The 71,735-nt window shown below is 36.4% G+C and overlaps 6 protein-coding genes, 1 long non-coding RNA gene and 1 pseudogene across 8 annotated transcripts; 6 read left to right on the top strand and 2 right to left on the bottom strand.

The window, feature by feature from the left end:
• Nucleotides 1-3,115: 3,115 nt before the first annotated feature.
• On the top strand, nucleotides 3,116-7,132 carry LOC113764499 (MDIS1-interacting receptor like kinase 2-like). Its single transcript, XM_027308419.1, has 4 exons — nucleotides 3,116-3,415; nucleotides 4,139-6,574; nucleotides 6,680-6,953; nucleotides 7,075-7,132. The coding sequence occupies exons 1-4, from the start codon at nucleotides 3,139-3,141 to the stop codon at nucleotides 7,091-7,093; spliced, it is 3,006 nt and encodes a 1,001-aa protein (XP_027164220.1). The 5' UTR covers nucleotides 3,116-3,138; the 3' UTR covers nucleotides 7,094-7,132.
• Nucleotides 7,133-10,849: 3,717 nt separating this feature from the next.
• On the top strand, nucleotides 10,850-11,305 carry LOC113766224. Its single transcript, XM_027310436.1, has one exon. It carries the CDS (start codon nucleotides 10,850-10,852, stop codon nucleotides 11,303-11,305), a length of 456 nt encoding a protein of 151 aa, XP_027166237.1.
• Nucleotides 11,306-29,068: 17,763 nt separating this feature from the next.
• LOC113766223 (probable leucine-rich repeat receptor-like protein kinase At1g35710) lies at nucleotides 29,069-33,617 on the top strand. The gene is made up of 3 exons (XM_027310435.1): nucleotides 29,069-33,080; nucleotides 33,187-33,460; nucleotides 33,564-33,617. The coding sequence occupies exons 1-3, from the start codon at nucleotides 29,069-29,071 to the stop codon at nucleotides 33,580-33,582; spliced, it is 4,305 nt and encodes a 1,434-aa protein (XP_027166236.1). The 3' UTR covers nucleotides 33,583-33,617.
• Nucleotides 33,618-36,360: 2,743 nt separating this feature from the next.
• Nucleotides 36,361-37,215, top strand: LOC113767094 (annotated as a pseudogene).
• Nucleotides 37,216-40,468: 3,253 nt separating this feature from the next.
• On the bottom strand, nucleotides 40,469-41,119 carry LOC113764465. 2 transcript variants are annotated; one of them, XR_003467622.1, is made up of 3 exons: nucleotides 41,040-41,119; nucleotides 40,775-40,888; nucleotides 40,469-40,602 (listed from the first exon to the last, which is right to left on the bottom strand). It is a non-coding gene; the product is annotated as an uncharacterized LOC113764465 (long non-coding RNA). The 2 variants fall into 2 exon arrangements; XR_003467623.1 differs by having other exon boundaries at nucleotides 40,775-40,881; nucleotides 41,040-41,077.
• Nucleotides 41,120-41,137: 18 nt separating this feature from the next.
• LOC113766222 (flavin-containing monooxygenase FMO GS-OX-like 5) lies at nucleotides 41,138-42,170 on the top strand. The gene is made up of 4 exons (XM_027310434.1): nucleotides 41,138-41,208; nucleotides 41,314-41,449; nucleotides 41,547-41,720; nucleotides 41,878-42,170. The coding sequence occupies exons 1-4, from the start codon at nucleotides 41,138-41,140 to the stop codon at nucleotides 42,073-42,075; spliced, it is 579 nt and encodes a 192-aa protein (XP_027166235.1). The 3' UTR covers nucleotides 42,076-42,170.
• A 16,400-nt stretch (nucleotides 42,171-58,570) lies between these two features.
• Nucleotides 58,571-59,490, bottom strand: LOC113764466 (glycine-rich protein HC1-like). The gene is made up of 2 exons (XM_027308375.1): nucleotides 59,350-59,490; nucleotides 58,571-58,974 (listed from the first exon to the last, which is right to left on the bottom strand). Exons 1-2 carry the CDS (start codon nucleotides 59,459-59,461, stop codon nucleotides 58,805-58,807), a joined length of 282 nt encoding a protein of 93 aa, XP_027164176.1. The 5' UTR covers nucleotides 59,462-59,490; the 3' UTR covers nucleotides 58,571-58,804.
• Nucleotides 59,491-64,978: 5,488 nt separating this feature from the next.
• LOC113766221 lies at nucleotides 64,979-68,824 on the top strand. The gene has a single exon (XM_027310433.1). It carries the CDS (start codon nucleotides 64,979-64,981, stop codon nucleotides 68,822-68,824), a length of 3,846 nt encoding a protein of 1,281 aa, XP_027166234.1.
• The last annotated feature ends 2,911 nt before the right edge of the window (nucleotides 68,825-71,735 follow it).

The following is a 71,735-nucleotide window of genomic DNA, read 5'->3' as shown; positions in this document are numbered from 1 at the left end:
CGTGGGCAACAGGCCTTCCAATATGTTGCAAGTTTAGCTTGTTTCTTTAGGTACTTAAAAAATAAGGTTAGCACCTAAAGAAACAAGAAAACGAGAAAGGAAAATGTTAGCGAATGTCTTTAACAATTAACATAACAATCATGTCTACCTAGTCTAGAATGTTGTGCATATAAAAAAGAACTCTTGCAGATAAACATATATGTGTAAAATCCTAATTAGGAGGTGTAAGTGAGTGTTATTACATGAAAATTTTCTTCTTCAATCATTATGACACGCGGCTAAATTTAGTTCTTTGTGGGGTTCGGTTATGAGCAATCTAATTTTAGTGTTATTACATGAAATTTTGTCTCCAATCTATATGACACATGGGTAAATTTGGTTCTTTGTGGGGTTTGGTTATGAGCAATCTAACCAATGCCCTTTGAGATGTTGACCACCATAAAAGATTTAAATTTTTGTGAGATAAAAGATCAAAAGTTAAAATCTTATCTGTCATCATTTTGCCACTAACATGTGACTTTATCAAATTCATATGGGTGTCCTCTTCGGTTCCCCATGACTCAGTTGGACCACCCCTAAAATAAGCTAGAGTAGAAGTAGAGTAGATATAAAAAAAGGGGGGGGGGGGGGGGGGGCTATGAGCAATCTAATTTAGTGTTGCATGTATTGCATGTGTCCATTTTAATAGTAGTGTCCGTACCTCTCTTCAAAAAAGGTATACAACTAATTTTGAATGGTGAAATCTAATGTATGTCTTTTCGAATTGCTTTACAATTGGCTACTCCCATAACTTTTAATCCTGAAACATTAATTTTAAAATTTTAAAATTGAGAAAGCCATGATCCCTTTGATGCAATAGAGCTATTATGATCTTAAATTTATGGAAACACTGGGCCGATCAATATATGGTATCTTCTGGTCTTCTGGTCTCCAACATATGCGCATTAACTTTCATGGAATAGGGATAGGGACGTCATCTAAATCAGTTGAAATGAACACAGGGTTAAATCTCCTGGCATTAACTTTCCCCTTTGTTTCCCCGAATTTGGAAAACCACAATAAACAATATTTGTAATAAAGGTATGAATTTAGCATTAAACCTTATGCATGCCCTCTAATAATCAACAAAAGAGAGGTCCCTATGCACCCGTCATACATTTTGTCTCTGGGAACCGAGGAGAAAGGAGGCTCGGCCGGAAGAGAGGTGCGCCATGTGAGAAGCGTAGAGGTCAATTTCTTTCAAATATGAGAAAATGTCTCCATTTAATTGATGATCATAAAAAAAATCAGAAAATGTTACAAAATTTATATTAACTACATTCAATATAAGTTCAAGACACATGAGACATCCAACCATATTTCATTTGATCCATTTGAATTTGAATTTCATATGGTAGTATTGTACTAAATGTCACCCTTCTATACCTCTTGGCAAATGAATGGATACATTCCTAAGTACAAGTTTTCGCACATTTTCCTTAAACATATGCCTTTCATTTTTCCCACCCTACACAATCCTAAAGTTCTTATACTTTTGTAATAAAAACCCTGATTTATTTGAAAAGCCTTATTTTGTTGTTTGACTTTGTAATCTAATTCTTTAAGGAATATGTTACAAAGAGACAATAGCATGTTACAAAAAAAAAAAAATAATAATAATAGACATGGAAAAGCTAATTAATCTTTCCGAGAAAACCACTCATTATTGAATTCAACTTTTTGTGTGGTTCTATGGATTGAAGCTAGTCCGCTTGTTCAACCTATAACGTGAAAATTAATATAACAAGAAACCTGTTAAAGAAGAAAAACAAAGTATAAACAATCAAAATAATTGAAGGGTAGCAAATTAACCTTTCAAAGAAGAACACCCAACTCGTGATTATCCTTCTTTCTTCCATGTGGATATTTAAAAACGAATCCCTTCAACTTGTTGTTTTGCATAGTTAGAGACATAGCATCCTACTGCCAATACAGGCCTCAGAGTCTAACATAGTTAGAGACACAGCATCCTACTGCCCAGTGGATAGTATTAATATTTCAAGAGGAAATTACTGAATTGTCCATATTAACTAATAGTATTGTTTTAGGGCATTACTAAATGGATGATAATATATTGCCCATTGTGTTAGTATAGTATTTTATCCAATGATTTTAATTTGCATGATTAGTGTTTGTATATGAATAAAACATGACGGAATAAAGTTCAAATTGTAGTCAAATTGTAAACATGAATATGTAGGCAAATTGTCTTAAGGGCATATTAGGCAAATCAAAAAATAAGAACTTTTTGTGTTCTAAGGCACTTTTATATATAATAATATAATATAGATAGTATAGATATAGATTATTGTTAACTTTTTGATGCTGTTGCGCGTCCTTGGGTTTATATAATAACTTATTGATGTGTATATATATATATATATATGTATGTATGTGTGTGTATATATATGTTGCTTTTATTTTGATCAATAGATCAATGTGGATAAAAATCAAATATATGTTTTTGATAGAAAAACCATGTAATACTAAAGAATTGAGGAGTTAATATAAAGAGTGGACCGTACAAAATGTGGTGGAGAATCCCCACAGATGATAGAATCATCAATTGAACTAGCATGCTTTACCATCTCAAGGTTTTATTGACCTGAAGGCAGACAATACTTGATACGGATACAAACTAAATTCTATTTCGGAAATACTGCTTATAGAATTGGCAAAAAATTAGCTTTCGGCAATTCCTGACCTCCCTTGCATTTTTGGAAAATATACTGTCAAGCAACTTTGCATAATCCATGTCAAGGAAATATAAAAGTGTTCATCGTCATTAAGGAAGCAGGTGAAAAGTGTTCCTTCTCCAAGAGGCACTCGAGTCATCTTTTTCTGTAGATTCAGTAGGAAAAATTAGCGGTAGAAGATAAAAATGGTCAATCTCATGGAAGCTTTCATTGCTTTAAATTTCTTGGCCCATTGGAATAGACATCATACGTGTTTCAATCTCAAAATTAAATGAAAACAAAGAAAGTGGGGCAGAGCAAGAAGACCTCTGAAGTCTTCCATGTACAAATAGGATAAATGCTAGCTTTATTTGTGGTGCAGAGTAACAACGTCTGCCAACTTCAGTTGAACTTGAAAGCAATCATGGGTTCCTTCAAAATAATCTCCATATTCGTTCTGGTAGTCCTACTTTTCCCATCTTTTCACCCCAAATGCGGAGCTTCAGCTTCTGCTGAAGAGGGTGCTGCTCTTTTGAAATGGAAAGCCAGTTTTCGGAACCAGAACAACAGCTTCCTAACCTCATGGAACCTTCAATTCATCAACGCCAAAAAGTCGTCTATCCTTCCTTGCACTTGGGCTGGTATTTCCTGCATTGACGGAAGAGTCAACAGATTGAACCTTTCAGATTGGAGCATTGAAGGTAGCCTCTATGATTTCCCATTCTCATCCCTCCCAAATCTTGAATATCTTGATCTCCGCTTTAACCAGATCTTTGGCAGTATACCAAAACAAATAGGTAACCTGTCGAAACTCATTTATCTTGATTTCTGGGCTAATGAGCTGTCAGGCAAAATCCCGCCTGAAATTTGCAACTTGAGAAACTTGACTCATTTAGGTTTTGGAAGAAATCAACTTTCAGGTCCCATTCCCATGGCAATGGGGAATCTGATCTCACTTCAGTTTCTTTCCTTGTGTCAAAATAATCTTACAGGTGCAATTCCAAAGTCACTAGGCAATTTAACCAATTTGATTATGCTATATCTCTATGAAAATCAACTTTCAAGTTCAATTTTCAAAGAAGTGGGTGATCTGAAATTCCTTACCGATATGGAATTATCTGACAATCAACTTAATGGTTCAATTCCTGTTTCAATTGGAAACTTGAGTAAATTGGAAACACTGTATCTCTTTAACAATCAATTTTCTGATTCAATTCCGGTCACTTTTGGTAATCTCAATAGGCTGGTAAATCTAAGCCTTTACCAAAATCACCTATCTGGTCCCATTCCTCCAGTGATAGGGAATTTGAGCTCACTTCAATTTCTTTACTTGTATCAAAATAATCTCACTGGTGCAATCCCAAATTCACTATATAACTTGACCAATGTGATTGGACTAGATCTCTCTTACAATCAACTTTCAGGTTCAATCCCTGCTTCAATTGGTAACTTGAGTGACTTGGAACTTTTGGCTCTCCATGAGAATCAATTTTCTAGTACCATTCCGCCCACTTTTGGTAACCTCAATAGGCTGGTGGATCTAAAGCTTTTCCGTAATCACCTCTCTGGTCCAATTCCTAGTGCTATGGGGAATCTGATCTCACTTCAGCTTCTTTCCTTGGGCGACAATAATCTTATCAGTGCGATCCCAAATTCATTAGGAAATTTGACCAATTTAATTGAACTGTATCTCCAAAACAATCAATTTTCTGGTTCAATTCCGGTCACTTTTGGTAATCTCAATAGGTTGGTGAATCTAAGCCTTGACCAAAATCACCTATCTGGTCACATTCCTCCAGTGATAGGGAATTTGAGCTCACTTCAGTTTCTTTACCTATATCAAAATAATCTCACTGGTGCAATCCCAAAGTCACTAGGTAATTTGACCAATTTGATTGGACTAGATCTCTCTTACAATCAACTTTCAGGTTCAATCCCTGCTTCAATTGGTAACTTGAGTAACTTTGGAGTACTGTATCTCTACAACAATCAATTTTCTGGTTCAATTCCAGCTACTTTTGGTAACCTCAATAGGCTGGTGAAACTAGATCTCGCTTTCAATCAACTTTCGGGTTCAATTCCTGTTTCAATTGGAAACTTGAGTGACTTAGAAATTTTGGCTCTGGCAGAAAATCAATTTTCTGGTACCATTCCACAAGCGCTTGGAAACCTGAATAAGTTGGTTGCTTTGAGATTGTTTAGAAATCAGTTCTCTGGTCCATTGCCAGAACTATTATGTCAAAGTGGAATTCTCCAAAACATTTCTGTATCTGAGAACATGCTTACTGGTCCAATCCCTAAAAGCTTGCAAAACTGCTCAAGCTTAGTTAGGGCCCGTTTCAACGGTAACCGTTTCCAAGGAAACTTATCAGAAATGTTTGGAATCTATCCAGTCCTGGATTTCATTGATCTCAGCAATAACCAATTCTATGGGAAACTCTCCAGCAACTGGGGTAAATGCAAAATGCTGAAAGCCCTTATAGTTGCAAAGAATAACATCATGGGTGGTATACCTCTGGAAATTGGAAATTTGACTCAACTACATACACTTAATCTTTCTTCGAATTATTTATCAGGGGAGATACCGAGGGAAGTTGGGAAGTTAGCTTCTATGTTTAAACTAGATTTACATGACAACCAACTTACTGGTGGTATACCTCAAGAATTGGGAGTGTTAATGGAATTTCTAGACCTGTCCGCAAACTCCTTGAATGGAACTTTACCAGAACTTCTGGGAGATTTGAAACACTTGTTTCACATGAACTTGAGCAATAATGTTTTAAGTCAAAATATTCCATTGCAGATTGGGAAGTTAACCCAACTTTCTGAACTGGATTTGAGTCAAAATTTCTTCACAGGAGAGATACCATCTGATTTTCAAAATTTGCAGAGTTTGGGGACATTGGATCTCTCCCAGAATAACCTCTCTGGTTTGATCCCAAAGGCTTTGGCAGAATTGCCTGGTTTATTGCACATTAATCTTTCTTTTAATAATTTGGAGGGCCCAATTCCGAGTGGTAGAGCTTTTGTGAATCTAACCTTCGAAGAAGTAAAGGGAAATAAAGGTTTGTGTGGCAATATTACAGCGTTACAAGCCTGTGAAAGTTCCCGGTTGATTAAAAAGCATGTCAACGATAAAAGCAAGGAACTTGTTCTCATAATTGTATTACCTCTTCTGGGATCGTGCATACTTCTTGGTGCATTGTTCGGTGTTCTCAGATTGCGTGATTGGAGAAAACAAAATTCGAGAGCGGGAGATACGGAGGTGAATAAGGGCGGTTTATTTGCCATATGTGCTTATGATGGCAAAGCATTGTATAAAGAAATCGTGAGGTCTACAGAAGAGTTCAGTGAAACATTTTGCATTGGGAAAGGAGGTTATGGAAGTGTTTACAAAGCACAGCTTCCATCAGGAGAGGTAGTAGCTGTAAAAAGACTTCACAACGTACCTAATGTGGCAAAGGATAAAAGTTTCTTGAATGAGATCAGGGCCTTGACAGAAATCAAGCATCGGAACATTGTGAAACTCTTTGGCTTCTGCTCAAATGCTCAGCATTCAATTTTGGTTTATGAGTACCTCGAAAGGGGAAGCTTGGCCAAAATCTTGAGCATAGAAGAAGCAGCTAAGGAACTAGACTGGCAAAAGAGGTTGAATATCATCAAAGGCATCGCTCATGGTTTGTCTTACATGCATCATGATTGTTCACCACCAATTGTACACCGAGACATATCAAGCAACAACATTTTGCTTGATCCAGAATGCGAGGCTCATGTTTCAGATTTTGGCAGTTCCAAGTTTCTCAGAATAGACTCATCTAACTGGAGTTCTCTTGCAGGCACATATGGATATGTTGCACCAGGTAATAAAATTATTTTTTTTCCTTTTCCTGTCACTAATTTGTTAACTAGTAAATTCAAGTATGATCACATATCATGAAAAATCATTTTCCAACTCTCTTTTGCAGAATTTGCCTACACGATGAAAGTTAACGAGAAGTGTGATGTTTATAGCTTTGGGGTCCTGACAATGGAAGTAATCAAAGGAAAGCATCCTGGTGACTTGATTGCTAATCTATTGTCTTCAAAGCCTGAAGAGATAGAATTAAAAGACTTGCTAGACCAAAGACTTCTGCATCCCAATCAACAAATTGAAAAGAGTCTGATATCCATACTCAAACTAGCAAGAGAATGTCTACATGTTGATCCTCAATGTAGGCCAACAATGCTCATTATTTCCAGGTTGATATCTATATGTTGATCCTCAATGTAGGCCATGTGAACCTCTTGTCCATTTCTTTTGTTGTTAAATTAATAGATGAATCAGATATGCTGAACTTGGATGATGTTTTTGGTTTTGCAGGTATCTTGCCTCCTATTAAATACAGACTGCAGTGCCCTATCCCTTCCCCACCCCTCCCCACCCCCCATCGCAGCACTATCAGGCATCAGCAGAAGATGATATGATGCAGAGTATGTATTCTGTGTAAAAATAAACTCTGCCTAGCCAATAGAGTTTTATGAAATTGAAGCAAAAACTAGCATAGGGAGGAAATTGAGAGTTTGGAAATGTATGGTAATCTTATCCTGAAAGTAATTATTCTATGACTTTGTCTTCGGTCTTAATAGTCTTCGATCTACATTTATTATCTCCTTGAAAATCAAGAGTTTCTTAGTTTTCTGCCACACTATGCAAACTAATAACAAGTAATTTTTAAAATTGTACAGTGAAAAGTAATAAAGAGCTCCGGTGCTGTTTACCTTAGTTTATAGTCCATACAACTGATCTTCTCAATTTAGCTTAATTAAGAGATGCAAATTGAGAGCGATTAATTCTTGAGAATTATAAAACTAAGTGTGTGTCTTCGTCTAACACTGTGTAGAAAAATGCTGGGAGAGATTCTGCATAAAACAAGAAACACTCCTGTGGCTTGTAATGACATAGGCTAATAAAGATTTGCTGTTGTGTTCTGATTTAATTTGCAGCGGCTGCGAGCTTCTTTCTATTCCTTTTGCTTATGAAATTTATTGGAGTTAGAAATTTATAAGGGGTATGCCCCGTATTTTGTTGTGTATTATTAAAATCTTATCTACCAAAAAATGTTCACAAATCTATTCTTAAAAATCGAGGGTTGGCTCCTGTAATTTCCTAAAAATGACCCTTGGTATTTATATATTAGGAATTTAAGATATGATAATTTTCCTTTATCATATTTATGAAGTAAATACCGCCTCGGAACCAATAGCCATTTGGGCTGCTACCATAGTGTTTAAGGTTGAGTGGGGTGGGAGATCAAGATTTCAAATCTTATCTTCTACTATTTGTCATTATATACGGCTCTCATTTTAAGTAACTGTCATTTTAATTGACTTAAATTTATATGGGTGCATAGAGCACTCGTCTGGTTCGTTGATTTTTTCATGGTCCAATTGGACCCTTCTCATGATATAAGTTTGCGTAAGAGTAGAAATAAGTTTAAAATAGACAAATGTCGATTGAAAAAAAAAAAAAATGTACGCGCCTCAGATTAAGGTACAACGCCTATCCAGACATCAAGTTGTGGGATATGTATAGAAGTAATATTGGGCCGGGGCAAAAGCAGAATGACAGAAACATACCTGGGCCATGAGCGATCTACAACCAGAAAAGATAAATTGTTGAACAGATAAGCAACTTCTGGTTGCTAGTTGGAGCCCAGATTTGACCTGGATTAACCCCTGAAATCATAATATTCTTTGTGCAAGTAGGTCTGAAATTAGCCTTGTTGATAGTAAGTTTTTTGTAAGTTTGTCTGCTAACAAGTTTTTTAAAACTTTACTCAGTAATCTCAAAAAAACTTCTCAAAGTTTTAAACTATACACTTCAAAATTATTCAAAAAAAAAAAAACACGTCAAATTTTTTTAAATAACTTCCTACATATGATCCGATGTGACCCGTTTATTGACATTTAAAATAATTTAATAACATAAAAATTATTTTTATCTAATACACTAAATCATTCTTTTTTTCAAAGGCATTAATATTAATCCTAAATGAATTTATTTAACTTGTGTGAAGTTGAAATTATTATATTTGGACAAATAATATATTATGTTATTTTTTACTTTTATGCTGTTTTAATTTATTTTATATTTGGTTTGGAATAAAACACTTTTACGGTATTTAATTTATTTTAGATTTGGTTTGAAATTATTTATTTAAATTTTTATTACTTGATGATGTAATTAATTTTGTGAGAAATTGATTTTATTAGAAATTACAGTGATAAATTAATAAATTAAAATTAAGTTTCGGGTCATTTCGGGTCGACCCGCCAACTCGTCAACCTGAAATTTTCGGGTTCGTGTCAGGTATCCTGACCCGTTTCGGATTGGCGGGTCTGGTTCGGGTCACCCCTACAAAAAACTCAATTGCCAAACGGAGGTGTGGTCCTTTTCTCTCAAAACGTTTTTACATAACGTATTTTTCAATCTTTTTTACTTTACATATATTATTTTTTTTTACTTTACATATATTAAATTGTTACAATATATTTTTTATAAAAATTTCAAAAAATAACAATCCAAACCAGATATAAAATTTTTGACTCAGTAATTCTAATCCTGATAATCGGATTAAGGATGCTAAATTGCTTGTTCGTACATTGTCAAGTTGCAAGGTTCAGTAGGTGTCTCGGTGAAACATGAAACAATGAGGTAGCTCATTGTCTACATAGACATGCAAGAGAGGTAATTCATTGTCTAGCTCATTGATCGGAGTTTTTAAGTTTCCATCTTTTGTAACATTCGCTGTGTTCAGGGACATTTAAGTTTGATGGAATGAAATTTCACGATCTTATTTATTAATTACTATTTAAAATAAAATCTTGATTAAAGAAAATCTTATTGACACGAAATTTTACATTGCAAACTTGCAAATAAAAACCACACTAAAGTGAAGTGTTAGGTACACTCCTATTTTATTAATCATATTTCTACTATCATTTTAATCATATAATTTTCATCTATTAAATTATATAATTAAATAAAGGAAAATTTGTCCAATTGGTCCCTAACATTTTCACAAAAAAAAATTTTAGTTTCTAGCATTTAAAATCAGCCAGAATAATCTCTAACATATAAATTATGAACCAATTTGGTCCTGATGCTCATATTTGCTCATTTTTTTGGCTAAAAATAGCACGCGCTCTCTCACGTGGGCATAATTTAAAGGGAAAAATCGAAAAACATACTTCGCTCTTCCGGATGAACATGAGATTGTTTAGAAAGCTTACTTCATAATTTGGGTAGCCATAGAATCTTCTCCTTGGATTTACAAGTTTCCAAGAAGTCACAATGAGGGGTTCCTTTTCACAAAAACATCGCTCGTTGTTTGGATCTATCGTATTCTTCAATAGGTTAGCTTCTTCTTTGCATTTTCTTGCTATTCTTCCTCAATTGCACAGCCATCCAGTTGCAGCTGCGTTTTCCCTCTTCAAATTTGGTTTTGATGCAAGGCAATTATGGTTTAATTGGGAAAATATGAAGGAAAGGTGGAAAACTCAACCAAAAAAGAAGTGTATTTTCTGATTTTGCCCTTGAAATTATACCCACGTAAGAGATGTGTGCTATTTTTTAATTGGAGAAATGAGCAAATACGAGCATTAGGATCAAACTGACTCGTAATTTTTATGTTAGGGACTATTTTGGCTGATTTTAAATATTAAGAATTAAAAAAAAATTTAAAAATGTTAGGGATCAATTTGATAAATTTTCCTAAAATAAATAATGAGGATGTAAATAATAAAAAAATAAAGTGCAAACACCATTTTCTTCTCCTTGACAAATTAAAAACATGAATGAATAAATTAGAAGGCATTAGTCACAGCATGAGGTGACGAGAACAAGACACGTTACCGCATCCAACAAGTGGCACTCATCCCCCTCTCCCACCTTGCCAACGAATTCTCAATGCCTTGGCTGCCAGCCAGCCTGCTACTCGGCCTATCTTCCCCAGGCAGAATCCTCTCCTCTACCTCTCGATCCATATTTCTTTCCCTTGACCCAACATAGCATTTTCCACCGTCAATAACGACATTAAAGACCCACACCCACAACATATTTTTCTTCAGCAGCAAAATAAATAAAAGTTGAGGAAATGAATCGTGTAGATGATGATACCAAAGAAACTGTTACGTTCAGAGCCGTAAGCAGAGACGAGGAGGGGCGAAAGCGTGCGGAGAAAGTGGAAATAGACAGTCACAACGTGGACACGCTTAAGTACATAGAAAAGAAACTGATTGACAAGGGCGTGCAGAGACAAGACCATCGTCCTATTGATGGGATTCCGTTAGGCCGTCAGCATAAGTCCGGTCACGGGGGAAAGCATACTTGGGAGGGTCCCAGGGACACTGCGGAGAATGAACTGGGTGCAGCTCCTCCTGCCATAGATGAAAACGATCCAAACTATGTGGATGAGGCGGCGGACAGAATACTTAGGGGGGAGGTTAGTGGAGTCGCCGGATTGGTGGTCGGAGAGTTGGAGCTCCCTAAAGTTGCTGAAGAAGGTGTGGCTAGGATTGATGTTGATCCTCAATTGCAGACCAATATTTAGTTTTTGTTTTTTCAATTGGAATGATTTTATTTTGTAACTGGGGAAGTTTAGTTTGTAGGCATGCAAACTTTGTGCTTTTCTTTTTATTTTTATTTTCTGGGTAACTTAAACTCAGGCTTTTCTGCCTTTCTTTAGCAGCCCTGCTGTCTAGGTAGCAGTAACATTTTTTGTGGTCGCTTTTAGTTCCCCCCCCCCTCCAAGTAAAATCAGCACTTCTGAGTTCATTTCTCAATAAGCACCAGTATTAGTGTGCAACTGTAATTGAATGCTTGATGGAATAAAGAAACATCTTTCCTGTTGAATTTTAATGTTTCCAATAAAATTGGGAGCAAATTATCTAGTAGTCATTAAACCTTTGAATATCCTTAGCTTAAAATCACTGATTGAGGATATCCTTAGCTTAAAATCACTGTTTCGAATGTGCTCATTTTGTTTAGACAATGATGATGATAACATAGCTTGTAACAGTGTTAGTTCTTATGCCAAGGCATTTTGTTGGATGAGGAATTCCTTGTTCCTCCTAGTTCTTGAACACGTTGTGTGTAGCTTTTCGGGCCTTTGCTCGATGTGTAAACATTTTTATTGATCAATGCAAGAGTACTAGCGTTTTGAAAAAAAAAATTAAACCTTTGAATAGTTGAGTTTGGGTAATTCAAATATTAATGGTATATTTTTACTCACTGAACTATTATATTTAAAATAAATTTTGAGTCATTGTTAATTCTATCAAATTGAACTATTAATAATGTGCCTTGTGAATCGTGCATACGTTCAAATTTAGTAGAGTTAATGATGAAATCAGACGAAATGTTCTAAAATATATATTTTGATAGTTAGATAAGTAGAAATATAATATTATTTAAATTCACACATTCGATAGTAGAAATGTAATATTAATCATTAAGTGATCAACTTTTGACTATTGAAAAAGTTTAGTGACTATCGAAATACTTTACTTTAAAATTGGAGTTTCAACACTTTTGAAGCTACGCGAATCTTCCAGCAATTTAAATTGCACTGGATGGTGTTGGTTGGTGGGTTCTATCTTAAATTGTGCTTTGCACCAACGCTTTCTTTAACCTCTGGGTGTTTCTAATCTAATTTGTTTAGCACTATTTATCGACTTGTCGGAAAAAGACACTTTCGAAGCTACGCGAATCTTCCAGCAATTTAAATTGCACTGGATGGTGTTGGTTGGTGGGTTCTACCTTAAATTGTACTTTGCACCAACGCTTTCTTTAACCTCTGGGTGTTTCTAATCTAATTTGTTTAGCACTATTTATCGACTTGTCGGAAAAAGACACTTTCGAAGCTATGCGAATCTTCCAGCAATTTAAATTGCACTGGATGGTGTTGGTTGGTGGGTTCTACCTTAAATTGTGCTTTGCACCAACGCTTTCTTTAACCTCTGGGTGTTTCTAATCTAATTTGTTTAGCACTATTTATCGACTTGTCGGAAAAAGACACTTTCGAAGCTACGCGAATCTTCCAGCAATTTAAATTGCAACTGGCGTCGGTTATTCTCGTTCAGCAGTGAGCACGGGGAGCATCATCGTCTGCGATGATTCTAGTCTGTCTAATGTTCCGTTCCCACAAGGGACGCGCGAAGGGACGTAGCTCAGACGGTAGAGCGCTCCACTATGGAGTCATTATTATTATTGCCAACCGTAGGTTATGGACCGTGATCACGCTAGCGCTCCATGGTTCTTACTACCTTTTTCTCCCGCCATCACAAACAGAACAAGTCTCCTTTTGACAAGAAGTTCATCGGCAAAATCTAAATTAACCCCACAAAATACAATCAAGAGGCAATTGCTGACTTCTGGGTATACCCATGAAACTTAAGTACTACTTACTCACACCTAAACAGAACAAGTCTCCTGATTTCCCAAAATGAGTGAAAGTAGAGGAACAATTCCTTTTTCCCAACCAAAAATCTTTTTACAACTTACAAGAGTACCTGTAAGTGGGGGCAAAAAGGGTTTGTGTATAAAAAATACTCTTATTAGTTGCATATTTTTTTTTTTAATAAATTTTATATACACTAACAGTGTATACACTAGTATTATCGTTGGATTCATGACATGTGTACAAAAGTTGAATTTCAATTTCAAATTTTGCATAGCTGTTATTTATCTAACGCTGCTCAGTGTGTAGGAAAGATTAATTCTCTCTTTTATATTATATTTTAATGTCGTCGGTTGGCACTGCAAAGTGCAAACACGTTCTTGCATTAGAAACGTAGAAAATCGCATAATTTCATTTATTTCTAATGGTTGATGCTCACACGAGCTTGTCCTCAATCTCTTATTCGGTGACGTTAGCTTAAGAACTCTTGGCGTATATGATAATTACCAAAATCAAGACCAGTCATTTGTAAAAAAAAAAAAAAAAAAAAAAAAAAACTCAATCAATGGAACACTAAAACATAGTACTGTTTGCAAATTGACTGCCAAAACGATATTGGATTTGCGGATCATAAAGGTGATTGCTGATTAATCACCGACACCATTCTCATCAAGCGCCTACGTCTGATTGAGATATGGCTCTGTTTGGATCCCCTGTTTTTGGAGTATTTTTCAAAACTTGTTTTTCAAATGCAATAAAAATTTTTAAAAAGTACTCTAAAAAGTAATCTAAAAATTAGTTTAAAATTTTTTAAAATTTTAAAAATATCTCAAAATATATTCTAAAAACTCTTCTACTTTTAAATATCCTAAAATATTTTCTAAAACATTCCAAAATATATCTAAAAACTCTGTTACAGCAAAATTTTTCAAAAACACCCCCCAAAAACGCAACTCGTTGAATGAACTAGAAATATTGCTATGTTAAATATTACTGATTCAACAATTGGTCTAACTGTTATCAAACTATTGACGACTCTTGACATCATAAATATGTCAAAAATAATTAATATGTTACTTTATTATCATATAGACCACAAAAATGAATCTTGTGAATCCATACTTAGTTCATTAGTGTGTTAGAATTAGAATATTTCCGTTCATCCTTGATGAGAATAACTTAAAATTTGAGCCATAATGCAATATAGATTGAATAAATCAATTTTGGCAATCACAACTAATCCAAAAACAAAGACGACAATTACATTGTACCACACATGAGGCCAAATGGAAAAGAAAAAACAAAAAAAAACTAACAATAGTAGAACATGATATTTTAATAATATAAACATGGAATACTTGTAAGTTTATAAAATAACTATTGGAAAGTCATACTAATTAAGCTTACCATGTCAATAATTAATTTAAAAGAGATTTAGTGATAAGAAACATGAAAATTAGCAAAAAGAATCTGAATTTTCTAAATAATTTATAACTAAACAGTAATTTTATAAAGGTAATATGACACAAAACTAATATTGCACAAAAGTGGGATACTTTTAAAACCTTTAAAAAAGTGCGAGGATTTACTAGCAAAAGATTATCACAAATCTTGACTATCTTGCACCGTTTGACTTCTTTTGGGAGAGATGTCTAATCTCTCCTTATTCCTCTTGAAATTTTTTAAGAGCAACAAGACTCGAAAAAGTTTAGTATGAACCATTTCAGATCAATGGCTCACTGGTTTAACCATATTCTTAAAAAGAAAAGACAATGAAGTAGGGAAGGATAAAGGGACAGAACGAGAAGACCTTTGAAGTCTTCCTTGTGCAGTGGGGATAATCATGGGTTTTGTCTAAATAATCTCCATATTTCTTTTGGTCCTACTTTTTCCATCATTTTCAAGACTTATAAAAGTAGGTTACCATTGATTAACATCATGATGACTGAGTCAATCGTCAAATGTTTGAAACACATTGATGGAGGACAAGAAGAGAAAAGGAGAGAATTGAAGAAGGGGAAGCATTGGCAATGAGCATGATGGGGTGAGTGGGGTGGGGGGTAAGAGGCAGAAATTGGACACTTACAAGACTAGTGAGGGCCAAGTTCGGCTTTAAATATATTATTAGGTGATAAAAACTAAATTATTTGATATTCGAATCGAGTTTAGCTAGATAAGAATTTACTTGAAAAGAAATAATACTCCAATAAAGGCTAAAAAATGAACTATTTTTTTTTTAGGCTAACCCCTTAGCAGTGAGGGACGCCACCCCCGATATTATTAAAGGCTAGAAAACAAACAAAGGCTTTAGTGACGATCAGCTCAACTACGAATAACGGGAGTCTGCGACCTATCTAAACCCAAGGCCCCCCTCGCCAACCTAGGCAACTCTGATTGTGATGTATACAAGACAATACCCTCAGACTGTGCCCCCACCTTGGCTAAAGCATCCGACACCTGATTTGCCTCGCGATAACAATGCCCCACTGTCCATTCCAACCCCTGGATTGTCTCTAGCGCTTCTATCTCCGACCGGATTAACCATGGGCACCTCGATTTTTTTAACAGTATGTTGACCAACACAAGAGAGTCACCTCTACTCGAATCCGCGATAATCCCCGAAGAAGGCATTGCTACACCCCGAACACCAAAGCCTTGAGCTCCGCTTGGATACATGTCAGTTCCCCAAACGGGGTAGCAAAGCCAAACAACAAGGTACCAGATGAATCCTTGAGCACACCACCCCTGCCACTAGCGCCCGGGTTGCCTAACGAGCACCCATCCGTGTTTAACTTGAATTCCCCCTGACCTGGAAACTCCCAACAAATCAGTCTATGGGAACATCGCAGCCTCCAGCCAGAGATGTAGGAGTAGACTGCCACCCAGGAACCAAGCCCAGTAAACTCCCCTACATACTTTCCGCAAAATAGCCCCACGACATCTGACAGAATACGATCACAAATGGTCTATCGACGCCAAAACTGCCCTTCAAAAATTGCATGATTTCGTGCCAACCAAAGATGCCAGCAGATTATGCTAGGCAACACTGTGTGTAATGACTCCATACGAGAGTGACGTGATGGTTGGCCCTACCAAGCAGCCAGCCGTGAATGCACCCCTATTCCTCTGTACCTCATGCCCGCGCCATTCCCAAAAAATGGCCACAGGAGCTGAGCTAACTCTCCTTCTGCGAAGACATGGTCCAACGATTCGGATTGCGAGGACGAGCAGCCCAGAACACTTGGATAGGCCATACACATGCAATTTTCCTAGCGACGATGCCAACGGCAACCGATCTCGCAACAATCTCACCATGAAAAAGGATATCTTGATTGGAACCAAAGGATCCCAAATCCTATCAACATGACTGAAGAAGGAGTTTGCCTGCCAAGCAGCACGTAAGAGGAAGCAATCGAAAAATTCTCTGACTCTATCAAAACCCACACCGCACGATCGTCTGCGGACCCCACTGGGGCAGATTTGGTAACAATCTCTGAAACTATGTCATCCGGGACCCATTGCTGCAACAACTGTTGATTCCATCGTCCATTCAACATGAAATCCCTTACTAAATGATCGAAGACGCTCTGTAGGCATTGACACAGAGGACTAGACCCCAACCAATTGTCAAACTAGAAATTACACTGACCAGATCGCACCACCCACCAAAGGTTTTGTTCCGCTACCTCATGACTTTGAAGCATGCGACGCCACATATATGAGCTGCCCTGCACCGCCCCTACCATGCATGGATGACTCTGTCGACAGTATTTGGCCCTCATAAATGTCGATTATAAGCAATCACTTGTACGGAAACGCCATCATAATTTGAGCGAGAACGCTGAATGGATCTCGAGTAATAACCGAACACCAACCCCCCCGCGACAAGTCGGCATAGAAATCCGCCCACTTGATCCAATGATGTCGGAGGCCACCTTCTCGCTCCCCCCACAGGAAATTTGCCATGGCCCGTTCAGTCAAGGCGAGGACTCGTTTCGGAGGATAAGAAGCCGCTAGCAAGTGAACAGGGACTGCTGAAAGAACATGCTTAATGAGTATGAGACGACCCCCATTGGATAGAAATCTGGACCTCCATGATGTGATTTTATTAAGGACTGATTGAACTAACTCCATGAAATACAGGCACTTCCGGCGCCCCGCAAAAAGCAAGCAGCCCAAGTAGCGCACGGGGAACGATTTAAGACCAAACCCAGTTATCCGTCGAATCCTCGCCACCTATCGATTAGGCAACTTAGCATGCACCAAGAAACCGTACTTTTGTACATTAATTTCCTGCCCCGATACCGCTTCATATCCCCCAATCATCTGCATGACACATCTCAGCGAGGAGGCCGAAACACTAGAAAAAATAAGGACATCATCTGCATAACTGAGATGGGTGATCTTAGGGCATCCTCGTGGAACTAAAAAGCACTTGAACTCTCGATGCTCGACTAACTTGTTTAAAGAGCGAGACAACACCTCCGCACCAATAATAAATAATCCTGGGGACAGTGGGTCCTCTTGACATAGCTCTCGTGTGGACTTAAAGAAACCCGTACTGGCCCCGTTAATCAAGACCGAGAACTAGACATTCGATATTAATCTCCAAATCCTATCAATCCATTGCTCCCCAAATCCAAATCTTCTCAAAACAGTAGTCAAAAATATCTAGAAGACACAGTCGTAAACCTTCAACATATCTAACTTCAAAGCAACATCGGCATTTCTGGAAGACCTCCCCATACTAGAGACCAGCTCCTGTGCAAGCAAGAAATTATCCGATATAAGCCGCCCCTGAACAAATCCACTCTGCTGTGGGGAAATGATCTTAGGAAGCACTTGGGCTAACTAATCCGTCAAAATATGCGAAATTAACTCGTTAACAAAGTTACACAAGCTAATCGGTCGGAATTACGAGAAGTCCTGTGGGTGCACAACCTTAGGAATGAGCACGATGGAGGTCGCTGTAACTGCACGTGGCAACTCAGCCCCGCAGAAGAAACTACACACTGCTCTAACCACATCCTCGCCGATAACTGACCATACAGCCGTAAAAAACTTACCCGTATAGCCATCCGGTCCCGGTGCACTCTCCCCATCCATTGCAAATACTGCACTCCGAATCTCCTCCTCAGAGGGTACCTGCTCCAGCAAGTCATTCTCCTCGTCGGTCAAATGTTTTGGGATATGTTGAAGCAAATCAGAGGGGGATGTTGGATGCTGAGCTGAAAACAATCTCTCGAAGTACCATACCGCCTCTGCTCCAATCTCCTCCTCCGACTCAACCCGCTCTCCCTGGTCATTTCCGATCTTGTGAATTATCGAACGCATTGTTCTGTGTTTGACCACAGAGTAAAAGAATTTGGTATTACGGTCTCCCTCTTGAAGCCACCTAACCCGGGCCTTCTACTTCTAAAAAAGCTCCTCCACTCGCAACTGACCTTCCTCCACTCGCAAGGCCGCACCCAACTGACCTTCCTCCACTCGCAAGGCTGCACGCAACTGACCTTGAACAAGATGAAATTGCATCCTAGCATCATCCGATTCATCACTTTCCAACCGGATCTCCGCCAGCCGCACCTCCTCTTCCCTTTGCCTAACCGCCTGAAAGATATCCCCGAAAACCTCCCTATTCCAAGCCTGGATAGCACCTCTCAACCGTTTTAGTTTGCAACATAGAACTTGCAGAGGGGGACCAGTGCATGGCTGCCCCCAAGAGTCCTGAATCATTGGCAGGAAATCCTCGCGCCCCGTCCAAACATTAAGAAACCTGAAAGGTCGCGACTTATTATCCAGTCTGGTTGAGACAGAAATAAGGAGCGGAGCATGGTCTGATGACTCTCGGGGTAGGTGAGACACCGCCAATGCCATCCCCGCATCAATACACCCCTCATTCACCAAAACCCGATCCAATCTTTTCCAAATTCTCGCCCTGCCGTGTCTATTGTTACACCAGGTAAACCGAGCCCCAGAGAAACCTATATCCGTGAGATTTGCCTCATTAATAAATTGCCTGAACTCCGTAGCTTCAACAGGGTTAAAAGGCCGACCCCCTTTCTTCTCCTTAGCGTCTAAAATTACATTGAAATCACCACCAACAAGCCATGCGGCGGAGCCTAGACTATCTCACAGTAAACCCTCCCAGAGCTCACCCCTCTCTTCAGGAGTACACCGCGCATGCATAAAGGATACAACAAGTTGGGACCCCGGGATGTGATCATGGGATAGCCGCACTGACACATGCTGGGGACTCTCTCCAATAACCAAACTTGAAAAAGGTTCTTGGAAGAAAACCCAAACTAAATTAATTGATTTTCAAATTATGTTTGACTCAGTAAGAGTTTTTTTGAACTTGATTTCGCCAACTATTCAAACCAAACTTAAATAGCATTTTGTGTTCGGCAAATTGTCAAACACAACTCAAACTTAACTCTATTAGCGTAAAAGCGAAATTTACATGTAAAAAAGTTTAATATCCTCGAGATCGATTTGAGTTTGGTTAGATAAAAACCCGTCTAAGTTTGGCTCTATAAATTAACAAGCTAATGTTGAGCACAATTTCAATTTTATTAAAATTTTAAACATTAAAATATTTAGTTTAATTAGATTAGTTTGCACTCCCAGTTCCAATATCAAAAATAAAAATTTTAAAAACTTAGGGTTGGTCAGCCTACCCGCCATCCCGTTCCCCACGTTGGTGCATCATGATAAGAAACACATCTTTATGCCTTAAGGACTGGGATAGCTTGATAGGTTCTCATCTTGATTATAAGTCTTTGGACCATTGCCAACAGCAACGGCACTCGTTTTTCATATTATCTTCGCTCTTTTAGTCAATTGCAGTTTCCAATTAGCTTTTTCTTTTTAGTTTCCAATTAGTTTCTTTTTGTTCAAAGTTTAATTTAAGTCTTATTTTTAGTCCATTTTGTTCATAGTCAATCAGTGATTGGAATTATACTTTGTAATCATGCTCTTTGGAGTGCAACTTCAAAACGGGTATTGCTTTTTTTTTTTTTCATTTCATTGTGCATTTTAATGATTCTTTGGATCCTTCCATTGACTATTTTATATGCTTCAATGCTCAAGTGCAATCTAGTACATTCATCAAGAATTAGAATTAAAAAAAAAAAACAAAATGATGTCACTGTAAAAGAATTTTAATCCATTTTCTATGGCTGTTTTTAATATTTTTAAATTAAAATAATTTTTAAAACTCATCATTGAAAAAGATTAAAAATTTGTTTTAGATGAGAAAAGATTATTAGATAAATTGATAAATATTTCAATTTTAATCGTTCGAGGGAAAAATTACTAAACCTTTGAAAACAGATTGTGAAGATAAAAGAAGAAGAGCACAAATTTAACATACACAACCAACTAGCTTAGTGGCAGAGACTCTCTATATAACATAATCTATCTATCTAGCTCAAGTGGCTAATTGAGAGGCCAAATCAGGTTTTGCAAATGTTCTTTGGAATCTTACTTTATCATTTTCATTTAGCTAATGTGCACGAACTTACATTGCTCATTGATTATGAATGCTGATATGCTAAAAGTGGGTGATAAATTTTCAAGTTTCTTCTAATTCTGTGGAGTACAATAATTTATGTTAATATAGAATGTAACATGATCAAGATTTGTATGGTAGAATCGATTCTTGAAACAAAATTTGTATCTTTCCTATATGTATTCCCACAATTTTATGTTTGTATTTTTCTGTTGAGAGAGTTATCTTATTATCGAACTTTTAAGGGTAATAATGTTTTAGAATCCATCAATATAATTAGTTCAAAACTTCTTGAATTTGAAAAAAAAAATGCTTCTTCTAATCCTGGCCAAAATTAATCTCACTTCTGATCTGCTATAGAACTACAACATATTCGAGTTGATTCTAAATATGATACATAAAATAATAAAAAAAATTAGCAAAGATAATAAAAATTCTAGTTGATTCTAGATAACTTGTGGCGATTCGGTAGTTTCTATTCATCTTGGAAACGTTTCGGCTGAATTCTCTATGACTTGGCCGAGTTCTTAGCAATCTATTACTTCGGAGTCCTCTCATCCGGGTATCATGTCGAAGAACTCCATTCCAGTGACAACTCGGCCGAGTCCACTTTGAACCATGATATGAAGAGCATTTACTCTACTTTCTTGCAATTCTCAAGGGATAGAATTTGAGCATTATGAAGAAAAATAAGATCCCATGTGTTATATCCCATCAATATGTCCTTAATCTAATTTATTCACTGATTTTGAAGTTAAAGATATAAAAGCCTATAATCTCTACATAAGAAGACACAAACATAAGTACAATTCTGCATCGAAAGAACAATATATATAGCCGAATTAGAACTATAAGCATTACAGGATCATATATATGTAACTCGAAGAAATAAAATGTAAAATCATCTAAATGTTTCAGCACTTCTTTAAATCTTCTAACTTGTACTCTCATATGGCACAATTAAGGGCCTCGTGGATTGCCTTCAAAAGAGAGGCATAGTGGAAGCCGCGGCCTAGCCAAAGGAGAAAACCTCGGTGAGATGTTGTACCCTACCTTTTAAATGCATGAATACGTTCATGAGCTTTCATGTCTCGAGTTTCCTAATTTTCAAAACCATTTCAGGGTTTAGAAATATTCCAGTGAATGGGTCAGGGGATCATATTTAATGTGGTGTAATTAATTAACAGTAGGACCTGTGAAGATTTAGTCAAGAAGATTTGATCCGGTCCACAATCGGTGATTTGGCTCTTTCTGGTGGATCCCCTTTCCATTGTTTACAATTCATAACTAAATGCATTACATCTCTATTTCATTTATCGGTAAAGATTAGGATTAGTCAAATTTAATAACGATCGTGTTCCTTCCTAATAAAGAAAATATGTGTCTTGTACCTAATTCTGATGGGCATTGTGAGAAATGAAGAGGAGATCCACTGAAGAGAGGTGCTGAATGTGACAAGAAGAATCTGTGAAGATTCATAAGCCAAGTTAAGAAGTAAGAATTGTCTATAAATACTTACCTAATTGTCTATACTATTTATATTTTGTTTATAATTAGTATTCTTGATTGATTTTTTTTTACTTGACTTATAAATACAAATCTACTTATTTTGGCAATCAGGCTTTTTGGGACAAATTAATTTTATTATTGACTCGACTTGTTATTGTAAATATACTCGTTTGACTTGTTAGGACTCCGGACTATGAAGTGATCATTTATCCAAGAGAACACTTTTTCTATTCTCTTAAAAGAGTGACACTAAACCTTATGAGAAGGAAGAGGAAAATGAAAAGACTTAACAGCCAAAGGAGAGATTTACAATTACCTAATTACCATTTAATGTTGTTATCTCTGACCTAGTTGGGAAAAAGAACATAGGACTATGTAATAATTTCGGCACAATTCAAGAATGAATTATATTTTAAAATCAACAGAAGAAGACAATTTTCTTTAACAAGATATTTAATATTGATTATCGTTGGTGGGTTTAGAATTTAATTCATTTTGCTAAGGTTGGCATGACTTTGGCCTTGGTGGGTCCAACATTGACTGTAGATAACCTGATGAAATTCACTTTCAGAACTCCGGTCTTTCTGAAGCACAGTAGCTATAAATTTTATAATGAAAGAAAAGGAAATATAAGGCAAGGCAAGGCAAGAAGCCCAGGACAATGAAGAAGGGAAGGATAAGGGACTGAACAAGAAGACCGTTGAAGTCTTCCTTGTACAGTAAGGATAATGATAGGTTGTAATTTTATCATTTATTTTTTTTATTACTTAACCTGATATGGATTAATTATTAAATTCTATTTACTTTTCGTAATTTATATTTATTTCAAGAAGTAGAATAAAAATATCACAATTAAAACCAATTTGACAATCATCGAAAAGAAATTCAAATAACAAGCATCCAGGAACATTTTTGAAACAAGGAGACGCGACCCTTTTTGATAATTTACGGAAGACAGCATAAAAGAAGAAAAAGGAACGCAGGGCTGGTGTTCCTTCCTCTTGGGAGGGAAGCGGCCGCACAGAGCCAGGCATGAGAGTATTAGATAGGAATTGGGGTAACAGAGGATTTTTCCTCGGGGAGCTTAGTTGCTTTCTTTGACTTTTGCTTTTTTGTCTTTTAGTACTTTGCTTCCCTCGGATGTTAGGACAAAAGGGGAAGCATTAAACTTTCCTCTGTAGTTTTCGTTTTCCTTGATTGCTCAAACGAAGTGAATTTCCCAATTTCGAAAGACGATGGCCGCTGCTTTCTCTTCACCTTTGTGCGAGTTTTTCGTGTTAGGGATGAACTAAATATTTTTTTCTAGTCAAGGAACAACGGATACTTTGGGTCGCTTAAAACTTGTGAGATCAATTTAATTTTATCTTTTTTATTTTATTTATTAGTATTCGCATATTCTCTGATTACAGTGATTATAATTGTCTAATTAATTGATTGTCTTGTATCCGGATAATTAGTTAATTGGGTAATCTATTGTCAATTAGGGCATTAAATTCGTAATTGTTTAATTGCTCTAAAATAGTGACAACTTGCATGATTGGATTTGTGTCAGGGGAATGCGCTGACTAACCTAAAATAACCTTGGTAGTGTGTTATTTGATTAGAATATGACTCCTCTAATACGTAAGGCAATTAGGAAATTAAATCTTACGGGCGTACCTAGGATTGTTTCCTAATTAGAGTAGTGATTAACGGGCGTACCTTAATCACCGACACAGTAAGGAGGGGTTGACTGCCATCGCTTATTTGGTAGTTATAACCTATTTATTGATAAATAATTGGGATTGCCTTTACTTCGATGATCAATTAGGTGCACCATTGCTGAAGTTATTTCTTGGCTAGATCCTTAATTATCACTCATTTGATTTTAGTAATTTGTTATTTAATTTTTAGTAGTTTCTTAGATTTTATTTGAATTTCTTTGATTGTCACCTTCTGCACAAAAACACCCCCTTGTCACTGTGAATTTGAAAAGAAACAATTACTCCCAATCCCTGTAGATTCGACCTTGCTCACCGCTATCTACAGAAATTACTTTTAGTTTGAGCAAGTTTTTATTATTGCACAGGCTTCGACAACCTGTCAGATAACCATGGGTTCTCTCTAAATAATCTCCATATTCCTTTTTGTCCTACGTTTCCCATTATTTTCAAGGCTCATAAAAGCAGTTACCAATGATTAAGTCATGATGATCGAGTCAACTACGAAACATTTGAAAGATATTGATGGAGGACAACACGGGAAAAAAAGAGAATTGAAAAAGAAGAAGCGTTGGCAATTAACATGATGGGTTATGTGGGGCAAGGATGGGGGATAGAAATTGGACAATTAACATGATGGGTTATGTGGGGCAAGGATGGGGGATAGAAATTGGACTTAAAAGACTAGTTAAATTTGACTTTAAATATATTGTCAGGTGATAAAAATTAGATTACATGATATTCGAATCGAATTTAGTTCGGTAAGGATTCACTTGAAAAGAAATAATGCTCCAATAAAGGCTAAAAAATGAAGTAAATTACTTGATAATTGAATTAAGATTGGCTCGGTAAAAGCTCATTTGAACTTGATTTCGCCAACTAGTCAAACTAAACTTAAATAACCTTTTGTGTTCTGTAATTGTCAAATATAACTTGAACTTGGCTCTATTAGCATGCAAGTGAAATTTACGTCTGAAAATATTTAATCTACTTGAGCTTGATTTGAGTTTAGTCAGATAAAAATCTATCTAAATTTGGGCTATGCAAGTAAACAAGCTAATGTTGAGCACAATTTCAAATTAATTAAAATTAATAAAATAAGTTTGAATATTAAATTTGAATTGTCAAACTCAACTCGAAGTTAACTCTATTAGCTAGAATAAAAGTATAATTTACATATAAAAAAGTTTAACCTACTCAAATTCGACTTGATTTGAATCAATAAAAGTTCATTTAAGTTCGGCTCTATGAGCCAATATTGAGCACAATTTCAAATTCGTTAAAAATAATAAAACAAAATTGAACATTAGATGTTCGTTTGATTAAATCCGTTTAACCCCTAAATTCAATATCAAGAAATAAGAATTTTAATATTTTAGCGGTTGGTCACCCCACCCGCCACCCCATTCCCCACATTGGTGCATCGTGATGGGAAAGAGTCAGGACAATGCATCTTTATACCTTAAAAACTGGGATAAGTCATTATCTTGACTTAAAAGTCCTTTGTACCTTTGCCAATTGGGCACAACCTCAAACTTGATTGAAAACAAGCACGACTGCTGTATCCCAAAATAATTTTTAGTTGAACCTTATTAAAATACTAATAGAAAAAAGCACGTGCGTTGCACGTGTATTTAAACAATAGAATTAATTCAAGGTATAATTATAAAAAGTCAATAATAAAATGATTGCCAAATTTTTAAACCTGAAGGTGCAATTGCAAAGATGAATAGAAGATAGATTGATTTGCTTGAGTAAATTTAGGAAATCATGTTTTTTTTATTGTACATACACTAACTTCTTATACTATTATACTTTCCAGAAGTTGGCTTGGATCCATGTCATATTTAAGTAGCCATTTCCTCCATCGTGTTTCTCTGGTTCAGCAATATAGGTGCAGGAGAAATTTCATTCTTTTAATGATTCCAGTAATTTTATTTCATTCTTTGACATATAATAAATGCATATTTTTTTCTCTCTCCATTTTCTTAACAACCAAGCAATGCAAAAAATTTCCTATTTCAGAGCTGTGTTAGCTTTGTGAATGTATTGCTTCCATTATACATTAAACTATTTTATATGTTTTCTTCTTAAAATTTGAACTTAAAACTTTCGCATTTCATGGGCAACATGCCCTCCAATAAGTTGCAAGTTTAGCTTGTTTCTTTAGGTACTTAAAAAATAAGGTTAGCACCTAAAGAAACAAGAAAACGAGAAAGGAAAATGTTAGCGAATGTCTTTAACAATTAACATAACAATCATGTCTACCTAGTCTAGAATGTTGTACATATAAAAAAGAACTCTTGCAGATAAACATATATGTGTAAAATCCTGATTAGGAGGTGTAAGTGAGTGTTATTACATGAAAATTTTCTTCTCCAATCTATATGACACACGGCTAAATTTAGTTCTTTGTGGGGTTCGGTTATGAGCAATCTAATTTTAGTGTTATTACATGAAAATTTTCTGTCTCCAATCTATATGACACATGGGTAAATTTGGTTCTTTTGTGGGGTTTGGTTACGAACAATATAACTAAAGGCCCACTGGGATATTGGCCACTACAAAAGATCTAAATCTTTTTGAGATAGAAGGTCAAAAATTGAAATCTTACCTGTTATCGTTTTGCCACTAACATGTGACTTTATCAAATTCATATGGGTGTTCTCATCGGTTCCCCACGACTTAGTTGGACCACCTCCAAAAATAGGTTAGAGTCGATACACATGTTGCTGATTGACAAGAAAAGGGTTATGAGCAATCTAATTCAGTGCTGCATGTGTCCATATTAATAGTAATGTCCGTACGTCTCTTCAAAAAAGGTGTACAACTAATTTTGAATGGTGAAATCTAATGTATGTCTTTTCGAATTGCTTTATAATTGACTCCTCCCATAAGTCTACTGTTTGTCTTTTCGAATTGCTTTACAATTGGCTACTCCCATAACTTTTAATCCTGAAACATTAATTTAAAATTTTAAAAATTGAGAAAACCCTTTGATGCAAACACTGGGCCGATCAATATATGGTATCTTCTGGTCTTCTGGTCTCCAACATATGCGCATTAACTTTCATGGCATAGGGACCTCATCTAAATCAGTTGAAATGAACACAGGGTTAAATCTCCTGGCACTTTGTTGTTAGAATCGAAAACTTTCCTTTCCCCTTTGTTTCGCCCAATCTGGAAAACCACAATAAACAATATTTGTAATAAAGGTATGAATTCAGCATTAAACCTTATACTTGCCCTCTAATCATCAAAAAAAGAGAGCTCCCCAGGCACCCGTCTTTCATTTTGTCTCCAGGAACCGAGGAGAAAGGAGGCTCAGCCCATGAGGGAAGCAAAGAGGTCAATTTCTTTCAAATATGAGAAGATATCTCCTTTTAATTGATGGTCATAAAAGAAAATCAGAAATTTGTTACAAAATTTATATTAACTACATTCAATATAAGTTCAAAGACACATGAGAGCTCTAACCATATTTCATTTGATCCATTTAAATTTGAGTTACATATTCGAAGTTGCGATTAAATCGATTCATTAAAAGACCTGCATGGTAGTATTGTACTAAATGTCACCCTTCTATACCTCTTGGCAAATGGATGGATACATTCCTAAGTACAAGTTTTCGCACAGTTTCCGTAAACATATGCCTTTCATTTTCCTCACCCTAAACAATCCTAAAGTTTTTATACTTTTGTAATAAAAATCCTGATTTATTTGAAAAGACTTATTTTATTGTTTAAGGAATATCTTACAAAGAGACAATATCATGTTACAAAAAAAAAAAGAAAATAAATAATAAAAATAATAGACATGGAAAAGCTAATTAATCTTTCCGAGAAAACCAATCATTATCAAATTCAACATTTTGTGTAGTTCTATGGATTGAAGCTAGTCCTCTTGTTCAACCAATAACGTGAAAATTAATATAACAAAAAACCAGTTAAAGAAGAAAAACGAAGTATAAACAATCAAAATAATTGAAGGGTAGTAAATTAACCTTTCAAAGAAGAACACCCAACTCGTGATTATGTTTCTTTCTTCCCTGTGGATATTTAAAAACGAATTCCCTGAATCCCTTCAACTTGTAGTTTTCCATAGATTCCACGCATTAGCTACTACAGGCCTCAGAGTCTAACATAGTTAGAGACATAGCATCCTACTGCCCAGTGGATAGTATTAATATTTCAAGAGGAAATTACTGAATTGTCCATATTAACTAATAGCATTGTTTTAGGACATTACTAAATGGATGATCATATGCCAATATATTGCCCATTGTGTTAGTATAGGATTTTAATTTGCCTGATTAGTGTTTGTATATGAATAAAACATGATGGAATAAAGTTCAAATTGTGGTCAAATTTTAAACATGAATATGTAGGCAAATTGTCTTAAGGGCATATTAGGCAAATAAAAAAAGGAAGAAACACCCGACACTTTTATATATAATAATATAATGTAGATAGTGTAGATATAGATTATCGTTAACTTTTTGATAACTTATTGATGTTGCTTTATTTTGATCAATAGATCAATATGGATAAAAATCAAATATATGTTTTTGATAGAAAAACCATGTAATACTAAAGAATTGAGGAGTTAATATAAAGAGTGGACAGTACAAAATGTGGGGGAGAATCCCCCCAGATGATAGAATCATCAATTGAACTGGCATACTTTACCATCTCAAGGTTTTATTGGCCTGAAGGCAGACAATACTTGAAGTTAAACAGACAAACATAGAAGTTCTGATACGGATACAAACTAAATTCCCTTGCATTTTTGGAAAATATACTGTCAAGCAACTTTGCATAATCCATGTCAAGGAAACATAGAACTATAACATAATTTGCTCAGCCAATAGGTTCATCGTCATTAAGGAAGCAGGTGAAAAGTGTTCCTTCTCCAAGAGGCACTCGAGTCATCTTTTTCTGTAGATTCAGTAGGAAAAATTAGCGGTAGAAGATAAAAATGGTCAATCTCATGGAAGCTTTCATTGCTTTAAATTTCTTGGCCCATTGGAATAGACATCTTACATGTTTCAATCTCACAATTAAATGAAAACAAAGAAAGTGGGGACAGAGCAAGAAGACCTCTGAAGTCTTCCATGTACAAATAGGATAAATACTAGCTTCATTTGTGGTGCAGAGGAACAAGGCTAGCCAACTTGAATTGAAATTGAAAGCAATCATGGGTTCTTTCAAAATAATCTCCACATTCCTTCTGGTCCTCCTACTTTTCCCATCTTTTCACCCCAAATGTGGAGCTTCAGCTTCTGCTGAAGAGGCTGCTGCTCTTTTGAAATGGAAAGCCAGTTTTTTGAACCAGAACAACAGCTTCCTAACCTCATGGAACCTTCAATCAGGCAATGCCAAGAATTCTTCTATACTTCCTTGCACTTGGGCTGGTATTTCCTGCATTGATGGAAGTGTCAACAGGTTGAACCTTTCATATTGGAGCATTGAAGGTAGCCTCTATGATTTCCCATTCTCATCCCTCCCAAATCTTGAATATCTTGATCTCAGCCAGAATCAGATCATAGGCAGTATACCTAAACAAATAGGTAACCTGTCGAAGCTCAGTTATCTTAATTTCTATGCTAATGAATTGTCACAAGAAATCCCGCCTGAAATTTGCAACTTGAGAAACTTGACTCATTTAGATTTTGCAAGTAATCAACTTTCAGGTCCCATTCCCGTGGCGATGGGGAATCTGGTCTCACTTCAGTTTCTTTACTTGTGTCACAATAATCTTACCGGTGCAATCCCAAAGTCACTAGGTAATTTGACCAATTTGATTATACTATATCTCTATGAAAATCAACTTTCAGGTTCAATTTTCAAAGAAGTAGGTGATTTGAAATTCCTTACTGACATGGAATTATCTAACAATCAACTTAATGGTTCAATTCCTGCTTCAATTGGTAACTTGAGTACCTTGAAAGTACTGTATCTCTATAACAATCAATTTTCTGATTCGATTCCTGCTACTTTTGGCAACCTCAATAAGCTGGTGAATCTATCCCTTCAGCAAAATCACCTATCTGGTCACATTCCTCCTGCGATTGGGAATTTGATCTCACTTCAGCTTCTTTACCTGTATCAAAATAATCTCACTGGTGCAATCCCAAAGTCACTAGGTAATTTGACCAAATTGATTGAACTAGCTCTCTATGACAATCAACTTAATGGTTCAATTACTGCTTCAATTGGTAACTTGAGTACCTTGAAAGTACTGTATCTCTATAACAATCATTTTTCTGATTCGATTCCTGCTACTTTTGGCAACCTCAATAAGCTGGTGAATCTATCCCTTCAGCAAAATCACCTATCTGGTCACATTCCTCCTGCGATTGGGAATTTGATCTCACTTCAGCTTCTTTACCTGTATCAAAATAATCTCACTGGTGCAATCCCAAAGTCACTAGGTAATTTGACCAAATTGATTGAACTAGCTCTCTATGACAATCAACTTAATGGTTCAATTCCTGCTTCAATTGGTAACTTGAGTACCTTGAAAGTACTGTATCTCTATAACAATCAATTTTCTGATTCGATTCCTGCTACTTTTGGCAACCTCAATAAGCTGGTGAATCTATCCCTTCAGCAAAATCACCTATCTGGTCACATTCCTCCTGCGATTGGGAATTTGATCTCACTTCAGCTTCTTTACCTGTATCAAAATAATCTCACTGGTGCAATCCCAAAGTCACTAGGTAATTTGACCAAATTGATTGAACTAGCTCTCTATGACAATCAACTTAATGGTTCAATTCCTGCTTCAATTGGTAACTTGAGTACCTTGAAAGTACTGTATCTCTATAACAATCATTTTTCTGATTCGATTCCTGCTACTTTTGGCAACCTCAATAAGCTGGTGAATCTATCCCTTCAGCAAAATCACCTATCTGGTCCCATTCCTCCAGTGATAGGGAATTTGAGCTCACTTCAGTTTCTTTACCTGTATCAAAATAATCTCATTGGTGCAATCCCAAAGTCACTAGGTAATTTGACCAATTTGATTCAACTGGCTCTCTCTAACAATCAACTTAATGGTTCCATTCCTACTTCAATTGGTAACTTGAGTAACTTGGAACTACTGTATCTCTATAACAATCAATTTTCTGGTTCAATTCCGGTCACTTTTGGTAATCTCAATAGGTTGGTGAATCTATGCCTTTACCAAAATCACCTATCTGGTTCCATTCCTCCAGTGATAGGGAATTTGAGCTCACTTCAGTTTCTTTACCTGTATCAAAATAATTTCACTGGTGCAATCCCAAAGTCACTAGGTAATTTGACCAAATTGATTGAACTAGATCTCTCTGAGAATCAACTTTCAGGTTCAATTCCTGTTTCAATTGGAAACTTGAGTGACTTGGAACTTTTGGCTCTCCCTAAGAATCAACTTAATGGTTCAATTCCTGCTTCAATTGGAAGCTTGAGTGACTTGGAACATTTGGCTCTCCAATACAATCAATTTTCTGGTTCCATTCCACAGGAGCTTGGAAAACTGAATAAGTTGGTTTATTTGAGCTTGTTTAGTAATCAGTTCTCCGGTCCATTGCCAGAACTATTATGTCAAAGTGGAATTCTCCAAAACATTACTATAGGTGAGAACATGCTTACCGGTCCAATCCCTAAAAGCTTGCAAAACTGCTCAAGCTTAGTTAGGGCCCGTTTCGACAGTAACCGTTTCCAAGGAAACTTATCAGAAATGTTTGGAATCTATCCAGTCCTGGATTTCATAGATCTCAGCAATAACCAATTCTATGGGAAACTCTCCAGCAACTGGGGTAAATGCAAAATGCTGAAAACCCTATTAGTTGCAAAGAACAACATCACGGGTGGTATACCTCCAGAAATTGGAAATTTGACTCAACTACATGCACTTAATCTTTCTTCGAATTATTTATCAGGGGAGATACCGAGGGAAGTTGGGAAGTTAGCTTCTATGCTTAAACTAGATTTACATGACAACCAGCTTACTGGGGGTATACCTCAAGAATTGGGAATGTTAATGGAATTTCTAGACCTGTCCACAAACTCCTTGAATGGAACTTTACCAGAACTTCTCGGAGATTTGAAACACTTATTTCACATGAACTTGAGCAATAATGTTTTAAGTCAAAAGATTCCATTGCAGATTGGGAAGTTAACCCAACTTTCTGAGCTGGATTTGAGTCAAAATCTCCTCACAGGAGAGATACCATTTGAGTTTCAAAATTTGCAGAGTTTGGGGACATTGGATCTCTCCCAGAATAACCTATCTGGTTTGATCCCAAAGGATTTGGCAGAATTACCTGGTTTATTGCACATCAATCTTTCTTTTAATAATTTGGAGGGCCCAATTCCGAGTGGTAGAGCTTTTGTGAATCTAACCTTAGAAGAAGTAAAGGGAAATAAAGGTTTGTGTGGCAATATTACAGGGTTACGAGCCTGTGAAAGTTCTCGGTTGATTAAAAAGCATGTCAAGGATAAAAGCAAGGAACTTGTTCTCATAATTGTATTGCCTCTTCTGGGATCATTCATACTTCTTGGTGCATTCTTCGGTGTTCTCAGATTGCGTGATCGGAGAAAACAAAATTCAAGAGAGGAAGAAATTGAGGTGAATAAGGGCGGTTTATTTGCCATATGTGCTTATGATGGCAAAGCATTGTATAAAGAAATCGTTAGGTCTACAGAAGAGTTCAGTGAAACGTATTGCATTGGGAAAGGTGGTTGTGGAAGTGTTTACAAAGCATTGCTTCCAGCAGGCCAGGTAGTAGCTGTAAAAAGACTTCACAACATACCTAATGTGGCAAAGGATAGAAGTTTCTTGAATGAGATCAGGGCCTTGACAGAAATCAAGCATCGAAACATTGTGAAACTTTTTGGCTTCTGCTCAAATGCTCAGCATTCAATTTTGGTTTATGAGTACCTCGAAAGGGGAAGCTTGTCCAAAATGTTGAGCATAGAAGAAGAAGCTAAGGAACTAGACTGGCAAAAGAGGCTGAATATCATCAAAGGCATCGCTCATGCTTTATCTTACATGCATCATGATTGTTCACCACCAATTGTACACCGAGACATATCAATCAACAACATTTTGCTTGATCCAGAATGCGAGGCTCATGTTTCAGATTTTGGCACTTCCAAGTTTCTTAGAAGAGATTCATCTAACTGGAGTTCTCTTGCAGGCACATATGGATATGTTGCACCCGGTAATAAAGTTTTTTTTTTCCCTTTTCCTGTCATTAGTTTGTTAAGTAGTAAATTCAAGTATGATCACGTAAAATGAAAAAATCATTTTCCAACTCTTTTTTGCAGAATTTGCCTACACAATGAAAGTTAACGAAAAGTGTGACGTTTATAGCTTTGGGGTCCTGACAATGGAAGTAATCAAAGGAAAGCATCCTGGTGACATGATTGCTAATCTATTGTCTTCAAAGCCTGAAGAGATAGAACTAAAAGACTTGCTAGACCAAAGACTTCTGTATCCCAATCAACAAATTGAAAAGTGTCTAATATCCATCCTCAAACTAGCAAGAGAATGTCTACATGTTGATCCTCAATGTAGGCCAACAATGCTCATTATTTCCAGGTTGATATCTATATGTTGATCCTCAATGTAGGCCATGTGAACCTCTTGCTTTACAGGTTGATATCTATATGTTGAACTTGGATAGTGTTTTTGGTTTTTGCAGGTATCTTGCCTCCTATTAAATGCAGACTGCAGTGCCCTATCCCCCCCCCCCCCCAAAACGCAGCACTATCAGGCATCAGCAGAAGATAATATGATGCAGAGTATGTATTCTGTGTAAAAATAAACTCTGCCTAGCCAATAGAGTTTGTGGAATGTACGGTAATCTTATCCTGAAAGTAATAATTCGATGACAGTCTTAATAGTCTTCGATCAAGAGTTTCTTAGTTTTCTGCCACACTATGCAAACTAATAACAAGTCATTTTTAAAATTGTATAGTGAAAAGTAATAAAGAGCTCCGGTGCTGTTGGCCTTAGTTTATAGTCCATACAACTGATCTTCTCAATTTAGCTTAATTAAGAAATGCAAATTGAGAGCGATTAATTCTTGAGAATTATAAAACTAAGTGTGTGTCTTCGTCTAACACTACTAAGTGTGTGTGTAGAAAAATGCTGGGAGAGATTCTGCATAAAACAAGAAACACTCCTGCGGCTTGTAATGACATAGGCCAATAAAGATTTGCTGTTGTGTTCTGATTTGATTTGCAGCCGCTGCGAGCTTCTTTCTATTCCTTTTGCTTATGAAATTTATTGGAATTAGAAATTTATAAGGGGTATGCCCCGTATTTTGTTGTGTATTAGTAAAATCTTATCTACCAAAAAAATGTTCACAAATCTATTCTTAAAAATCGAGGGTTGGCTCCTGTAATTTCCTAAAAATGACCCCTGGTATTTATATATTAGGAATTTAAGATATGATAATTTTCCTTTATCATATTTATGAAGTAAATACCGCCTCGGAACCAATAGCCATTTGGGCTGCTACCATAGCATTTAAGGCTGAGTGGGGTGTAAAGTTAAGATTTCAAATCTTATCTTCCATTATTTATCATTATATGTGGCTCTCATTTTAAGTGACTGTCATTTTAAGTACCTTAAATTACAGGTGCGTAGTGCATTCGTTGATTTTTTCATGGTCCAATTAGACATCCTCATAATATAAATTAGAGTAAGAGTAGGAGTAGATTTCAATAGATAAGTGTCGATTAACCAAAAAAAAAAAAAAAAGGGATATGTATAGAAGTAATATTGGGCCGCGGCAAAAGCAGAATGACGGAAACATATCTGGGCCATGAGCGATCAACAACCGGGAAAGATAAATAGTTGTACAGATAAGCAACTTCAGGTTGCTAGTTGCAGCCCAGATCTGACCCGGATTAACCCCTGAAATCATAAATATTCTTTGTGCAAGTAGGTCTGAATTAAATAATGAAGTGTGGTCCTTTTCTCTCAAAAAGTTTTTACATAACGTATTTTTCAATTTTTTTAACTTTACATATATTAAATTGTTACGATATATTTTTTTATAAAAAATTTAAAAAATAACAATCCAAACGAGATATAAAATTTTTGACTCAGTAATTCTAAAATAACATGGATACATTGTCAAGTTGCAAGGTTCAGTAGGTGTCTCGGTGAAACATGAAACAATGAGGTAACTCATTGTCTACATAGACATGCAAGAGAGCTGACTCATTGTCTAGCTCATTGATCGGAGTTTTTAAGTTTCCATGTTTTGTAACATTCGCTGTGTGCCGGGACGTTTAAGTTTGATGAAATGAAATTTCACGATCTTATTTATTAATTACTAATTAAAATCAAATCTTGATTAAAGAAAATCTTATTGACACGAAATTTTACATTGCAAACTTTCAAATAAAAACCACGCTAAAGTGAAGTGTTATTTACACTCCCATTTTATTAATCATATTTTTACTATCATTTTAATCATGTAGTTTTCATCTATTAAATTATATAATAAAATAAAGGAAATTTTGTCCAATTGGTCCCTAACATTTTCACAAAAAACTTTTTTTAGTTTCTAGCATTTAAAATCAGCCAGAATAATCCCTAACATATAAATTATGAACCAATTTGGTCTTGATGCTCGTATTTGCTCATTTTTCTGACTAAAAATAGCGCGTCTCTCTCACGTCGACATAATTTAAAGGAAAAAATTGAAAAAAACACTTTGCTCTCCCAGATGAACATGAGAATGTTTAGAAAGCTTACCTCATAATCTTAATCTGGACAGCCATAGAATCTTCTCCTTGGATTTATAGGTTTTCAAGAAGTCACAATGAGGGGTTGTTTTTCACAAAAACATCACTCGTTGTTTGAATCTATCGTACTCTTCAATAGGTTAGCTTCTTCTTTGCATTTTCTTGCTATTCTTCCTCAATTGCACAGCCATCCAGTTGTAGCTGCATTTTCCCTCTTCAAGTTTGGTTTGATGTAAGGCAATTATGGTTTAATTGGGGAAATATGAAGGAAAGATGGAAAGCTCAACCAGAAAAGAAGTGTATTTTCCGATTTTGCCCTTGAAATTATACCCAAGTAAGAGAGGTGCGCTATTTTTAATTGGAACAATGAGCAAATACGAGCATTATGATCAAACTGACTCATAATTTTTATGTTAGGGACTATTTTGGCTGATTTTAAATGTTAGGAATTTTAAAAAAAATTTTGAAAATGTTAGGGATCAATTTGATAAATTTTCCTAAAATAAATAATGAGGATGTAAATAATAAAAAAATAAAGTGCAAATACCATTTTCTTCTCCTTGACAAATTAAAAACATGAATGAATAAATTGGAAGGCATTAGTCACTGCATGAGGTGACGGGAACAAGACACGTTACCGCATCCAACAAGTGGCCCTCATCCCTCTCTCCCACCATGCCAACGAATTCTCAATGCCTTGGCTGCCAGCCAGCCTGCCACTCGGCCTAGCTTCCCCAGGCAGAATCCTCTGCTCTACCTGTCGATCCATATTTCTTTCCCTTGACCCAACATAGCATTTTCCACCGTCAATAACGTTTCAACAACATTAAAGACCCACACCCACAACATATTTTTCTTCAGCAGCAAAATAAATAAAAGTTGAGGAAATGAATCGGGTAGATGATGATACCAAAGAAACTGTTACGTTCAGAGCCGCAAGCAGAGACGAGGAGGGGCAAAAGTGTGCGGAGAAAGTGGAAGTAGACAGTCACAACGTGAACACGCTTAAGTACATAGAAAAGAAACTGATTGACAAGGGCGTGTAGAGACAAGACCGTCGTCCTATTGATGGGATTCCGTTAGGCCGCCAGCATAAGTCCGGTCACGGGGGAAAGCATACTTGGGAGGGTCTCAGGGACACTGCGGAGAATGAACTGGGTGCAGCTCCTCCTGCCATAGATGAAAACGATCCAAACTATGTGGATGAAGAGGCGGAGGACAGGATACTTGGGGGGGAGGTTAGTGGGGTCGCCGGATTGGTGGTCGGAGAGTTGGAGCTCCCTAAACTTGTTGAAGAAGGTGTGGCTAGGATTGATGTTGATCCTCAATTGCAGACCAATATTTAGTTTTTGTTTTTTCAATTGGAATGATTTTATTTTGTAACTGGGGAGGTTTAGTTTGTAGGCATGCAAACTTTGTGCTTTTCTTTTTATTTTTATTTTCTGGGTAACTTAAACTCTGTGCTTTTCTGCCTTTCTTTAGCAGCCCTGCTGTCTAGGTAGCAGTAACATTTTTTGTGGTCGCTTTTCAGTTTTTTTGTTCCCCCTAGTAAAATCAGTACTTTTGAGTTCATTTCCCACTAAGCACCAGTATTGGTGTGCAACTGTAATTGAATGCTTGATTGAATAAAGAAACATCTTTCCTGTTGAATTTTAGTGTTTCCAATAAAATTGGGAGCAAATTATCTAGTAGACATTAAACCTTTGAATAGTTGAGTTGGGTAATTCAAATATTAATAGCATATTTTCACTCACTGAACTATTAAAAATACAAATTTTGAGTCATTTCGTATGATGTCAGTATTAATTCTATCAGATTTAACTATTAATAATGTGCCTTGTGAATCGTGCATGTGTTCAAATTTGTTGGTAACTATTAATAATGTGCCTTGTGAATCGTGCATGCGTTCAAATTTGTTGGTAGAGTTAATGATGAAATCAGATGAAATGTCTTAAAATTTACATTTTTGACAGTTCATCGATTATCAAATTCAAGATCAGTCATTTGTAAAAAAAAAAAATCTCAATCAATGGAACACTAAAAACATAGTACTGTGATAGGTTGCAATTTTATCATTTATTTTATTATTAATTTTCCCTGTTACCTGACCTAATGTGGATTAATTGCTAGATTCTACTCACTTTTGATATTTTGCATTTATTTCAGGGAGTAGAACGAAAATATAATAACAGCTGCTAATTTGATAAGAAAAGAGTTCAGATGATAGAGTTTGTCCTAGGGGCATTTTGGGGACACAAAAAAGAAGTGACCCCTTTGTAATTTGGGCTGAAGTCTTCCTTTCTCCTGTGGGCCGCCGCACATCTGAGGAAGGCAGAGGATAAAAACCAAACAAATAGCAAAGAAAGAGGACGGCTGGCTTGCTGAGCTTTTCGTCCTGTAGCTTAGCTTCCACCTTTGACTTTTCTATAGAGAGCTTTGAGAGATGGAGCTCACGTATGTCAAGAACAAAAGGAAAGACTTGAGTCATGCTCTGTAGTACTTTTGATTTAGATTTTAGCTTTTCGTCTTGTAGTGGGTTTGCTTCCCTCCATGTCAGAGGCGATCAGGAACAATGAATTCTCCTCTGTAGCTTCATTATCCTCCATCGCGCAAGCGAATTGCATTTTCCCAGTTTCTGTGATAATGGCCGCGTTCCTTGCTGCAATTTTCCATGGGTTTAGTTCATCAATTATGAACTAATTCCCTTTATCTAGTCAAGGGATAACGGATGCTTTGGGTCGCCTAAAATTGTGAGATCGTTTTAATTTAATCTTTTCCTTTTATTTATTGGTATCCGCACATTTCTTGATTGCTATGCTTATGGTTATTTAATTAATTGATTGTCTTGGATCCAGATAATTAGTTGATTGGGTAATCTATTGTCAATTAGAGCATTAAATCCGTAATTGTTTAATTGCTCTAAAATAGTGACAACTGGCATGATTAGGTTTGTGTCAGGGGAATACGCGGGCTAATCTAAAATAACCCTGGTAGTGTGTTATTTGGTTAGAATAGGGCTCCTCTAATACGTAAGGCAATTGGGGAATTAAATTCTATGGGCGTACCTAGGATTATTTCTCAATTAGAGCAGTGATTAACGGGCGTACCTTGATCTCCGACACAGTAAGGAGGGGTTGACTGTCATTGCTTGTTTGGTAGTTATAACCTATTTATCGATGAATAATTGGAATTGCCTTTGCTTCAATGATCAACTAGGTGAATCATTGCTGAAGTTATTCCTTGGCTAGATCCTTAATTATCACTCGTTCGATTTTAGTAAATTGTTATTTAATTTCTAGTTGGCTATTTTATTTTTATTATTTTACTTTTAGTTGGATTGCTTAAATTGTCACCTCTGAGATAAAAACACCCCCCTTGTCACTGTGAATTTAAAAAGAAACAATTACTTCCAGTCCCTGTGGATTCGACCCTGCTTACCGCTATCTACAGAAATTAATTTTAGTTTGAGCAGGTTTTATTATTGCGCAGGATTCGACAACCTGTCATACTGTTTGCAAATTGACTGCCAAAGCGATATTGGATTTGGGGATCATAAAGGTGATTGCTGATTAATCACCGACACCATTCTCATCACTGCAGTAGAACCTGTAAATTAAAGGCAGCAATTTCTACTGATAAGAGTCTTTCTTTACAAGGCAGAAAAAAAAATAAAAAGTGATTAGTGTAAGAATCTGCAAGTCCATAAAATGGTGACGCTAGTGGTTCTACCCAGTCAATCCATGGACAAGTCTTTTGTTAGGTAGCAGCTTTTAGAAGAGATTATGGTAACTGATTACGTTCTTCCAAGGAAAGTCCAAATTGGATACATTCATCCGTTTCAGCTCCATTAGGAGGCTAAACAAGGCGGCTTAATTTTAAGTATTCATTAAGTTAGATAGGAATTCCAACTGCTAATTTTGTTCTTACCAAGAAGTATATATCCAAATATAATTAAATCCACGGTCAAGTGTGCATGAAAGAAAAGAATCTTGAAAATTTAGTGAGAATCTTAAACTTGTTCTTGCTTTTATGCTTGATATTTGCCTGTATCGTTGACCAAATTGACAGATTTTTGTAGCTTTACCGCGAGGTCTTTGTACTATTTTCATTCTAAAATGGAGTGTCAATTCATTTGGTCCAATGTCACGTGAAGAAGCCCAATCTATCCATTTCTCCAGCCAAATTTCAACCACGTAAGAGAAACTACATCAGGCTTTGCTTGAAGGACCCTTTTCGAAGACGAATCATCACTACAACAAAAATGGCTTTTAACGACATTTAAAAGTGTCAGTATAGATAATTTAACCTGACACTTTATCTATCCTCACACCTAGGGCGAGTGTTGTCCCTTCCAATGTGGGGATAGACTCATACTATTCAACATGTCAAGAAAACTATGCTGTTATAACTTTCCATCTGCCAACAAAAATCGCTTTTCTTGATAATTAAAAGTGTCAGGATAAGTATAATACAATATTAAAATATCGAATTCTATGCTGACACTTTTAATTGTCAGGAGTTTTTTTTTTTTGAGATAGAAGCAACCTGCAGGTAGTGCTCCCTGCTATACATTCCGTCAATCAGAAACCCAAAGGACTTTTAAAATTATCCCAAAGAACAGAATGCATATAAGATAATATGCTATGATGCAAAAATCTAGAAACATCAAACTTGAGTAGTACCGTGATTATGAGAACTGAAAATGCCAACTCCCATAAGCAAGAGGAGATTTGTCATCATGTTTCATACATCAAAAGCAGAATGCAAATGAGACTAAATGATATACAAGCCAACACACAGTGGAAAATCTCAGAATAAATGCAAGCGCACATTGTTTATAGCAATAACAATTCGCACTCCAGCTGCTTTGGCATGAGCAATGGCCTCTTCTGTTTGAGGTCGAATTCCATCATCAGTAGCAACTACAATAACAGCAATGTCTGTTACTCTGGCTCCACGAGCTCTCATTGCTCCAAATGCCTATCCAACCATTTTTACAGTTATGTTAGATAATTCATCTTGACAAAGGCCTTTTAAGATATGTCTGCAAAATCTCCAAGAAGAGCATTTGACATAAAAATTTTAAAAAAAGAAAAAAAACTTGCATGAATAAGCAGTTAAAAGTTAGAACCAGTGCTACATCATTAATTACCTCATGTCCAGGGGTGTCAAGGAAAACACAAGTCTGTGGCTTGCCATCAAAAGGTACTTGTACCTTGTATGCCCCCATGCCTTGAGTAATTCCACCTGCTTCAGATGCTGCCACCTACAGTAGGTTGTCTAAGATTTAGTTCCCAGCTATTCAAGTATCATAACATAAGACAGAATAAGGTACTTCTTCTAAAGTCATCAAATGATAATGGCATTACAAATAATGTACCTCAACGTGAACATCAATAAAAATAATCGATTCATACCTTGCTTTTCCTGATGTAATCCAAAAGTGTGGTCTGCCAACCCAAAAGAAAACCAGTAATATATTAGCTAAAGATTGTTATGGGACAATAAATCTAGAATGACTCTCCTAAATCAATTAACTGGAAGCACACAAAATGTTCATAGGCAACAATCAAATAACAAAGAAAGGTAAAATTATTTCATGCGATGAGATCATAATGACTTCAAAAAAGGTCCATTAACTGGTGATTCTAGTTGACGATTTGCAATAAATCATTATTCATGTTCTTTAAGGTACAAATATCACTTTCCGTTCCTTGAAATTAATGGCATTGTAGCTGTGGATGATAACCGTGTGGGGCCACTTTACAAGCATATTTTTCCTCCAGCTTTAGCGCCATGGCTTTCATTCGTTGGGTTGCCGTGGAAGGTCTTTTGCAAAAATTCCATGTTCTCAGTTTATGAACTGATCTGGTTGATAATGCATTTAATTGATAAAAGCGATTTTTTTTCCCTTTGACTGCTAGGTTGTACCTTTCCCCTTGTTTGAATTTCAGAGCAAGTGGATAGCTGGTACTCTGTGTGGTCGGCTTTCACTTCCTTCTCCCAAGGAGATGATGGCTGATATTCAAGCTTTCTACTCATCAATGGAAGCATCTGGCACTCCAAAGCGGTATACTCATAACATGGCTGGTTATCAGGTAGAAAATGCTCACCTCCTGCTGATTTGATTTCGCTGCAGCTCTTCATTGTCATCTTTCACCAGTGTGACCCTCTTTGCACTTGCTTTTCCATGGACCTAGGCTAGAGTTTTTAATTTCTGCCCAACTCAACTGATGTGTTGTTTTATATCGCCAGTTCGAATATGACGATTGGTTGGCTGCTCAGTGTGGTTGTCTGCCGACTGAAGAATGGAGAAAGCAGATGTATGTTGAAACTTCCATGAGAAAGAGGTCTCAGCCTGAGACATACAGAGACCAGTGGGAAGATGAACACTTGGTCAGACAGGCACAAGCTGATTTTTCACAGTACTTTTCAAAAGTTCCCAGTAGCTAGATATCAAAATCACCCTTCTAATTGGTTGATTTGTTGATGGGGTTTGTTTATTGTTTAATCCTTGATTTTCTCAAAATCATATAGACTGGTGAATAGTGGCAATGCAGTGTCACGAGTCTGTAATTCTCATGAACGTAACACTTGCAACCCAATAAGCTGAATAAGAGGACTAGATGTTACATTTTTTGTCCAGCTAATGAGAATAATACCTTGAACTTTATTTATATTTTCATCTTAAACTCATTAGCTAAATGGGATATATTGTAAAGAACAGTATCAGTTAAAAGACTACAAAAAGATTAGCATCAGTTAAAGGAAGAAAAAGCCATCTACCACAGCTTGTTCTTGCACCACAGAACAAGATATTGTCCACAGAATGCTGCTTTTGGTAGCTAGGCTTAAACCGGTAATGTACTGTACAAAAAGGTGTGCACCAGCCATAAGTAATCGTCAACTACATGATCACTGACCCATAAGTAATCTACCAAAATCACAATGCCGAACAAAATAAGAATGACTTAGCACAAAGCCCCATTATACAACTATTAGAACTCAAAGCATCATACACCATTTTTTATTTTTGCCACACAACAGAAACCTCAAACTATAAAACAGGAAAAAAAATCAAATTTAATTCATAAATCAGCTCTTTAAAAAATCCAAATAGCAATTTTTAACTGACACCCAACTAGATTTTCAACAAAGATTATCGAGGCATTTCATCAAACATGTCGAAGGCTATTACTAATTCTACACAAACAACTCCATTTCCTCTTTCCCTGTCCTCTTTTAGCTTATAAACCTCTGAAGCGCTATAATTTATAACCATCACATGCCTATAATAGCACAAACTTGGTCAAAATTTTGAGCCAAAAATAACTATAAAACAACGTTCCGCGTACAATTTCAACAAATAGGGGGAAAAACATACACACACACAAAGATGCACTGCATATCTGTGTAACTATAGGAACGCAAAAACCACGAATTTGAAGTAGTAAGTGGGCTTTTGGCTTACCTGGACACCTTCGGAAGCGGTAGAGACGGGGGAAGAGGTGAAATCGGAGTCAAGGGTAAGAAAAAGGAAAATGGCGAGACCAAAAAACGAGATTGCCATTAGTAAAAGTAAGCCAATGAACTAGGAAATTTGCCAAAAGGGCAAATTGAGATTGGACTTGGAAGACAATTCTCGATAAACTATTCGAGTCGGGGGAGAAATTTGTTGAGCCGAATTTGAAGAAGAAGATGACGATGACCTGGAAGTGGGTTTCCTTCGAGAGAGATTTTGTTGCTGATGCTGCTGTTAGCTGCCTGAGGGAGCCACGGTTGAAGCTTTATGGAAACTGCTGCTTGGCTGCTACCCATTTTTCCCACCAACTACATCGGAATCTGACAACAGAGAGATAGAGAGACAGAGAGAGGGGGGCTGGAAATGGTGGAGCTGGAAAATGAAAATTTTGAGCAAGTGTTTTGAGTAAGTGGTTTGGCCGGCAGAATGAAAATTTTGAGTGTTTTAGAGCGAATGAATCTTCCGCCAAAATCAAACGATGCCGTTTAGTGTCTTTCTTTTTTTTTGGTATATCTCACATTCTCTCAGTCTCAAGTGTCATGTTAGATAGTCTAAAGGCACATTATTATTTTTATATCTAATAAAATAAAAAAAATTAGACTATATACTATTGAATTGCTAATAAGTGTCAGTGCTATAATGACACAAACCAACAAGTGTCCTTACAGACATGTCAGGAAAAACCATTTTTGTTGTAGTGCATCCATTGTGAGCAAATTCCATCAGGCTTTTGGAAGAGTTGCTTTAATTAGAGTAGCCGGATTGTGAATGCCCAGTCCTCCTCTATCTTTTGGGTGATAAATAGTTTATACGCCTGAGATGATTAATCAACTGTATACAAAATTGGTTTTAGCACATTCCTATTGGACCAAGGTTCTAAAACGCAACTCGTTGAATGAACTAGAAATATTGCTATTTTAAATATTACTGATTCAACAATTGGTCTAACTGTTATCAAACTATTGACGACTCTTGACATCATAAATATGTCAAAAATAATTAATATGTTACTTTATTATCATATAGACCACGAAAAAGAATCTTGTGAATTCATACTTAAGTTCATTAGTGTGTTAGAATCAGAATATTTTGGTTCATCCTTAATGAAAATAACTTAAAGTTTGAGCCATAATGTAATTTAGATTGAATAAATCAATTTTGACAATCACAACTAATCCAAAAACAAAGACGACAATTAAATTGTACCGCACATGAGGCGAAATGGAAAAGAAAAAACAAAAAAAGAACCAACTATAATAAAACATGATATTTAATAATTTACACATGGAATACTTGTAAGTTTATAGAATAACTATTGGAAAGTCATACTAATTAAGCTTACTATGTCAATAATTAATTTAAAAGTGATTTAGTGATGATAAGAAACATGAAACTTAGAAAAAAGAATTTGAGTTTTTTAAATAATTTAGAACTAAACTATAATTTTAAAATGGTAAAATGACACAAAACTAATATTACAGAAATGTGGGATAGTTTTGAAACCTTAGACAAAGTACGAGGATTTACTATCAAAAGATTATCGCAAATCTTGACTGTCTTGCACGGTTTGTCTTCTTTTGGGAGAGATGTCTAATCTCTCCTTATTCCTCTTGAAATTTTTTAAGAGCAACAAGTCTCGAAAATGTTTAGTACGAACCATTTCAGGTTCACTAGTTTAACCATGCGAAGCAATTGATTTTTATAATTTAGAGTGGTTCTCTTTTTTTTTTTTTTTTGACTAAAACTAATCTTCTCAAAATATTAGCACAAGAATTGCATTTGCACTCTCAATTTCTGCTTAGGAAATCGCTGAACTTGCAATAAGAGACTGAAATGGCATGATAGACTAAATGGACCCCTGCTTGAGAGTTGGACTCAACCTCCAAATGCTTAATCCCCAAATCCCACGTTTGCTGAAGTCTCTTCCAATGCCCAATATTAACTCCAAAACCGAAAACTCAATTGCCGAATTAAGTTTACACCACTGGCTGTCGAACTTCAAGAAGTCCAATCAATATACCAAATTCACATGAAGATTTACATGTATACAAAGAGCATTTGTTAAAATAACATTGTATCATAGTGCGCTAATTATTTTTTGACCATTTTATACATGAACTGAATTTAATTTAAATTATACAATAGATTATATGTGCAAGTGATTTTCATTTAATTGTTGGATCATGTTTTTATGAACAATCTCCCAACAAAAAAAGTCCAGATCATACTGATTTTTTTATATTAATTATTATACTGATTTTGTCATTTTTATTGTTATACTATTTCTCGTTTTGTTTGAGCTTTAACTCTTATTAATTCTTGTGTCCCAGGTGAAAATTATTAAAACTTTATCATCTTATTATATTCATAGGTGTTAAATTATAAAAATTGTGATATATAAACAAGTGATATTCTATATATAACTAGGAAGATTTGTTGTTATTGTTATTCAAACTTTCAAACTTTTCAAAAATTGAAAATGATTAAAAACTTATAATATGACAAATTTTATTACATATTTTACAAGGTTATCTTAAAAGTGAAACTACTTTTCATAGTATTTTAAAATATATAAATACAAAAAAAATTTAAATTATACCTATAATAATTTATTATATAGGTATATTATGAGTACTTACGAACTAAGGTATTAAGTTTTAATCATTAATAAAACATCTTATCATTATTTCAAATAAACTTCCTAATACTAATTTGAGATAATTTTGTAATGTAAAATTGTACATGTATTCCAAAAATTAGTAAGTTTTGATCATTAATCAAATTTACCATGTTATTAGTAAAAATTACTATTTATGTATAAAAACTTACTATTACTTGAACTAAACTTACTCTTTAAAAAGTAAGTTTGGGATATAAAATAGTAATTTACTTATTTAAAAAGTAAGTTTAGTTATTCCAATTTTCCTTTTGAGGTATAAAAATTACTAATCGATTAAGGTTAACTTACTATTACTTGAACTAAACTTACTCTTTAAAAAGTAAGTTTGGGATATAAAGTAGTAATTTACTTATTTAAAAAGTAAGTTTAATTATTCCAATTTTTCTTTTGAGGTATAAAAATTACTAATCGATCAAGGTTAACTTACTATTTTAGATGGGAAACTTATTTCCATATTTTTAGGTGTTATCCTATTTAGGTAGATGGGTCAAATAAGTAATCAAATGATCGCTAAAATTGCAACAATCTGTTATATTAGGTAAAAACTGTTTCATTATCATAACTATCGTTACTAAAGCATTGTCCGTGAAGATTCATATGCGAAGTTAAGAAGTAAGAATTGTCTATAAATACTTACCTAATTGTCTGTACTATTTACATTTTGTTTAGAATTAGTATTTTTTATTGATTTTTTTTACTTGACTTATAAATACAAATCTACTTATTTTGGCAATCAGTTATTTTGGGGCAAATTAATTTAATTATTGACTCGACTTGTTATTGTAAATTGTAAATATACTCGTTTGACTTGTTAGGACTCCGGACTATGAAGTGATCATTTATCCAAGAGAACACTTTTTCTATTCTCTTAAAAGAGTGACACTAAACCTTATGAGAAGGAAGAGGAAAATGAAAAGACTTAACAGCCAAAGGAGAGATTTACAATTACGTAATTACCATTTAATGTTGTTATCGCTGACCTAGTTGGGAAAAGGAACATAGAACTACGTAATAATTTCGGCACAATTCAAGAACTTGGATTTTTTTTTTCAAGTTGAAGTGAGACTCCAAGACTTGTGAGGATGCATCTCACAATCATTTAATTAATGTCTTTATTAACTGAGTTGAATCTTGGGTACATTCTTTCAACACAATATTTTGATCACCTCTTCCTTTGATGCTGACTACGGGCTGGTTTTTTGAGAAATTGGGGGGCCAAGCATGGAAATGACAAATGCAGCTCTTATTGTAGCAATGAAATTTCATTGGATGTAAACTAGAAGTGGCAAAATGGATTCATATCCACCAATTCATCCATATAAACCAACCTTAAATGGATTTGGATGATCCATATAAATTCAATGGTTTTAAATGGATAACCATTTAAATCCAATTATATTGGTGGATTTAAATGGATTATCCATCTTATCCATATACATCTATTTAACTTAAAAAATAGAAAACACATTTATAAAAATGTGAGATAAAATCTTGTGGGACCATCTATTCTTTTCTTCATAATTTTCTCATATGTCAAATTAATTTTGTGGGACCACCTATTCTTTCCTTCATAACTTCCTCACATGCCAAGTTGCCAATAACATTAATTGCATTTTATTTGCTTCTAGTTCCTAGACTTCTTCCATCATTTTCAAAATTATATTTTAGTCTCTACTCTTGTTTTTTTTAATTAAACTCTCATGTAGTAATGATTGCAAACATTTATATTCTTAAGTAAAGAAAAAGCGAGAATGCATCATCCAGTGTCAAAATATTTTTTATTTTTTTAATTCTTTTATTTATAAAAAAGAATTTTTCTAACGAGTGTCCCTGCAACATTGGTTAAGATATGTAAATGATACCTTTTTTTTTTTTTTTCCAAATCCTCATACTTGCAATCCCTCTCCCCTTATCACCCAACCCAACTATCCAAAAAAAAAAAGACACCTAATTTACTAAGTAATATAAGGTAGCTTGTATATCAATGGTATAATAAGGAGTTTTATACATTTTTAGGTACTACGTGCACATGTGATTTCTTATTAGAATTCCACTTTTATTCAAGACATCACTCTTGAACAGGAGTGCAAAAAATTAGAAATGTAAACTTCTTTTCACTGCAAAGCCGTATTCAATTCATTCAAAAGTTATAAAAATGTAGCCAAGTTCTTAATTGTTCATTACTTTACAAAATGATACTTAAAGTAATGACGAAAGGTTAAATTGACCACAACAGTTAAATTTTCTTGGAACTAAACTAATTTTATGAAGAACTGAAATAGAGTAGTAGTATGACAGGAGTCAAACCTGTGCAATAATAAATACCTACTTAAATAAAATACAAATTCTGTATATAGCGGTAAGCAGGGTCGAATCCACAGGGACTGGGGATAATTTAATTTCTTCTCAAGTTCCAGATATGGGGGGTTTTGAAAATGATAGTAACTAAATTACTTGGAATAAATTAATTAAAATAGAATAACTACAACTCAAATAACTAATTATCACAATAAAAATAATAATGGACGAACTCTAGCCAAGAGACAACTTCGGAGATGGTTCACTTAATTCGATCACAGATGCAAGGATTATTCCAGTTACTATCTGATAAATTAGTTATAGTTGTCATACACGCGATAAACAACCAACTCTTCCTCAATTTGTCGATAGCCAAGGTACGACCGTTGACTATTTCTCTAATCAGGAAATAACCCTAGGTACGACCATAGAAGTTCAATTCCCTAATTGCATGAATAATTAGAAGAGCCTAATTCTAACCAATCAACACGCTACGAGGGTCTCTTTAAGTTAGCCTGCCTATCTCCCTGACACAAACCCAATCATGCCAGTTGCCACCAGTTTAGAATAATTAAACAATTACGGATTTAACTACCCTAATTGGCTTCAGGTTATTGAATTAATCTAGAATCCGGGCCCTGGATAATCGAATAATAAAACAACCATATGAACATAAAGCAGAAGACAGACAAATACCAGTGAATAATGGGAATAAATAAAAACTAATTCGATCTCACAAATTTAGTAGAACCAAATCCTCCGTTGTTCTTGACTAGACAAATTTAGCCACGCCTCATGAGAAAATCTTCAAGTAATTTAATTGAGGTCCAGGCCATCAAAGGAAAGAATAAAACTAAACTATGCTAAAAGCTAAGCTAAAACTATTGATCCGAAAACCTCCTGTACGTTTCTCCCTTTTTAAAGCCAAAAGAAAGTCTAATGCTATCTCTAGTGGTCCCCACTGAATTGAGAGTCCAAGGGCCAAAAGAATTGGAGTTTTGCCAAAGTCCTTGTTTTTAGTTTCCCGTAAGACTCCTAGTACAAGTCCACCCTTTTCAGCATAAAGATAGGAAATTCCCTTTTTGTAGCATCCTGTGGAGCCCGGCTTGTATTTCTTTTTAGAACTTCCCATGTGTGGAGTGTTTTTCTCAATAAAGTCTCCTTTTTAGCACTTGTTTGCTCCACTTCCTGTAATTAGGGCCAAATACCAAATATGAGTACATTTCAACAATTAAAACAATATTTGGCAAGGACAAAGAGGGAAATTAATCATAAAATTAACAACAAATTATGCCCTATCAATTCCCCCCACACCTAAATCATGCTTGCCCTCAAGCATAATAACAGCAATTGAACACCAAAATTTGACAATGGCTATTGCTCTAACTATCATATTGCCAAGATACCCAGAAAAACATATATCAAGCATCACAGTTAAGATCCAAGAAAAACCACTCCGGTTAGCTTCCCAACTACCAACTCCTCCAATTTAAAACAAACTAATCTAAGAAAAAGGAATGGTTGCTCACATTTATTAGTAAATGGTCCAACTATTAACCAAAATCTCAACATTAATTTCACAAATCGGCAAGCTGACTTTTACCACTTATTAACACAACCTTCACTTTTCTTTCTTTCTTTTTTTTTCACACTTTTCTATTTTCTCTTTTTCCCTTTTTTTTCAGAATAGCAAAAGACTTAATCTCTAGCCATTAGAGCCTTTTGACGCGAACTCCAACATTTGATAGATGGAGGAGCCCGGTTACTCAGCTCCAATCGCTACGAGACCACGCACTCATAGCAATTACTACCTTTTGACGCGAGAATCGACCCTTTAGGTGAAGATCCCCGGTTACTCAGTAGTGATAACTAGCGGAGTACAGTCACCTTTTATTTACAATCATATAGTACAATAACTAAAAATAACATAAAAATAATAGCAGCCAGCCTCAAATTTCAGACATGGAGAACTAAAATTAATAATTGGACCAATTCACATGAAGAATGCCAATAATCATTCCCTATGCCTAGAAAAGTTAACCAAAAATTGGAAAAGTTAAGCAATTATTGATATTCACCAAAGAGATGTTCCTGAACTCAACCACATCAACTTGATATCCTTTTATTACTAAAACTTGGCAATAGCAGAATTAGAGACAACAATCCAACATCAAACTTGGTATTCAAATAAAAAACTGACCACTAGGAAAAGAAAAGAAAAGAAAAGAAAATAAATGAAAAGGAGATAAATATCAGACTTAAAACAAAGGAAAAACACCTAAAAAAAATCGAAAATTGAAAATACTAGCACCCAAAACTGACCCCCCACACCTAAATCACACATTGCCCTCAATGTGATAATGTAAAAGCAGAAGGAAGGAGAGGGGCAACGGTACTTCCCTGAAATCATCAAAATAGGGACGCGGTCACAGCGGCGGTTGAGGTGGAAATTGAGGTGCAAGACCCGTATGATACATAAACACTCCAACAATGATGTGGGTCGAGGGGTCCTAGACAATTCAATAACAACTACAGCCACCAATAAGGACAATAAGCAAGTCAATATCCACCAATGTGTCTCACTTAACAATCCGACCAACAATAGAAACTGGTGTCCCAGCAAATGTATTAAACCAGTAAAGCAGAAGTCGCACCTAAGGGTAAGGCATCAATCAAGTGAGTAAACAATGTTATCCCGCAACCGGACAATTAAATGCAAAATGCGTCCACCCAAGTACTCGACAAATGTCCCACCGGTCAATTTCTCCCAACAATAGCAAATTGTTCCCAACAAGTCAATGAAAATCAACCAATGGCAATAACCAAACAAGGGACACAGGTGCCGCTAGAGTCAATAGACAAACCCAACAATTATCCTACTAACGGCACAACAGAAATTCCAAGCAAAGTAGCACTTCGTCACAGCCCAAAATATTCCAACATATCACGTCAATGGACTCAATACAGAAATCAGCAAAATAGGACTCAAGTGATACCAAAAATGACCCCAACAAAGCAGTGAATTCAACCAATTCGAGCAAGTGAAACTCAACAAATGTCATCAATTGGACAGTCAACTACCCACGTCAAACGCTCAAAAGTAGCACTTGAGCCACGGAACTAGCAATTCCAGCAGTAACCAAATAGAAATTGAGAATTAATAATTTTAAGCAACACTGCAACCAGTACCACTGGTGCACAGACAGGAAAGAATTAAATTCAACGGCAGCAACTCAAATGCAAGAACTTTGACTTCAAAATAAGCAAGTATCTTCAAATACAAGCCACAACGATAGGCAAAAGATCTCAACCAGTACCACTGGTGAGTTGCAGGGAAAAAGTAATCAAAAGGCTAGCTTTTCAACAAATAGCAGAAAATACCCCAAATTTGGCAGCAATTAAACCCAAATCTGTCCAAAAAGTTCCCCCAGAAAATGCCTAAATCACCCCCTGCTTTATCCAAACACTCAATCACAGGGTGGACTCAATCACAAATGCCCAGTAGTCCCAACTCGCTTAATTAGGCAATCCAGAATACAGGATTATCAGATGTCAAACAACTACCATCACCAGTACCACTGGTAAGTGTATAGGGGGAAAATAAAGCAAGTAACCAACCCAATGAACAAAATAGATGCGAACACCCAAGCAGCGCCAAAAATGAGCGAAAATTAAAGCCAGAAGCAATTGGCAACTCACTCCCAAAGTACCCCCAAATATCGCAGCAGTTTAACTCAACTCTACCCAAAATTAGACCAGAAAATGCCCAAAATTACTGCCCGCTGTTTTCCAACAAGAAGCCCAAGCAAAGGTGCAAAATTTCGCAATTTAGGGTTCAGAATAAGACAAATTGAGGCAGGAATCGCAATACCTCCACCTGCCAACAATTGACAGGTGGTAACGAGCTGGGGTGGAGCTGGCGGAGATGAGAGCTCACGAGCTGGTGGTGGGCTGGTGGACTTCGTCGACGAGCTGCAGGGGGGAGGAAGCGCGGCTCGCGGCTCGCGGCTGGGCGACAGGCAGCGGCGCGCGGGGCTGCTGTGGTGGTGGTTGTGGAGCTTGAGCAGGCGGCGGCGCGCAGCTCAGCGGAGAGGGGCGCCAAGCTGGTGGAGGTGAGCTGAGCGGAGCTGATGATGGGTGTGGCGCGTCTGGTGGTCAGCCGCTCGTGGCGCACGAGGTCGCAGAGCTGGTTGTGGCTGAGGTTGACCGCACGGCGGTGGTCGCGGACAGAGCCGGAGGAGAGCTAGAGTGGTGGTGGTCGCGCGGCGCGGGCTGGACGAGTTGTACGGAGGAAGGAGGCGGCGTCCTGGTCTGCTGTCGCACGCGGACAGCGGTGGAGGGGGCAGGGGAAACGACGAGCTGGTGGTGGCGGCAGGCGGCACGCGAGGAAAAGAGGCCGCGTGAGGCGGCGATGTCACTGGGCAGTGTGGAGAGTGCTGCGCGCGGAGCTTGGCGAGCTCGTGAGTTGGTGGCGCAGCTGCGGTCGCGCGGCTGCTGTGGTGGTGAGCGAGGAGGAGCGTGGGCAGCAGCGTGCGAAAGGAAAGAAGGAAAGGGGGAAAAACAGGGGAAGCGGCTGAGAAGAAGAAGAAAAGGAAAGGAAAAAAGAAAAGAAAGGAAAGAAAGAAAAAAAAGAAAGAAAGAAAGAAAAGAGAAAAAAAAATAGTTTTTGGGGTTTTTTTTTTTCAATTTTTTTTTTCCGAATTTAAATTTTCCAAATTTGAATTTTTGAAGAAAAGAAAGAAAAAAAAATGCTTTTTGAATTTTTGAATTTTCTCAATGTGAAATTTTTTAACTTTTTTTTTTTTTTTTTACAAAGAAAACCTAGTCTTAGTTGTGGGCACGCCTAACCGCTCCCTCGTCTTTTGACCATCCGGCGAAATTTCTCGCACCGTTGCGTGACCACTAGCGTGGGCACGTCTATTGCTATAGAGTCCGCAGATCCTGAACGAAAATTTTTTTCCCTCAGGCGTGACCACCTGGCGTGGGCACGTCTAACTGCCTTAGAGTCCCCAGATTCTCGCCTTCCAACCCTTTTCCCCAGACGTGACCACCTGGCGTGGGCACGCCTAAATGCCAATTCCCTGTCACCAAACATCAAACTATTAATTGCTACCAACACCTAACTAAAACTTCAAAAATGCATGAAAATTGAAACAAATAGTCTTGGGTTGCCTCCCAAGTAGCGCCTTTCTTTAATGTCTTTGGCTAGACATTTTCATGTGTATTCATGGAGGATAAAATCTTGTGGCTCGTTTCAGTGCTTCATCTTCTATGTAATCCTGATAGCCCTCGTAAATAGAGTAATTCTTGGGCACACGAGCTACGGGCTTCCATGGACTAGTAAATGGCACCAAACAAACAAGTGATGATCTTAAATCTTCACTCACTCCTCCATCAAGAGCACTTATTGGTTCGAGATATTTTGCCATCATGACTCTTAATTTATTCCTGGCATGAAATTCAAAATCGTCTGGTATAATAAAATCAATCTCACTAACAGGAATTAAAGAATAAGAGTCAGGAAAATATTGATCAAGAAATGGAGGAGATGTCACCGCATTTGAAGATAGTTCACTGGATTCATTCACTTGAACCATTTGATGTTGGGGTCTCAATTCTTGCGCTTCAACTTTCTTTTCAACTGCATCTTTAGATTCTTCTTCTTGAGACCCTTGCAATACCATGTCCTTTGTCAGAATAATTGCACTCTCATCTTCCTCATGGTCGATAATAGTCGGTAAGGGCAATTCTTCATAAACTGGAGAAATCAATTTACTCATTTTAGATGCCCATTCACGCCTTCTTTCTTTCATCTCTTCACTCATCTTTTGTGTCTCCTGTTGAAGTTGATGTACCTCCTGTTGAATTTGATGTGTCTCCTGTTGAATTAGATATGTGTTAGTAGCTAGTGATTCAACTATTTCTTCAAGAGACATACCTGACATGGATGACGGTTCTTGAAACTCTAGCTGTTGAAAATCTATTGGCCTTTGTTCATAATTAAAATTGGAATCATCCAACCATCCTTGATCATACCCGTTTGAAATAGGGTCATACCATGTTTGATATTGAGGCGAAAAATTTCCCAAAGTATCTATTGGAGCACTTAGACCATCTTGAAATGCATGACATATGTCGATTGAATGATCTGAGGCAAAATAAGTTCCACAATTTGCAGCAGCCCATTGATAATTAGAAAAAGCACAAGCTTCATAACCCTTTCTAGAAATAAAATCCAGTCTATCACCAAAATACGGAATGTTAGCAGCCATAAACTATATATATATAATAAAAAAAAATAAGAGGAAAATAATAATAAAAAAAATGAACTCAAAAAGAAACAAATTAATCTGGCACCAGTCCCCGGCAACGGCGCCAAAAATTGACAGGAGTCAAACCCGTGCAATAATAAATACCTGCTTAAATAAAATACAAATTCTGTATATAGCGGTAAGCAGGGTCGAATCCACAGGGATTGGGGATAATTTAATTTCTTCTCAAGTTCCAGATATGGGGGGTTTTGAAAATGATAGTAACTAAATTACTTGGAATAAATTAATTAAAATAGAATAACTACAACTCAAATAACTAATTATCACAATAAAAATAATAATGGACGAACTCTAGCCAAGAGACAACTTCGGAGATGGTTCACTTAATTCGATCACAGATGCAAGGATTATTCCAGTTACTATCTGATAAATTAGTTATAGTTGTCATACACGCGATAAACAACCAACTCTTCCTCAATTTGTCGATAGCCAAGGTACGACCGTTGACTATTTCTCTAATCAGGAAATAACCCTAGGTACGACCATAGAAGTTCAATTCCCTAATTGCATGAATAATTAGAAGAGCCTAATTCTAACCAATCAACACGCTACGAGGGTCTCTTTAAGTTAGCCTGCCTATCTCCCTGACACAAACCCAATCATGCCAGTTGCCACCAGTTTAGAATAATTAAACAATTACAGATTTAACTATCCTAATTGGTTTCAGGTTATTGAATTAATCTAGAATCCGGGCCCTGGATAATCGAATAATAAAACAACCATATGAACATAAAGCAGAAGACAAACAAATACCAGTGAATAATGGGAATAAATAAAAACTAATTCGATCTCACAAATTTAGTAGAACCAAATCCTCCGTTGTTCTTGACTAGACAAATTTAGCCACGCCTCATGAGAAAATCTTCAAGTAATTTAATTGAGGTCCAGGCCATCAAAGGAAAGAATAAAACTAAACTATGCTAAAAGCTAAGCTAAAACTATTGATCCGAAAACCTCCTGTACGTTTCTCCCTTTTTAAAGCCAAAAGAAAGTCTAATGCTATCTCTAGTGGTCCCCACTGAATTGAGAGTCCAAGGGCCAAAAGAATTGGAGTTTTGCCAAAGTCCTTGTTTTTAGTTTCCCGTAAGACTCCTAGTACAAGTCCACCCTTTTCAGCATAAAGATAGGAAATTCCCTTTTTGTAGCATCCTGTGGAGCCCGGCTTGTATTTCTTTTTAGAACTTCCCATGTGTGGAGTGTTTTTCTCAATAAAGTCTCCTTTTTAGCACTTGTTTGCTCCACTTCCTGTAATTAGGGCCAAATACCAAATATGAGTACATTTCAACAATTAAAACAATATTTGGCAAGGACAAAGAGGGAAATTAATCATAAAATTAACAACAAATTATGCCCTATCATAGTACAAGCATTTGTTATTACCAAAAGGTTTTAGGTGATTTAAGAATAGAACTTTGGGGATCTATATTTTTTGGAAAACAACATTTGGATCTTAAATTTAGAATTTGAGAGAGTAAATGAATAAATGGATGGATCATGGTTTACACTATTCATTTAAATGACATCCATTTAGATCCATTTATTAAATGGTTTTAATTGGATTGGATCAATTTGATCCACTATCCATTTAACTAAAATCATTTATCAACCATTTATCCATTTTGCCACTTCTAATGTAAACATTCTTTTTATTCATTTTCTGTTCTAATTAAAGTTGGTTGAGAAAGGTTTGAGCCAATAGAGCCCTCTGTAAGCCATTTTTAATGAATTCTTTGGAGATGAAAATTCATTTGAAAAATAATTAAACGATAAGTGTTTGGTAACCCATTTGAATAGACTTTGCTGCAAAATACATTTTCGAGAGTCACCCAATAGTCATATTTATCTAATCCTTAAACCTGAATTATATTTTAAAATCAACAGAAGAAGAAAATTTTCCTTAACAAGATATTTAATATTCATTGTCATTGGCGGGTTTAGAATTCACTTCATTTTGCCAAGGATGGCATGACTTTGGCCTTGGTGGGTCCAACATCTTTAAAATGGCCTATATTGACTGTAGATAAGCTGATGAAATTCACTTTCAGAACTCCGGTCTTTCTGAACCACAGTAGCTATAAATTCACTTTCAAACACACTAATGTATTTCAAATGAGCTTAAGAAGTGAGTGTGTGTTTGTATCGTGAGTGTTTTAGTACGTGAAAATATGTCTATCTTATGTAAAAATATGTTTATGTGTGAATTTTTTTTGTTGTATATAAAAATGTATTTGAGAGAGTTTATGTATCAAAATCTATTAAATTAATATATTGGGTCATGGGTTTGAGATGACCTAATATGACCAAATCCAAAATTAATTCAATTTTAAGTTAGACAGGTTGGGTATAACTCATTTAAAAGAAAATCCAATATTAACCCGTCCAAAATCCGCTCAACCCGCATAATTGCCAGGTAGGTATGGTTCCAATCTCAACAAGCAAAGACAAAGAAGAAGGAACAAAACAAGAAAACCTCTGAAGTCTTCCTTGTACTGTAGGGATATATTGTAGCTTCATTTGTGGTACAGATAACAACGTCGGCCAACTTGAGTAGGAAGTGATCGTGGGTTCTCTCAAAACAATCTTCCTTTTCCTTTTGGTCCTATGTTTTCCATCATTTTCCAAGACTTGTAAAAGTCAAGATAGCCTAGTCAATCACGTAAGTTTGGAAGATACTGATGGAGGACAAGAAGGGAAAAGGAGGCAATTGAAGAACGGGAAGTTTTGGCACTGAGTATGATGGGGTGGGATAGGGTGGGATGGAGAGGAGGAGCAATATTTGGATGCACACAAGACTAGGGAGGGCCAATTTTGATTTTAAACATGCTGTCAAGTACCGAAAACTAATTTTGCTAACAATCTACTTGAAAAGAAATAATCTTGCAATAAGGGCTAAAATACAAACTTCTTTTTTTTGAATTTAGTTTGGTAAGAATTCATTTAAGCTTGGGTTTTGCCAACAATTGAAACCAAACTCAAATAAAATTTTGCGTTTGGTAAATTGTCAAACTTCGTTCCAACTTGACTCCAAAAAGTTTGATTCAACAGAAGTTCGTTTAATTATGACTCCGTAAATAAACAAGCTAACTTTAGCACAATTTCAAATTCATTAAAAGAAATAAAACAAACTTGAACATTAAAATATTTACTTAATTAGACTAGTTCTCCCTTAATTTTACTGTCAATAAATAAGATTTTCAAAATCTTGGCAGTTGGACGCTGCATCCACCACCTTGGTGCATCGTGATAAGAAAGAGATGAGGCAATATATCTATATACCTCAAATACTGGGATTGGTTCTCATCTTGACTTAGAAGTCCTTTGGACCTTAGCCAACAAGGGCACAATCTCAAATTTGATTGAAGACAAGCACGACTACAGTATTATCATTAACTTTTTGATGTTGTTGTGCGTCCAAATACACACACGCATGTATATACACATATATACATACACACATATATATACACTTGTCCTTATTTTGATGAATAGAACAATATGGATAAAAGTTAAAAATATTTTTTGACAGAAAAAAGCCTAGAATAATAATGAATTGATGAGTCCATATAAAGATTAAAGAGTGGACAGTTCAAAATGTGGGGAAGAATCCCCCAAATGTTAGAATCATCAATTGAAGTAGCATACTTTGCCATCTCAAGGGCAACAATGTTAATACCCCTAGGCACCCAACTAACTTTCCTGGTGGAAAAATTTTGCAATGCATTTGTTACATCAACAATTGAAACTTCTATGTCTTGGACATTCTTCAATATGTCGGTTGAGTTTTTAACTGCAATCAGTCCTAAACTTTCTCTCAAACCACGGCCGCCCGCTATGGTTTGAGAGAAATAGGTCGTAATTTTTTATGTTTAGACTTAATATTTGGTTTTAATAGTTCTTTTCAGCTTACATACTATATTCAACAGACAGGTATATAGGAGTGAGGGCCATATTGAAAATCAATAATAAACCAAACGAATAACGAACCAAATAGAAGATTGAGCTCATTGAAAACATTTGGATTGCTTAATTAAGCTTGCCCAAAAAAAGAAAAAGGGTACAACGAATTTTTATAATGATCAACTGATTTATAAACCAACCAAAAAGTACGCTTGGCTTTGTTGTGAATTTGAAATAATAACATTACTCATTTTTTGGCCATCACATCCAAAAAAAAAAAAAAAATCGCATACTTGGAATAGTGAACTAGCTAGCTAGCAAATATTTGTAGTAATCACATTACATGATGACTAATCCGGCTCTTATTTGTATTTCACACTACAAAGTATGCATCTTATTATAGTAAGCCTGTTTAAGCATTCATGACCTAGGTTGAAGCTGGCTTTATTAGTTCTAAGGCTCAGCATCCACAGCCTGACCAGGATATCCCCCATAGCGGCTGCCACCACCTCCTCCGTAGCCACCATCACGACGCCAACCTCCTCCAGGGTCCAGTCCTCCTCCTTCAGGGTCCCCTCCTCCTCCTCCTCCTCCATAGGCAGTAGGATAGTCAAGTGTCTCGGCTGCAATGAGGATAATAAAGCATGTACATTCACTAATGTAATCTAGGAATGACCTTGTCAAATAAACTCATCTGGGGACTACCGGACTAGGGTCATACAATTTGAAATTCCAGATTTTGGACTAATGTGTTGCATGTTTTTTGTTTTAAAGAATACCGAATCGATTTTCAGGTTAAAAATTTGTCTTTTGATGTGTAAGTCAAATCAGTGATTTTTTAGATATCCCTAAAATTGTTTAAACACAACCTATAACTGAATCCCAACCAGAATTAGTAACGATCACAACCCATTAATAGGTAACATAAGAGAAGTTAGGACCAAAGAAAAACAAATTGAGGACATTGGAATATGTGGATAAGAGAATAAATGTCTTACAATTGTCAACCGACGTGGAAGCCTCAGCCAATTCCCTAGCAGCAACCTGTGAGGTAATTGCTAGTACTATAGCCAAGGAGATGAAAAACAAAAGAAGTGTCTTGGAACCCATTTTTGCTCAAGGAAAATTTATGTATTGAAAACTGATTTTGGGAAGGATGAGAAATCTGGTATTGATTGATCTCTATTTATAGGAAAATCTATGCCACGTTGCCGTCAAAGGGATAGAATTTGAGCATTATGATGAAAAATAAGATCCATCAATATGTCCTTAATCTATTAACTATCGAAATTATGTGTTACAGTATCGACATATTATGTGTTATATCCATCAATATGTCCTTAATCTAATCTTATTCACTGAATTTGAGATTAAAGATATAAAAGCCTATGATCTCTACATAAGAAGACACAAACATAAGTAAAATTCTGCCTCGAAAGAATAACATAACGGCATTAGAATTTAATCAAATGCTTCTCCTAATCCTGGCAAAAACTAATCTCACTTCTGATTTAATATAGAGCTACAACATAAATAACTCAATTTATAAAGACTCGTTGTAGTTTAGATATCAGGTAATTGGTGCTCTTCTCCAGGAGGTACTCAAGTTACCTTTTTCTATAGATTCATTCAGGCAAATTACTCATAGAAGATAAAAGTGGTCAGTCTCATTAAAACATTCCAATACTGCTTTAAATTTCCAGGACCATTGCATCTTAAGTGTTCCAATCTTAAAAAGAGAAGGCAATGAAGTAGGGAAGGATAAAGGGACAGAACGAGAAGACCTTTGAAGTCTTCCTTGTGCAGTAGGGATAATCATGGGTTTTGTCTAAATAATCTCCATATTTTTTTTGGGTCCTACTTTTCCCATTATTTTCAAGACTTATAAAAGTAGGTTACCATTGATTAACCTCATGATGACTGAGTCAATCGTCAAATGTTTGAAACACATTGATGGAGGACAAGAAGAGAAAAGGAGAGAATTGAAGAAGGGGAAGCATTAGCAATGAGCACGATGGGGTGAGCGGGGTGGGGTGTAAGAGGTAGAATTTGGATACTTACAAGACTAGTGAGGGTCAAGTTCGGCTTTAAATATATTATCAGGTGATAAAAACCTAAATTATTTGATACTCGAATCGAGTTTAGCTAGATAAGAATTTACTTGAAAAGAAATAATACTCCAATAAAGGCTAAAAAATGAACTAAATTATTTCATATTCAAATTAAGTTTGACTCGATAAGAGTTCGTTTGAACTTGATTTCGCCAACTATTCAAACCAAACTTAAATGCAATTTTGACACGATTCGAACTTAACTCTATTAGTGTAAAAGCGGAATTTACATGTCAAAAAGTTTAATCTCCTCGAGACCGATTTGAGTTTGGTTAGATAAAAACCCGTCTAACTTTGGCTCTATAAATTAACAAGCTAATGTTGAGCACAATTTCAATTTTATTAAAATTTTGAACATTAAAATATTCAGTTTAATTAGATTAGTTTGCACTCCCAGTTCCAATATCAACAATAAAAATTTAAAAAACTTAGGGTTGGTCAGCCTACCCGCCATCCCGTTCCCCACGTTTGTGCATCATGATAAAAAAGAGACGAGGCAATACATCTTTATGCCTTAAGGACTGGGATAGGTCCTCATCTTGATTACAAGTCTCTGTACCATTGCCAACAGCAACGGAGCTCGTTTTTCATATTATCTTCGCTCTTTTAGTCAATTGCAGTTTCCAATTAGCTTTTTCTTTTTAGTTTCCAATTAGTTTCTTTTTGTTCGAAGTTTAATTTAAGTTTTATTTTTAGTCCATTTTGTTCATAGTCGATCAGTGATTGGAATTATACTTTGTAATCATGCTCTTTGGAGTGCAACTTCAAAATGGGTATTTCTTTTTTTTTTTTTTTTTTATCATTTCATTGTGCATTTTAATGATTCTTTGGATCCTTCCATTGACTATTTTATATGCTTCAATGCTTAAATGCAATCTAGTACATTCATCAAGAATTAGAATTAAAAAAAAAAACCAAAATGATGTCACTGTAAAAGAATTTTAATCCATTTTCTATGGCTGTTTTTAATATTTTTTTAAATTAAAATAGTTTTTAAAAACTCATCATTGAAAAAGATTAAAAATTTGTTTCAGATGAGAAAAGATTATTAGATAAATTGATAAATATTTCAATTTTAATCGTTCGAGGGAAAAAATTACTAAACCTTTGAAAACAGATTGTTAAGATAAAAGAAGAAGTGCACAAATTTAACATACACAACCAACTAGCTTAATGGCAGAGACTCTCTATGTAACATAATCTATCTATCTAGCTCAAGTGGCTAATTGAGAGGCCAAATCAGGTTTTGCAAGTGTTCTTTGGAATCTTACTTTATCATTTTCATTTAGCTAATGTGCACGAACTTACATTGCTCATTGATTATGAATGCTGATATGCTAAAAGTGGGTGATAAGTTTTCAAGTTTCTTCTAATTTTGTGGAGTACAATAATTTATGTTAATGTAGAATGTAACATGATCAAGATTTGTATGCTAGAATCGATTCTTCAAACAAAATTTGTATCTTTCTTGTATGTATTCCCACAATTTTATGTTTGTATTTTTCTGTTGAGAAAGTTATCTTATTATCGAACTTTTAAGGGTAATAATGTTTTAGAATCCATCAATATAATTAGTTCAAAACTTCTTGAATTTGAAAAAAAATGCTTCTTCTAATCCTGGCCAAAATTAATCTCACTTCTGATCTGCTATAGAACTACAACATATTCGAGTTGATTCTAAATATGATACATAAAATAATAAAAAAATTAGCAAAAATAATAAAAATTCGAGTTGATTCTAGATAACTTGTGGCGATTCGGTAGTTTCAATTCGTCTTGGAAACGTTTCGGCTAAATTCTCGATGACTTGGCCGAGTTCTCAGCAATCTATTACTTTGAAGTCCTCTCGTCCGGGTATCATGTCGAAGAACTCCATTCCAGTGATGACTCGGCCGAGTCCACTTTGAACCATGATACGAAGAGCATTTACTCTACTTTCTTGCAATTCTCAAGGGATAGAATTGGAGCATTATGAAGAAAAATAAGATCCATGTGTTATATCCCATCAATATGTCCTTAATCTAATTTATTCACTGATTTTGAAGTTAAAAATATAAAAGCCTATAATCTCTACATAAGAAGACACAAACATAAGTAAAATTCTGCATCGAAAGAGCAATATAACCGAATTAGAACTGTAAGCATTGCAGGATCATATCTATGTAACTCGAAGAAATAAAATGTAAAATCATCTAAATGTTTCAGCACTTCTTTACATCTATACACATTAAATTAAAAACTTCCTCTCTCTTGTAGGGGACCTTCTCTCTCTAAAAAGAGAGCTTTTCTTTCCATTGTGGAAGATCTGAAAAGTTACTGAGTAGCAATAAAGAATTAAAAGACTCAACCTTTTTCACTTTCAGACAAATCTCTCATCACTTCCACTTTGATGTAGAAGGTTCTGTGTCGGATTCCTATTTTAGCAAGTAGGAGGGAAGTGTCACTATTCTGAGGAGCAGTTTGTACTTGACACCCATAATACTACATCATGGGGTTCCATTAAAGCTGCTGCAAATGGAGGTTCCAGATCTAAGGGAGAAGACGATGCATCAATGGTGTGGGTTTTCACTGGCAGGTCAGCTCACGGACATTGTCTCTTCTTACCTTGTTTGGTAATGTAGGTGCATTAGAGGTAGGTTCATCTTGTTTTGGTCTGTCGTTGTCTTTTCTGTGTCTTACCTTGAGAATAACATATTTGTTTAATCTCCCAGTTTGGGGTTATCGGGTTTCTGTTCAGTTTCGTGTGTGTGTGAGAATTTTACCATCTCTACCTCCTTTCAAGCCCTATGGCTGAGGAGATAGCGGATATTCTGAAAGGTTTCACCCTCTCCAGTAAAGAAATGCAGGTTACTGAGGTTGGATCAGAGGAGTTAACACTAGGTATAAAGGAATGTCAAGGCAGCTTGCTAGGGAAGATTGTGGGAGAGAAGATAGCCAACTATACAGGAGTCAAGAACTTTGTTACTGCTGCATGGGGATACCCCAAAGATATGATTGTTGCGGAGTTAGGACCGAACCTGTTTCAATTCTTTTTGCCTAAGGAGGGTGATAGGGATAGAATAGTTAAGGGAGGTCCTTGGATTTTGGATAACCAGTTATTAGTGATGAATAAATGGTATGAGGGGATAGAAGATGATGTTAAAGCCTTTAATACTGCATCATTATGGGTGCAAGTCTGGAATCTTCCTGTCCATTGCATTTCTAAGGAAGTTGGTAAGAAGATAGGCTCTGTTTTTCATCTGGTTAGGGATGTCATTATACCCCAAACAGGAGGAAAAGAGGGTAGGCACCTCAAGTTAGCTGTTCAGGTCGACATAGATCAACCCCTGTTAAGAGGCACCTCTATTAAGGTGGCTGGTGTGACTAAATGGGTTCAATTTAAGTATGAGAGATGCCCGAATTTTTGCTATAGGTGTGGAAGAATAGGACATAGTGAGAGATCTTGCGGGATGGCAGGAGGGGTGATTGAAGGGAAAAAGGATAACGAATATGGGAGTTGGATGAGGGCGGGAAATGGGAACGCGAAAATGGGGCCACAGAAAAACCAAACAGGGGTTTTTGTTAATACTCCAAGTCAGCACTGGAGATACCAGCAGGGAGAATGGGTAGAGATCGAGAGGGGGGAGAGTCTTCCCAATATACAGGGGCTGGAGAGCAATAAAGGACTGGCAGAGGAGAGTAACAGGAATAGGGGACAGGAGTTGGTAGTAGGTCAGAGAGAGGCGTCGAGAGTTACACCCGCTCATACCTTACCATTCCCTAGCCAGATAGGAGGAGTGAGGGTAGAGGTCCCTATGTCCACTTCAGAAGGGGGGTTAACAAAGAATGAAGAAGAGCTGGCGGGGAAGGAAAAGGTTGGACAACCGCTCATGGAAGTGGATAGAGAACGAGATACTATTTTGAGGGAGCAGCAAATGCATTTCGAGGTGCAGGCTGACACCGAGGAGGCAAAAAATGAGCCTATGGTCATGCAAGTAGATGATGTGAGCATCACTAAGCAGCAAGAGGTTGTTAGGAAGCATATTAGAAGGGCTCAGAGACCTCTGAGAGCTCCTAGTAAACGTAAACAGGCTTTAAAAGGGATCAGTATTAATCTGGGGAATCTGAAAAACCTTGGGAAGAGAAAAATTAATGAATTGGAAGTGGATTTGGATATTGATAAGGGTGAAGACCTGCAAAAGAAAAAGAGTAAGCTCGACATAGTTGGAGGTTCAGAGGATTTAGGGGCAGAGGGTGAAGGGTCCTTCCCTATAAGGACCCCAGGGGGTAAATGAGGGTCCAGGTGTGGAATTGCCAAGGAGTGGGGAGCCCCTTGACAGTTCCCCAGTTGAGAGAGGTTAATAACCTCTTCTCTCCAAGTTTAGTGTTTTTAAGTGAGACCAAAAATAGGACTAGATATTTAGAAAAAGTGAAAAACATTTTAAGATTTGAAGAAATGGTGGTGGTTGAGGCTATGCATAAGGCAGGAGGTATGGCTCTTTTCTAGAAAGATGAGGTGAAAATTCTTGAGGTCCTTATGACTTCCTTTACCATTGAAGCTCACGTGGAGGATATGGAAGCTAATACTGATTGGTGGTTTATAGGAATTTACGCGAGCTGTGATCATCAAATTAGAAAAGAACAATGGAAAGTCTTAGCTAATCGGAAAAGATTGTGGGGAGATAGATGGATGATAGCTGGGGATTTTAATGATTTAGTCTCCAATGACGAAAAGTGGGGAGGGATTCGTAGAGAGGAGAAATCCTTTCATGACTTCAAAGATTTTATTAATGGTAATTATTTGCTGGATATTGGATTTATTGGTCATCCGTGGACTTGGTGCAACAATTGGGAGGAAGAGGGAGAAGTCAAACAAAGGTTGGATAGAGGTCTTTGCACCTACCCCTGGTTTCAGGTGTTTGATAAGGTCAATTGCAGGCATATTGATTCTTATGCCTCGGATCATAGCATCCTGATGTTCGACACAATGATGAGCTCGAGCAGAAGGAAACACAGGTTCTTTTTCGATAAAAGATGGTTAAAACGAGAGGACATTGGGGAGGTAATCAGGATTGCTTGGGAACAGCAGGTGGAGGGGTCTAGGATGTATCAAGTGGCTACAAAGATTAAGAACTGCCGTGTAGCTCTTCTAAAATGGAAGAACAACTTCCAAGCTAACTCTAGGGACAAGATTGAGCTCATTAAAAAGCAGCTATGCGACTTGAAAGAAGTTAGAGGGAACTCTAGAAATATTAGTATGGCTGCCCTTAAGAAAGAGTTAAGTAAGGCTTACAAGGAAGAAGAGAAGCACTGGCAACAGAAATCAAGGATACAATGGCTCAAGGAAGGAGACAAAAATACAAAGTTTTTTCATGCATCTGTACAGGGAAGGAGAAGGAGAAACAGCTTGCATAAACTCCAGAGAGAGGATGGGACGTGGACAGAGAGTGAGGAGGAGTTGAGTACTGAAATAGCAGGTTACTATAGGATTTTGCTGGACAGTAATGAGGGAGGGGACTTAAATGAGGTTTTGCATGGTATTCCCCATACCATCACTGATGAATTGAATAGAAACCTGTTAAAACCAGTGTTGGAAGAAGAAATAAAATCTGTAATTTTCTCTATGAATCCAGAAAAAGCCCCTGGGATTGATGGTATGTCACCACTTTTTTTCCAAAAATTCTGGACAACCATCAAACAACAAGTGATAAAGGCTATTCAGACGTTTTTTCATACTGGCCACCTCCTAAAGAGTGTTAATCATACTATTATCACTCTAATTCCCAAAGTGCAGATTCCTACATCTCTAAAGCAATTCAGACCCATAAGTCTTTGCACTACCTTATATAAGGTGATAGCTAAAATCTTAGCAAACAGGCTCAAAAGTGTCTTGCATTGTTGCATTTGTAAAAATCAATCTGCCTTCATTCCTGGTAGGCAGATTCTTGATAATATTATGGTCTCTCATGAGTACATGCATTATTTAAAAAACAAGAAACAAGGTAAGGAGGGATTCATGGCAGTGAAGCTTGACATGTCCAAGGCGTACGATCGAGTTGAATGGAGTTTCCTGGAGGCAATAATGGAAAAAATGGGCTTCGACTGTAAATGGAGGAACTGGGTGATGGAGTGTGTGAAGTCTGTGTCGTACTCGTTTAATATAAACGGGGAGGTTAAAGAGTTTGTAATTCCAAAAAGAGGAATTAGACAAGGGGACCCTCTATCCCCTTATCTATTCCTTCTGTGCTCTGAGGGACTATCCAACCTTATCAGGAAGGCGGCAGATTCTAAGAAGCTCGCAGGGATGAAAATTAGTAGACAGGGACCTAGTATAACACACCTTCTCTTTGCAGATGACTCTGTGATCTTTTGCAAAGCTAATCTGGATCAGGCAAATGAGTTAAGGAGGGTGCTGAAAGTGTATGGCATGGGGTCAGGTCAGGAGATAAATTTGGAAAAGTCTTCCATACTCTTCAGTAAGAATGTCAGGCCACAATTGATGGACGAGATCTGTCAAACCATGGGGAATATGCAAAGAGTTAGTCAGGGCAAGTATCTTGGACTACAAATGGTAGTTTCAGGATCAAAACAGCAGCTTTTTGGATTTATTAAGACTTCTATACACCAGCGAATGCTAAAGTGGAAAAACAAGTTATTAAGTGCAGCTGGTAAGGAAACAATGCTTAAATCTGTGGCTTTAGCTATGCCAACGTACACCATGTCCTGTTTCCAGCTGCCATCCAAATTGTGTAAGGAAATTAGTTCCTTAATGGCAAATTACTGGTGGGGGGAGGCAAATGGTAAGAATAAAATACATTGGTGTGCATGGAAAAAGCTTACTCGAAACAAGTACATGGGAGGTTTAGGCTTCAAAGATCTGATGGCTTACAATACATCTCTCCTTGGCAAGCAGGGGTGGAGGATGCTAACACAACCTAATTTGCTGGTTAGTCAAGTCATGAAGGCAAAATATTTTCCACGATCATCTATATTCAAGTGCAAAGTTCCCAACAATGCTTCTTGGATTTGGAGGAGTCTTATGGGGGCCCGGGAGTTGGTGGAACAAGGAACCAGACGCAAGATAGGAAATGGGAGGAAAACTAATATCTGGGAAGATAGGTGGATTCCGGATACACTTGATGGAAGAGTGACAACCCCGAGAAATTCTGATAATGCACTTCAGCAAGTACATGAGCTAATTTGCCAGAAAAGATGGAACAGAAATCTAGTCTTCAAACACTTTAATAAAAAAGATGCAGAAACTATCTTGACAATCCCTGTTAGTTTAGCAGGAAAGGAGGATGCAAACTTTTGGATAAAAGGGGCTGGTGGCCATTATTCAGTCAGCTCAGGGTACAAGCTACTGGTTATGAACAAAGATATCAGGCAGCAAAGGAACCAGCTGGAGGGTTCTACAAGTCTGGAAAATCAATCCCAAAGGTTATGGAAGGACTTATGGAAACTGAAGGTGAAGCAGAAACAGAAGGTTTTCTTATGGAAATGCCTCAACAATGCACTGCCTGTGCGAGACATCATATTTCGTAGAATTAAAGTAGGTGATCCCATCTGCAACAGGTGTGGAGAAGACAGGGAAACTATTGAACATACCCTTTTGAATTGCAGCAAAGTTAAACAGACATGGAAGCTGGCCCCCATTCAATGGGAAGGTATGATGGAACACCAAGGCTGTTTCAGAAGATGGTGGATCGAAATTTTAGATGCAAGAACCAGAGCTGAAGGATGGCAACATATTGCTCTATCAGTCCATATTCTCTGGCAGATATGGAAAGACAGAAATGAGGAGGAGTTCAATGGTAAGGAAAGTCATCCATGGAAGACAATCCAGAAGGCGCACCAGGAATGGTTAGAACTTGGGGAAATAGATAGGAAGGGAACTAGTATGAGCACAGATGAAACAGAAGCTCTACATCAACAGAATCAGCAGCGAAATCCTGAACATGGGTGCTTGATATTGAGGATAGGAATAACTAGAGATATGACAAAGTCTTGCTTCGGTATTGGGATTACTTTGCAGGAAGGAAATCAAGGTGCAAAAAGAGGTTGGACACTACGAGAAAGCAGTTCAGGTTCAGGACTGCTAGACGAAGCAACTGCACTGAAGCTAGCAATGTGTAAAGCTGCGACTTTGCAATTCAGGGATGTGCAATTTCAAGTGCCAAACCGACAGCTCCTCAATCAGGTTCGAACAGCAGGTGTAAGCGATATCAGATTGGCTACTGTTGTGGACGATATTTTACAACTCAGAGATTTGTTTCATAAGTGCTCCTTTTGCCTAGTTCATAATGATAACAATCAACTAAGCACTAAGCTTAGTAAATATGCCTTGGGCATTATTCTAGATGAGGAACATTGGTTTCCTTAGTGGCAAGTAAAGCCGCTTGTAAAGTTCATTCGAGCCTTTGCTCGTACTTGTAAATCTTTTGTCAAGTAATACAACCAATTATCGTTTCGAGAAAAAAAAAAAAAAAAAACTTGTACTCTCATATGGCACAATTAAAGGCGTCATGGATTGCCTTCAAAAGAGAGGCATGGTGGAAGCCGCTGCCTAGCCAAAGGAGAAAACCTCGATGAGATGTTGTACCCTACCTTTTAAATGCATGAATGCGTTCATGAGCTATCATGTCTCGAGCTTCCAAATTTTCAAAACCATTTCAGGGTTTAGAAATATTCCAGTGAATGAGTCAGGGGATCATATTTAATGTGGTGTAGTTAATGAACAGTAGGACCTGTAAAGATTTAGTCAAGAAGATTTGGTCCGGTCCACAATCGGTGATTTGGCTCTTTCCGGTGGATCCCCTTTCCATTGTTTACAATACATAACTAAATGCATTACATCTCTATTTCATTTATCGGTAAAGATTAGGATTAGCCAAATTTAATAACGATCGTGTTCCTTCCTAATAATGAAAATACGTGTCCTGTACCTAATTCTGATGGGCATTGTGAGAAATGAAGAGGAGATCCACTGAAGAGAGGAGCTGAATGTGACAAGAAGAACTCGTGAAGATTTATAAGCCAAGTTAAGAAGTAAGAATTATCTATAAATACTTACCTAATTGTCTGTACTATCTATATTTTGTTTATAATTAGGATTCTTGATTGATTTTTTTTAATTGACTTATAAATACAAATCTACTTATTTTGGCAATCAGTTTTTTTGGGACAAATTAATTTTATTATTGACTCGACTTGTTATTGTGAATATACTTGTTTGACTTGTTAGGACTCCGGACTATGAAGTGATCATTTATCCAAGAGAACACTTTTTCTATTCTCTTAAAAGAGTGAAACTAAACCTTATGAGAAGGAAGAGGAAAATGAAAAGACTTAACAGCCAAAGGAGAGATTTACAATTACCTAATTACCATTTAATGTTGTTATCACTGACCTAGTTGGGAAAAATAACATAGGACTATGTAATAATTTTGGAACATTTCAAGAACTTGGATTTTTTTTTTTTTCAAGTTGAAGTGAGACTCCAAGACTTATGAGGATGCATCTCACAATCATTTAATTAATGTCTTTATTAACTGAGTTGAATCTTGGGTACATTCCTTCAGCACAATATTTGGATCACCTCTTCCTTCTATGCTGGTTTTCTCAGAAATTGGGGGGCCAAGCATGGAAATGACAAATGCTGCTCTTATTGTAGCAATGAAAATTCACTGGATAAAGACTCTTTTTATTCATTTTCTGTTCTAATTAAAGTTGGTGGAGAAAGGTTCGAGCCAATAGAGCCCTCTGTAAGCCATTTTTAATGAATTCTTTGGAGATGGAAATTCATTTGAAAAAATAATTAAACGATAAGTGTTTGGTACATTTTCGAGAGTGAATTATATTTTAAAATCAACAGAAGAAGACAATTTTCTTTAACAAGATATTTAATATTGATTATCGTTGGTGGGTTTAGAATTTAATTCATTTTGCTAAGGTTGGCATGACTTTGGCCTTGGTGGGTCCAACATCTTTAAAATGGCCTATATTGACTGTAGATAACCTGATGAAATTCACTTTCAGAACAACGGTCTTTCTGAACCACAGTAGCTATAAATTTTATAATGACAGAAAAGGAAATATAAGGCAAGGCAAGAAGCCCAAGACAATGAAGAAGGGAAGGATAAGGGACTGAACAAGAAGACCTTTGAAGTCTTCCTTGTACAGCAGGGATAACCATGGGTTCTCTCTAGATAATCGCCATATTCCTTTTTGTCCTACGTTTCCCATTATTTTCAAGGTTCATAAAAGCAGTTACCATTGATTAAGTCATGCTGATCGAGTCAACTATGAAACATTTGAAAGATATTGATGGAGGATAAGAAGGAAAAAGGAAGAGAAGTGAAGAAGGAGAAGCGTTGGCAATGAACATGATGGGTTGAGTGGAGCGGAGGTGAGGGCCAGAAATTGGACTTACAAGACTTGTTTGTGCCAAGTTTGACTTTAAATATATTGCTAGGTGATAAAAATAAATTACTTCATATTCGAATCGAAAGGATCCACTTGAAAGAACTAATATTCCAATAAAAGCTAAAAATGAATTAAATTACTTGATATTCGAATTAAGATTGGTTTGGTAAAAACTCATTTGAGTTTGATTTCGCTAATTATTTAAACTAAACTTAAACAGCATTTGTGTTTTGTAATTGTCAAACACAACTCAAACTTAACTCTATTAGTATACAAGTGATATTTACGTGTAAAAGAATCTAATCTACTTGAACTCTATTTGAGTTTGGTCTGACAAAAACCCATCTAAGTTTGATTCTGCAAATAAACAACCAACTTAGTGACAAAGATTCTCTATGTTACATAATCTATCTATCTAGCTCAAGTGGCTAATTGACAGGCCAAATGGCTGATTGGGTCAGGTTTTGCAAGTATTTTTTGGAATCTTACATTATGCATTTTCATTAAGCCAGTGTGCAATAACTTACATTGCTCACTGATTATGGATGCTGGCATGTTAAAAGTAGGGGGTTAATTCCACTTTGTCCCCCCAAACTTTGGACGATTATCCACTTAAGTCCCTAAACTTCAAAATGGGACACTTAAGTTCCTAAACTTATAAATACCTCCCACTTAAGTCCCTAAACTTATAAAATGGGACACTTTAATCCCTAAACCCTCATAAAATGGGACACTTCGACCACCAACAGCATTCAGGATTTGTTAACAATTTTCCTTAAGTGGGAGGTATTTATAAGTTTAGGGACTTAAGTGTCCCATTTTGAAGTTTGGGGACTTAAGTGGGCAATCGTCCAAAGTTTGGGGGGACA

This window comes from Coffea eugenioides, chromosome 3 (genome assembly GCF_003713205.1).
Source record: "Coffea eugenioides isolate CCC68of chromosome 3, Ceug_1.0, whole genome shotgun sequence".
NCBI classification, from domain to species: Eukaryota; Viridiplantae; Streptophyta; class Magnoliopsida; order Gentianales; family Rubiaceae; genus Coffea; species Coffea eugenioides.
This window is presented reverse-complemented; position numbering and strand designations above follow the sequence as displayed.

Excerpts from the sequence above, each read along its gene's own strand:
- LOC113764499 (XM_027308419.1), top strand. The coding sequence starts at position 3,139 with ATGGGTTCCTTCAAAATAATCTCCATATTCGTTCTGGTAGTCCTACTT. Across the intron at positions 3,416-4,138 it reads TTCAGATTGGAGCATTGAAG|GTTCAATCCCTGCTTCAATT; the intron begins GTAGCCTCTATG and ends ATCAACTTTCAG. Across the intron at positions 6,575-6,679 it reads ATATGGATATGTTGCACCAG|AATTTGCCTACACGATGAAA; the intron begins GTAATAAAATTA and ends TCTCTTTTGCAG.
- LOC113766224 (XM_027310436.1), top strand. The coding sequence starts at position 10,850 with ATGAATCGTGTAGATGATGATACCAAAGAAACTGTTACGTTCAGAGCC.
- LOC113766223 (XM_027310435.1), top strand. The coding sequence starts at position 29,069 with ATGGGTTCTTTCAAAATAATCTCCACATTCCTTCTGGTCCTCCTACTT. Across the intron at positions 33,081-33,186 it reads ATATGGATATGTTGCACCCG|AATTTGCCTACACAATGAAA; the intron begins GTAATAAAGTTT and ends TCTTTTTTGCAG.
- LOC113766222 (XM_027310434.1), top strand. The coding sequence starts at position 41,138 with ATGACTCTCCTAAATCAATTAACTGGAAGCACACAAAATGTTCATAGG. Across the intron at positions 41,209-41,313 it reads CAATCAAATAACAAAGAAAG|GTACAAATATCACTTTCCGT; the intron begins GTAAAATTATTT and ends ATGTTCTTTAAG. Across the intron at positions 41,721-41,877 it reads ATAACATGGCTGGTTATCAG|TTCGAATATGACGATTGGTT; the intron begins GTAGAAAATGCT and ends TTATATCGCCAG.
- LOC113764466 (XM_027308375.1), bottom strand. The coding sequence starts at position 59,461 with ATGGGTTCCAAGACACTTCTTTTGTTTTTCATCTCCTTGGCTATAGTA. Across the intron at positions 58,975-59,349 it reads TTCCACGTCGGTTGACAATT|CCGAGACACTTGACTATCCT; the intron begins GTAAGACATTTA and ends TCCTCATTGCAG.
- LOC113766221 (XM_027310433.1), top strand. The coding sequence starts at position 64,979 with ATGACTTCCTTTACCATTGAAGCTCACGTGGAGGATATGGAAGCTAAT.